At 25.7% G+C, this 72,089-nt stretch overlaps 3 protein-coding genes across 3 annotated transcripts; all 3 read right to left on the reverse strand.

Moving 5' to 3' along the window:
- Positions 1-25,817: 25,817 nt before the first annotated feature.
- Positions 25,818-41,298, reverse strand: LOC145837000 (putative aminopeptidase W07G4.4). Its single transcript, XM_082944767.1, has 14 exons — positions 41,138-41,298; positions 37,541-37,679; positions 37,001-37,063; positions 36,538-36,674; positions 35,703-35,799; positions 31,342-31,521; positions 31,015-31,090; positions 30,303-30,493; positions 29,650-29,772; positions 28,403-28,558; positions 27,682-27,808; positions 26,771-26,883; positions 26,458-26,570; positions 25,818-26,142 (listed from the first exon to the last, which is right to left on the reverse strand). The coding sequence occupies exons 1-14, from the start codon at positions 41,218-41,220 to the stop codon at positions 26,124-26,126; spliced, it is 1,617 nt and encodes a 538-aa protein (XP_082800893.1). The 5' UTR covers positions 41,221-41,298; the 3' UTR covers positions 25,818-26,123.
- A 1,070-nt stretch (positions 41,299-42,368) lies between these two features.
- On the reverse strand, positions 42,369-48,453 carry LOC145836408 (immunoglobulin-binding protein 1-like). The gene is made up of 3 exons (XM_082944210.1): positions 48,228-48,453; positions 47,273-47,550; positions 42,369-42,905 (listed from the first exon to the last, which is right to left on the reverse strand). Exons 1-3 carry the CDS (start codon positions 48,451-48,453, stop codon positions 42,369-42,371), a joined length of 1,041 nt encoding a protein of 346 aa, XP_082800336.1.
- A 1,031-nt stretch (positions 48,454-49,484) lies between these two features.
- On the reverse strand, positions 49,485-55,478 carry LOC145837001 (TM2 domain-containing protein 2-like). The gene is made up of 5 exons (XM_082944769.1): positions 55,336-55,478; positions 53,616-53,715; positions 51,572-51,696; positions 51,021-51,089; positions 49,485-49,634 (listed from the first exon to the last, which is right to left on the reverse strand). The coding sequence occupies exons 1-5, from the start codon at positions 55,470-55,472 to the stop codon at positions 49,490-49,492; spliced, it is 576 nt and encodes a 191-aa protein (XP_082800895.1). The 5' UTR covers positions 55,473-55,478; the 3' UTR covers positions 49,485-49,489.
- Between the last annotated feature and the right edge of the window lie 16,611 nt (positions 55,479-72,089).

Below are 72,089 nucleotides of genomic sequence, written 5' to 3' on the forward strand. Positions count from 1 at the left end.
AAAAAAAAACTCTTTTAAAATACTTTAAATTAATAACTTTGCTTTATAATTACAATTAATAAACTCAATCGATTGTTTCTACTAAATTACAGAAACTTACAACACAAATTTGTTATCGACTAAACTGATTATTAAAAAACTAGTTTTACAATAACACTCTGATCTGTCAATAAAACAAAATTAAATGTACTTTCGTTAACTTAACTTTTTATAAAATCGTAGCTACATTTCTATCAGTGTTTGCAACTGTTTAAATATTACTTATAACTTTAGTTAAAAGTTTACCGTTTAACTTTGTGATAACTCATTTAGTAGATGCTAGAATGTAGATGTGTATCTTTTCTAAAATAAATTTAAACATTTGAAAAAAAATTCTCGTTAACAACCAATACTAATATTTTTTGCACTGATTTTTACATTATCAGATGAGATTTAAATGTAAAAAGTTTAATAAAGAAAACTGTGCGAAGATACCTTATTAAGATATTAAAAGTATAAGAAAAGATTAAAACTTACTCAATTAACTTTTTAATCAACACTTATATGTTTTAAAGGTGATTGAAATTATAGCGCTAGATACACCAAGTTCGTGATACTTATAACTTGAAATATTTGTTTAACCACGTGGTGTAAACATTACTATCTCCGTTAAAATTTACAAAATCTTTATTTGTATTGATAGCTATTTGAAAAACAACATGATTGTTGGTTTTTGTACAAAACAATGTGCTACTTATTATTAAACCGTTAAAATGCAGTTTATTTACAAACTAAGCTTTAAAAACTTATGAAGCTTTTTTTGTTTCGTTTAAATGAAATTAATTAAATAAACAAATATTTGCTAATCATCTTTCTAAAAATTAATCAAGTTTTAATAAATAATAAATAAATTATTAAAAATAAACCATTGTAAATATGTTCGGATTTAAAAGTTAAAAATTTAAAAACTAAGCTTTGTTAATTTTTGATTAATACATATTTTCTAAATGTTAACATTTATTTAAGATTTTATACAAGTTTAGATGTAAAATTCATTTTATTATACCTTTTTATATGTTGTTACTATATTTGTATTAGTTTTTGAACACCAGTAGTTTCTTTTTAGTAAACCGTAGCTACTTAAAACTAAGTAAGAGCTTTCCAAAACTTGATAACACTAAAACTGGTTTGTTATAAAGAATTTGTGTTGCATTTTTTTTACATTATATTCTTTTAATAGTTCGAATTTAAATCAACAACGAACTTAACTGAGTTTATTTTTTTCAATTTACAATTTGTAGTGTTAAAACTTATGGTAAAAGTTGCAGTAAAAATTATTACACAGATATAACAGAGGTTTTGAGGTTTATGACATAAAATGAGTATTTTACAATAGATTATTTTTTCTTTTTTTTATATATTCTTTATTTACTTTTGAAAAGTAATCAGTTGAGGCCACCAATTTTGAGCTATTTGACTCTAAATATAATCTTTTATTGCCCTAAAATAGGGGTGGGCAACGTAAATAGTTGACGGGCCGGATCCAGAAAAATATAGTCCTCAGCGGGCCGGATCATTTCAAGTTAGTGATCTTTTGGATTCAGCTGGATCCTTTTTTAGATCCGGATCCCATTTTAAATATATTATCCGGATCCGGCTAAATACTAGTTTTAGACAAAGATCTGGATCCGAATCAAAAAAAATCAAAAAAATTTGGATCCGGTTAGATGCCTATTGATCGGGTATTTCAGAATTTTGAACCAACACATTAATTACCAAGGTTCTCAAGTATGAAATTTTATGTTAAATTTAGTTAAGTATTCATAATTCTATATATATTATAACTCTGGACCGAATTAATACTAGTTAGTCCCAAAAAAATTATAATTTGGTTACTAAAAGTTACTCGAGCCAAACATAAAAAAATTACTAATTATTTGAAATTAATTAATTTTAGAAATCCTTATCTGGAGTTTATAGTGATAATATTTTTCCAAAAATTAACAAACAATACAATATTAAACTACTGTAATTTAATTTAATTAAGCTAAAAAAAAATCATTAGATTTTTTGCATTTATAAAAGATACAAAACAAAAAATAAATCTTATACAATACACTGTTTTACCATAAAAAGCATAAAAAATAAATAAAAGATCTCGATGAAACACTTAAGGTTTAACTCATGTAAAAGAGTTGTTTAAATCTAGTTGCTTGAAAGTTTTGGAAAATCTGCAAGTGCACTGAAATACCGATTAAGTTTGAAGATAGCTTATCCTTTTTAATGTTTATGGTCGGAAATGTTTGTTTTAAAATGTATGAAGTATCGAACAACACAACTAGTTCCATGGTCATCTTTAGAAGTTGACAAACTTTGGTACGAAAAATAATACATAAAATCTATCTAAAAACCTTAGAAAAGCAACAAAAATTGTATGTTTGATTTCAAATTTTCTTATTAAATTATTTAAAAAACAGTTAAGTCTAGATAACAAACTACTTTTGCTTGAAATTTTAACAATTTTACTTTCAAAATATCAAATAGTTATAATTAACTTACGAAATTTAACTAAACTCTGTACTTTAAAAATATTAATCAAACAGTGCACCTAAAATATTTTAATAAGAGTACTAACATAAAATAACGAAATTTTGAAACAAAAAATAAATTAATATATATCTTTAGTATAACAAACATTTTAGTTTAGTAGACTTTTAGACTAAGATCGATATACTAGTGAAAATATTACTAAACGAAAAGCTAAAAAATAAAACTGTCACATTATACTTTAAATGATAAGTTTAAAGAATTTAGCAAGAATAATTACACTAAAAAAAAGCAATGAGACATTTTTGGATCATAAACTTTTAACAAGTTGTTTAAAATCTGGATATTTATTTGAAGTAGATATTCTCAGTAGTGACTGAAAATTGGTATCAGTAAGATTTGAACGCAGCTTACTTTTGTTTATATACTTGGTTAAGAATGTTTGTTTGCTAAAATATGTAGACTCAAACAGAACAAATAACTTCATTGTCATCTTTTTTAAATTAACAAACTTTTACTTGTTAAGTAAGTCATGAAATCTGTCATTTTTTCAGTTTTGAACTTTTCTTTTTGTGTACTGCCATATTGAAGTTCAACAGTTCTAACAATATTACCAAGTACATTTTTGGTGTCAAACGTCGACAGTGATGAAATAATGTTGAATTCTTCACTTAATTGTTAAAAGTCTGCAAAACGACGACCAAACTTATTATTAAGTGAAACTATTGACATCAATTGGTCATCACTAAACTTAACCATATAATTAATCAAAAAGTCCTTAATGAAAAAAAAAAGCAGAAAAAGGGCAAATGGTAGTCTAAACTTAAAACATTTGACAAAAATTTAAATTTGAGCAGTTTGACTTAAAAAATTTGTGGATGATAAAAAGATTTTTATTTTATTTTTTTAAACATTTAAAAAACAACTCAATACTTACTTGGAAAACACAGCAATTTTTGACACGTCTATTTTTTATGAAAGCATTATGTTAGGTAAGTTCATCAAAGTTAGTTCAGCAAACAATTGCTTTTGGATAATTTAAGAAAGGATTACTTCAACTGACTTGAAACAGAATAAGATACTATAACAAAATAGTGTTTTATCACCACAAAATAATACGCCATTTTAACAAACGTTTTCAGGGTCAAAGTCTTACAGTTTTGTTTAATGAAATTGTTCAAAAAAGGTTTTGTACAAGTTTTGTAATAATTAAATTGGCTGGTCGGATTTTATAAGATTTTTGAAAATGCTTAGCGGGCCGGATCATCCACTTGCGGGCCGGATCAATAATGTCCGCGGGCCGGATTCGATTTAAAATTAAAAAAGGCTTGGGGGCCGGTCATTTTCACTCTGCGGGCCGGATCCGGCCCGCGGGCCGTACGTTGCCCACCCCTACCCTAAAAGGTACTCTTAAGACATCAAAAAAAAAAAAACAATGTCCGCTTAACAGCTAACTGCGTAAATAGTTTTTGAAAAACGTTAGATATTAGGTTACTTTTTATTTAGTATGGTTTATCTGGGTGGGTGTCACTTTTGCACGAGCGTCACTTTTGCACGAGCGTCACTTTTGCACGAGGGGACACTTTTGCACGAGGGTCACTTTTGCACGAAGGGTCACTTTTGCACGAGGGGACACTTTTGCACGAGCGTCACTTTAGCACGAGGGGACACTTTTGCACGCAGGGTCACTTTTGCACGGCGTCACTTTTGCACGCAGGGGCACTTTTGCACGGCGTCACTTTTGCACGAGCGTCACTTTAGCACGAGGTGACACTTTTGCACGGCGTCACTTTTGCACGAGGATACACTTTTGTACGGCGACATTTTTTCACGATGACAGTTTGTCACGGCAGCATTGTTGCACAACATCACATTTTTACGATGAAATTTTTGCACAGCGACATTTTTGCACGATGACTTTTTCGCACGGTAAATCAATTTTGCATGCAGGCCAATTAAAAGTTTTTTAGCTACTACCAAGTCTGTAACATAAAAAGAAACTGAAAACTAAAGTTTTATAATATACCTATATTAAAGGCAAAAAATGAAATATCTAAAATCTTAAACAGTAAAAGTTAATGTTAGAAACGAACTAACAAAAAGATAAAACAAAATTATTTATAAAAGATTCATACCAAGGACAATAAAGTTAATTTGTTTAGAAACTAGGATAAAAAAAACTTTAAGTGTAAGTAAGTTGTTCTAGTTTATATTGAATTTTAATATATTAATCAACAACTATGTCTTTTTATATATTGTACTATACGGTTACAAGCTTATTGTCCATATTATAAACCTAGGCATCAAAACCTAGACCACTTAAACTGGAAGACATATAAAAAAAATAGAACAACACAAATAGTTTATTTAATATAACAAAGATAAAAACATAACTTGATATAAAATTTATAGGTTAACATAAAAAGCAAAATTTTAACAACAAACTTAATTTTATTTACGCTTTGATGTAGAACGATCAACATCAAGTATTTAAATGCATTGACTAACAACAAAAATAAAAACCTAACGCTCCAAGGACATTAACGTTAGGCTCTCATTGGCTTATTTCATGATCATGGAATGCTGGTGTAAGCATCTCTTGATACTTTTGATGAACATAAGTTCAAACTTTCAAATGTTACTCTCTCATTGGCTTATCATGATCATGCAACATTATTGTAATGAAATAATCTAAGTTTAAATCATGAAAAATTCGCTATTTTATTGCTTTTTTTCTTCTCAAGCTATTTTAAAAAATAAAAATAAGCATCAGGTAAGATTTGAAATACCTTTACACTTCATAAAGTAACTTTTTTATTTAACAATTGTTTGAAATAAAAATATAACAAATTAGAATATTTTTTATAGCTATATAATGCTAATTATAACATTAAGAGAAAATAAGTAAAAATAGTAGTCAAAATTTGTGCTTTGAAGCCTTATTAAATTAAGTTTATCTTTCTTTTTAAAAAGTAACAAAATTCAAATTATTTTCATTTAATGTATTCAAAGTTGTTTTCATTTAAAATTAAAAATGCGTATGTATTCAACAAGTTTATTTAAGTTAAGCTAATAAATATAAACAAATGAATTGTGGTACGTTATTAAATTGTTCTACGTAAAATTTCAAATAAAAACTTTACATTAAAATTTCATTAAAAAACAACCACGTTTTATTTATTCAAAAGAACTTGCGTTTAAAAGCGAATATTATTTAAGTAAAAAAAAATTATTTTTTATTTTTTAAAAAATTTAGCCGTGCAAAAGTGTCTCCTCGTGCAAAAGTGAACCTCCGTGCAAAAGTGACGCCGTGCAAAAGTGTCCCCTCGTGCAAACGTGTCTCCGTGCAAAAGTGTCCCCTCGTGCTAAAGTGACGCTCGTGCAAAAGAGTCGCCGTGCAAAAGTGTCCCCTCGTGCAAAAATGACCCTTCGTGCAAAAGTGACGCCGTGCAAAAGTGTCCCCTCGTGCTAAAGTGACGCTCGTGCAAAATAGTCGCCGTGCAAAAGTGTCCCCTCGTGCAAAAGTGACCCTTCGTGCAATAGTGACCCTCGTGCAAAAGTGTCCCCTCGTGCAAAAGTGACGCTCGTGCAAAAGTGACCTGTTCCCGGTTTATCTATATCTATATAAAGCAGAGTGTTTATTTCAATTTATTATAATTACTAATAAATTATTTAAGCTTAAGTTAAAAACTAGTTTAAATTACATTATTAAAAAATAATTAAGTACAGTAACCTCTCGAATCTTTACGCACTCGTGACGTTACGCACTCTCGTTTAGTTACGCATTTTAGAACTCTTAATAGTTCAAAAAATAAAAATTTTATTTTTTTTTAAATATAAAAAAATAGGTTTATTGAATATTTTTTATTTAAAATATGTTTTTAAATGCTAACTCACCTCTCTATATCTATAGACTTGGTAAACTTATGTTTCTAGACTAATTAATAAACATTTATACTTCAGTTTATCAGAAATTTTGTTAACAATAAAAGATTAAATAAGAAAAAGGTTATTGTAACATAAGTTAATTTTATTAAAATTTTTTCATATATTTTGTATATTTTGTTCAAAAGAAGAAATCTATTATAGCATATTTTCTTAAAAGACTATAGAAACAAATTTAAATATAGACAACACACCATTTCTTAATTGTAAACAAGTGTTTGACTATACATTGAATTTGCTAAATCAGTGCTTCTGAAATCAAAGCCTTTCAAAACTTAAAAAAGAACATTTATTTAATTAAACGTTTTATGTAAAATTAAAGTTAGAGGTTCCGCGGAAAAGTTGAACTTTGGAAAAGGGTTCCGCCACTAGAAAAAGGTTCAGAAGCACTGTGCTAAATAGAATAGAATATAAATGTAAAGTATCAAATAAGTCACATATAAATAAAGATAAACATAAACTCTTTATATTATTAAAATAAGAAAAAATTTGCTACAAGTATTATTATTTTATTTAAGTTTAATTCTTATTGTTATAATTTATATTTTGTTTTCATATTTATAAATAAAGTAAACAGTTTTTAAAAGTTAGAAAATCCCCAGTCTGCTTTTAACTAGAAGCAATATCAAAAAACAGCCATTATATAAATATATTTGGTACCTTTCGTATCTTTACGATCTCTCATATCTTTACGCATTTTTTCTATGGACACATTGTGCGTAAATAAGCGAGAGGTTACTGTAATGTAACAAGTGTAAAATTTGATTTAAAGCAAAACTTAGATATTAGTTTGAATTTTTAGATACTTAAAAGGGAAAAACGAAATCATGTATTTGTGCAACTTTAAAATTAAAGCTGATTAGTGATATAATTAAGTTTGTAGTACTTTTTTACTGTTTGTGTATGTAAATAATGTTAAAACACAAAAAATTGTTTTTACCAGAATATTAGCGTAGAAATAAATTTTCAGATTAAAGTTATTTGCTACGGAATAATGGTGCTATAGGACTTATAACAACTAATTTCAAAGGTATTCACCGAAACCTAAATACCAAAAGGCAGCTGAAAAAGTTAAAATAACTACTGATGTTATTGTTTACAAAAACACGCAAATATTATTTAGTTTTTTTTTTCAACTAAATATCCAAACACTTGACACTTTTGAAAATTTGTTTTGTTATCGACAGTGTCGTGATGTTAAAAAATGAATACATTGCAAGTATAATTCTATAAACTATCAATAAAGTTATAACTAACCATAAATTATTGAATGTTATTTATTATACGAATAGGTGAAACTGCTTTTTGTTGAAAATTTTCGTATTTAATGCTGTTAGTGACTGTAAAATTTATCTGTTGACTAGTTGCAAATACTTTTGCATGTAACAAAACTTTAGAGTAAATTTTATGGTTTATGAACAATAAAAACTTTATAAAAGTTTCTTCAAACTGTCTGAGTTAAATTTAAACAAACTTTATGAAAAGCTTTAACAAAAATATCTAAATAAACATTAAAGTTTCAAATACAATTTTTATGAAAATAGAAGTTAGTTATACTTTAAGAACTTCCATGCTAAGACAATATTTGTTATGGACTTTAGTTTAAAATGACAAACAAAAATATTGTTTTCTGTTGAATAAAACTTATCATAGTATTTTAAAACGTGAGTTTTGCTAAATCTAATAATAAACTTTAAGATTAATAATATATTATATTTTGACTTCAAAGTTTCAAGCTATACTGAATAAGCATGTATTTGTTATTGTTTACACAAAATTTGACTACTCAAATTTATTTTATTTTAAAACCAACGTTGCTGATACATTAAATTTAAACTGTTGTAAACTTTGAATTAAGTGTTTGAACTATGAATTAAACAATTATATATTAAACGTAATTTACAGAATTATTATTTTTTAACACTTACTTAATACAATTTAAACATAAATAAACATTTCAAACACAAACTAAAAGATAATACTTAATTTCGTATAACCGATTTTTTAGTACATATGATAACTTTCTAAGTAAAGCGATTTTAGCTTATAGTACAAATACTATTGCAAAAAACGTTTTTTTTTTGTTAAATAGACATAATAAAAGTGTCATTAAATTAAAACTAGAAAAAACTTTGCTAGAAAACGCATTTAGAACATGACAATAAATATATTGTCTTATATTTTAATATTTTAAGTTTAGATACCACATGTACACTTATGCAAAATTAGTTGTTTTTTTTATTTGCTTATGATTCACTTTTTAGTTTTTGGATGTTTGAAAATCAAAGAAAAGGAAACTATTAGAAATCCTAATACGAGTAAGAAGTTAACAAATCTGAATAAACATGAGCCAAGAATTTTTAATTATTTGTTTGTAAATACTTCTATTAATCAAAAAAAAGGAAATGTTAAAAAATGAAAGTTTTTGGATCTAACAAAAAATGTTTTTTTTTTTCAATTTCTGCAGCTTATACATTTATAGAAGGTAATTTGTTAATTGGTTCGACAATTGCTGAAACAAAGGTGTTATAAATATATTTGAAGCAATTAATACAGGTTATTTGTTTAACTAACCTTATAAAAGTGTTGAATAATTTTGTAAGTGATGTGTACTTAAAACTAAAATCGGTATCTAATGTAATTAAATACATTTTTTAAATTTTTAGCTTATATATAAACCATTTTGAAGTAAATAAAAAAATCTAAAAAAAAAATAATTAAAACATAATAAATTTTTAGTGTTTATACTTTGGTGCATAAATGTACTTTGATATTTATTTTAAAGGTTTTTAAATTAAGCGGTTGTACTTAAATAAAAAAACTCAATAAAATAAATATTTTTTAAAAATTTGGGTGCGTGTTTAACTAGATGTATAATTACAGGCGTAGGAATCACTGCACTGAAAGGCGTTACAATTTGTATAAAAGGAAATTTAATGGTTAACACAATTATACTAACGCATCCAACTCAAGTTCAGAATGCTAGTGTGCAAAACAATTGTTAATTTTCGATTTTAATATTGTAGAACACTTAAAATTACTTTTTTAATTCATAGCAAAACAATTTTGTAATTTTACCAAGTAAATTTTCAATTAAAAAAAATTATTGATTTAATTTCATTTTATTGTTTTAGTTTAACAAGACTGCTTTTATGTCTTATTCTCTTATATCTTAGTGGTCTTCAAGGTAAGCATATGTGTACACTTGTAAGCATAGCATTTTTTATTGTGCACAGTAATTTTTTTAAGTGAAAGCTACCTTTAGTTTACGATTTATCTGTCTTCACTACTAAGAAAATCTGATTATAAATCAATTTAACAGTTGTAAACATGTTATTTATATTTTAAAATTTTCAAAACGTAAAATTTAGTGTGTTCTAATAATAGTTTACATGATTTAAGGCTAGTTTGCACATAAATTTATTTAATGATATTTACAACAAAAGGCTTTGAAAAAGTTGAAGACAACTTCCCTGAAGGAGGAAACATTATCATTTTAGGAGATCTTTGTATTTTTTTCTCATAGATAGTTCCAAACTGTCAAACCATGTTATTTACAACATGCATTCAACAAGTTTAATAAAAAAGTCTCAGTTGCTCTTACTTTTAGTCGTGTCGTGAAGTTCATTATTTATCTTAGTAGATAAGTGTTTGAGACATAAACTTTTACTGTTTAAATTATAAATTTTTAAACATTGCTTAATAAAACAAACATAATTTGAGTAACTGGTAAATTAACTTTTTTTAAATAAACATTGATAGACATTTGTTATACTATTAACATTAATACATTTATACTTTAACAATTCTAAACTCAGTTTTCTAGTAATTAGTGCAATAAAATACTAGAATATGTTTAATAATGATATATTTTTTTAAATAGTAAAACGAGACGACTTAAAATTCAATCATTATGAGAGAACTGTCCGAAACCTTAGCAGCACTGGAACAGGTATTTTTATTTTTAGTACTTTGGTAAAATTTGATAAATAAAAAAAGAACTATTGAACACTCACAGTAGTTTTATAATAATTTAAAAAAAAAAATTATTGTTATTTTTAGTAAACAATAAATGTAAACTATTTATATTAGATTAAGAAAAACTGCATAAAAAAGCTAAAAAAAAACCTTAATTTATTTAAGTTGTTTTAACTTTTATTAAACACATTTGTTTATATTATGCACATATACTAAAAAATTTTACTTCATTAATGTAAACTGCTTGATTTTTGAAACTCTTCTTAACACTAAATATATTCAAATAATATTCAAGCGCGTTCAAAGTGAGTACAGGTATAAAAAATCTAATTTTTAGATAATTTAAGAAATTTTTTTACAAAAACTGGTAAACATTTATCATAGAAAAACTATTGTAAAATGTTAGACAACAAAGCTTTTGAAACAAAACAAATGGAACTATACTGTTTAATTAGAGTGATCTAAGAATGTTACTGTATATTTAAAATAAATAAAAAATTTAATATACTTTAAAGCAAATTTAGTATTCTGATCATGAATAAGTTTGGTATTTAGAGCATTTTATCTGTATAGCGTTGTTAAACAAATCTTTTTACAATAGCTATTTTAATTTAAAAAACTGACCTAACAAAAGTAATATTAAATTAAACTTTACTAACACAACATCAAGATACTGAAGACAAAGAAACACTAGACAAAACTGTTAATGTTAAAATTGCAAGAGTATGTAATCCAGTAATAAAAAAAAATGCCACAGTTGAAAAGGTCCATCTAAACAGCTCAATGCGTATGTGGAATATAGAAGTTTTATTAATATTTTAAAATATAAAGAAGTTGTTTTAAGCTTTTAACATAAAAATCATTTATAATTTTGTTTTTAAAAACAAATTATTATTTATATTAAATTTTTATAGAAACTTAACTGTTTTGTAAACAACTTTCAGCTGACCTAAGTCAAATTAAAGAATTCAATGCATTTGTACTTTTTGCAAAAAGTATTATAACAAAAGGAGAAGTACATAATATGAAGGTCACTAGAATAAGTAAGACCTTACAAATTATTCTTGTTTTTGATGGTTTTATATATATGATAACCAATAAGAAAACTCAAATTAAATTAAAAACAAAGACATTTTTGTTTAAGTGAAAGCTTATAAAACAAAGTTTATTTTAAAAAATAAATTTATGAAACTTTTAATATTTTATCTTGTTATAAATTTACTCACTAATTCATAAACAACTGCTAGTATTAAAAAAACATATAATGTTAAATATGGCTTTCAATTTAAAATATGGCTCTCATAACAACTTAGTGCTCTAAACCAGTTATCAACAAGTATAAACAACAGTGCAAGTTTTACTAACTTGATTTAGAATCACTAATTACTTGTTTACACATCAAACAAGCAAAATTTATCATATACTTTTTTGTTTGCATTGAATTAACAACACTTATTAGATAGCATTTTAGTACTTTTTTAAATTAAAATGTTATCTTTAAACATTTTCTATGAACAGTCAAATGGATATAAACTTGTTATACAACACAATAAAAAACTACAATGTACAAAGTTTAAGTAGACAATTATTTTAAAGTTAAAACTAATCGTAAATCTGCTAACACCTCTTAGAATTATCACAACTGAACAAAAAATGTATAAAAGTAAATAAGTCTTAGTATATTGTGAGTAGTTTCTTTTGCTGGTTAATGAACTTAAATATAAATAAAGGAAAGATTTTTTTCAAAAGCTTCCTCAAAAGATTACGACAGATATAGCCCTTTTAAACTGCCCGGTGGTTAGAGGAGAATCAGTAGTAAATCGATTAACAATTAAGGACAAAAGTAAGTACAAAAATTATTATGTAAATAAAATAAAAATACTTTTCTTTGTATACTTGGTATTAAAATCACCAAGTTAAGTAAGGGTTAAAAATTTTAGTATCATATAACTTAAACCTTGTTTTAAAACAATGTGTTATAATTGTCATTTAATTAAGTTAAAACATAAAAAAAAATCTTTAAAAAAAATCTGAAATACTAAGAAAAAGTAATTTTGATTGTAAATTTTATAAAATCTTTTTTAAAGTTTAAGAAAGCTGTTGATAGTTTATAATAAGTTGTCTAAAAAGAGCGGTAAAATTTTATCAAATTTACCTAAGTGCATTGTAAGGTTATTTTAACCAAATAAATAGGTATATGAGGAAACTTTACAAAAAAGGTCTAAACCTTCTGTTAGAAAGTCGTTAAAATATTCTTTTATTAAATATATTAGTTTTAAGTTTAGCTTTTATTTTGCTACCTTTTTTTATTAAAATTTTATTTTATTTTAAGATAAAAGTCAAGGAAGTTCTTAGTAAATATTATAAAAAAATTTAAAGTATTGATAGATTATCAAGCAAATCTAGTTATACTGTTTAGACTTTTTGAAGTATAAATGAATATACTAAACGGGTATTAAATACACTGTTTAATTTTTTTCAAATCACTTGTTTATTTTAAAACGTTTTTTTATTATTTTAAAATGTAATTGTTGTCTTTTTGTTGTTTTTAATTTTGTTTAGTGTAATTAATTCTTAAATTTCTTTAATCTACAAACAGCTAAAAAACCAATTTTTATGAAAATTATTAATCAATTCAATTTTAATCTACTTCTAAATATGCATGTTTGCCTAAACTTCTATTGGTCTATAATAAATTTTCAAATTAAGCAAAAACAAATTTTTGAAAAACTATCAATTAAACCAGGGTTTCCCAAACTCATTTACTAAATCGCCCCCTATCAGTAATTTGAAAAAAAATCGCCCCCCCCCTGATTTCACAAAGTAGTTTTTCTTTTGAGTACAAACTTTTGAGCCAAAAAAAGTTGTGTTCGAAATGTAATTTAGTCTGGTACTTCTTATGCACGCACTTTTGTGTTCAAAGTAGTTTACAGGGCTTGAGAAAATAATTTACAGTTATTTTCTTAGAAGCCCAGTAAAGTGTATTAAAATACTTAATTATTAAAAAGCCTTGTGTTATCTGTTATCAATCCTGTTTAAATATGAACTGTTTTGAAATTAATGAAACTTTTAGGTCAGTGGTGGACATTTTTTTTAGTCAGCAATTCATATTTACTAAAAGAAAAATTCTAGTTTCAACTCGTTAAAAAAATGTAATTGCGGGCTGCATGATTTTAAAAAATAACAAATAATAAAATTAAAAAACTCGAGCAAAATTGTAATTAACTCATGTACTATTATTGTGATCTAGGAAATAATATTGTGAACTGAAAACGAAATGAAAGCGTATTTCAAAATATTAAGTATCAAAAAACTAAATTTTATTTATTATGCACAAGTAGTTTTTAATTTACTTAGCGGGTCGAAATTCGACCGGATCTGCGACTGGATCTGAGCCTTACGTTACCCATCTGAAATCTTAACTTAAACGTGGCAATATAATAATATCTCATATAACAAATTTTGGACATTTAGAAGTTAATACTAAGTAACTTATTTAAGCTGCACAAAATACTTAAATTATTTTATAAATAGGCATATTCTAAAATAACTATACCAGAGATTAAAAAACTAAAAAAATGAACAGTTTATTATACACACAATAAAATAAAAATTAAAAATTTATTTCTGATCTAGTTTGACCGACTGGTTGATTTTCTCACATGAAAAGTGGTTTCATCAACAGCTTCAGTTAATGCAGTAAATTTATTAATTTCAATACTAAGATATATTGTAAGCAAATTAGTTGTAAAATTAAAAATTTAATTTTAAACTTTTTAAACTATTTGTTTCGTAGTAGAATACCATGAAATAGTACTTGACTTGGAATAATCTTTAGGGAACTAAACCTTAATTCTATAACCTTTTTTTTCCTTATTTAAACTAAAAAAATCCAATGTTTTACACTTAACTCTGTGAACAGAGAGTAATCAATTAAAAAAACTTTTAACTAGGTTAAAATTTTGTTTTGTAACTGTAGCAGTCTTTTTGATGGCTTATTTAATTCTGTTTAAAAAGATTTTTTTTCTAGCTATTAGCCCATAATAATTTAACAGAGGAAAATAGTGAAAAACTAAAAGCTAGTGTTGAAGTATTAAAATAAACTAAGTATATTCTAATTGCTAATATAATTAAATTAAGAAAAAACAAAAAACAGTTGTACTAATAGTCTAAAACTCCTTATATAATAATGATTTATTTAACAGTAATAAATCAAGTTAGAAAATAAAATTGAGTTTAAGAAACTTTTAAATGAAAGAGTAGAAGTCATTTAAAATAGAGACTTCAAATTTATACTCTTTTAAAACCAAAAAATTCATTTTAGAATTTAAAACTTTAATGGTTATCAAAATTTTACAATCAGATAATTGTTATATAGTTATATAAGTTATATACGGATTAAACAAGTAATAACAAAAACCTGTCAAATAAAGGTCTTTCAAACAAATATTTTAATTTTATCACTATGGTATAAAAACTTTTATGTAAAACGACGAATATGAACTACAAAATTAACCAGGTCAAAATAAAACTATTAATAACTTTAAAACATAAACCATTTAATAAACATAGTAGACTTCCGCTTAAGTTCGCACTTTGAAAAAAATTAAAAAGAACAATTTAAATTAAAAATTTATTACCATATTTTTTTTACAAAATGACAAATTTCAATATGTTATATGCAATAATGTTATGAATTAACATGAAATCCACTAAAACATAAAACAAATTTTCATTAAAATAAAACAGATCTATATAAGCTAACAAATACTATATACATTTTGTTTTATTAATATTTGGTTAGTAATAGACTTTACTTTAGTTATATATAAGAAAATATAAATTTGCCCTTTTTATTTGGGTAAAAAGTGCGAACTCAAGAGGAAGTCCACCGTAATTAATATTCATTAGGCATTATGCAAACCTGTTGTAGAATAAATAACTTAATAAAAATTTTATTATAAAAAGACTACTTAAATACAATACAAACCAGGTTAAATAAGAAGTTTTCAAAAGATCAAATCAAATTAAAAAACTTTCATAAAATAATGTCTGCTACTGAAGTCTAATATAATGTGAAGAATGAGGTTCATGACTGCTTGCAAGTTTTTCTAATCTGATTCTTAATCAGTAAAATAGAGCCTTAAGTCACCTCCTTTATAAATATCTAGATTAGATCTTTTGCTCAAGATGTTGATAACTGAACTGAAAGCTTTTTCAACAACATAGCTAGAAGGAAAAGCTATAAACAACAATCTAAATTCCTCTTAAATGATTGGATACTCTTGCCTTAGTTTTTGTTGAGTCCAAAAGCTTTCATATCTTTCTTTAGAAGAATTTACTTTAAGTTTAAGGTCAGTTTGTAAGTCTGAGAAGGTCTCCTGTATGTCGTTTATTTCAAAAGTATCTGCCTCGAAGGGATCCATATTTTTATCTATATGATAGCTGTTTTGTGTCAAATCTAAATGTTACTACTTAATATGTTAAAATCGTTAAAAATTCCGGGTTTTTTTTTGCCGAACTTGTCAAGTTCCAGGTTTTTCCAGGTTTCTGGGTAAATTGGCAACCCTGTATAGTTTTATTTCTTAGTCTAACTTGGTGAATTTTCAAAAACAACTGGAAATATCATGAGGTGATAGCTAATAAAAAATAACATAGATTTTTACAAACCATTTATGATCCCAAATAACATATATATCAGGTTATAAAATAGTGAGAGGGATTTCAATCATCTATGATATATGTAATTGTTAAACAAGGAAATATATGAATGAAAATATAGTATTTACTTGAAAGTAGGAGTCATAACCACTTCATTTTTTTCTATTTTTTACATAAATAAAATAAACTTTTTTGTTTAAATTTTACCTCAGGGTCAAATAATCAATAGCAAGCTAAAATTAGTAAAATAGCAAGAAAAAAAGTAAAAATCTCATGACAGCCCAAAATTTTAAAATCGCCCCCTTTTCGCCCCCTTACTAGTTATCGCCCACCCTTTCGCCCCCTTACTAATTATCGCCCCCAAGGGGGCGATATCGCCCACTTTGGGAAACCCTGAATTAAACCCTTTACTTAAAAGTTTTATTTTATCAGACTCTTATCAACAATCTCCATAATAAAACTATCACCGAATTTTTACCATCAAATTACAAAAAAAAACTTTCAGGCTATCGAGAATAACAGAAATTGAAAAAAAAAGGAAGAAGTTATGAAGCAACAAGGGCAAGCTAGGGTCGAACAAGCTTTTTCAATCTTTTATTATAGTTTATTAAGAACTGTATTTAATTTTACACTAGTTACTTAAATTACAATAACTAAAGTACATACTATTAAAATAGTTTTATCTTTAAATGATTTTATACAAAATCTAGTTTTTACTGTAAACTTAAATTAAGTAATTTTCTATACAAACATTTTTATAAATTTTTGCAAATAGTCACATGTTGAGTCTTTAATAATCATTAAGCACTAATTTCGCATAAATAAGTATAAAGTATTATAAAGTAATATATATTAATACCGATCCAATGCAATCATATGATTTAAACTTTTTATAAATAGTGCTAATCCCGTTAATGTTTAACAAAGTAGTTCTAAGCAAAACCAATAGGTTTAAAACAACTGTGAACAAAACTTTATAAAGTAAGAAAAAAACAAACGGTGCTTTAATCTAAAAAAACATTTAAAGCTTTGTATAAAAACCGATATTAAATGACTTTAAAAGTTTACTGTTGTTTATGATTCATGCGTTTATCTAATACCTTCTTTATTTTTAAGCTTTATTATTTAACTTTTTTAATACTCATTTTGTATCAGCATTTATCTACTCAAAGAATTTTCAGTTAAATTTAAATAAAAAATTAAAGTAGCAATCAACTCTGAATACTTTTATATATTTAGGTGATCAACAGTTTTGTTAGGTTTTTGTAAACAAACAGGTTTAATTTTTTTTAAATTTAGTTAAACAATGTAATTTATTCAAACAAAAACTATAAAATGCTTCATATTTACAATATTAATACTACTTTTAAATTAACTAATCAAGAGTAAACTTTTTGGCTCAAGTAAATTTGACTAGTTTGGCACTCATTTAATTGCAAACTAGTAATATAAATTGTTACAGAAAATAGCATAATTTAAGCTTACCAAAATGTATTTTTTAACCATTTGTAGATTTTAAAAGTTATTATTTATAATGACATTAGTTAAAGATTGGTTGACATGATTGTCGGTTTTATTAAAAGTTCTAACCAACAAATTTTAATAAGTATCCTCAAAACATTAGAAATACATTTTGATAAAAAACATTGTAATTTTTCAACTTCTAAAAATTTAAGCAAAGTTTTTAATAAAACTTTCTACCTCTCTTTTTTAGATTTACTGCTTAATAGTAAAACAATGGTAAATACTTAAATACTTATAGTTTTAAAATTGAAAAAAGTATAGGTGTGTTTTTATAATGAGCTTCATAAGAAATCCAAGTTAAATTTTTCAATTGTACGGTATACTAACTTTATCTGTAAACGTATAATTTATATGCAAACTACGAGTTTATGAAACATTTGAAAACAAAGTATTTAGTTTAGGATCAGCGAAATACGGTTTAACTGTTGAACTGTAACTTTTCGGACTGTTACTTAATTTTCAGTTAAAACAGCTAGTGTGTATGTTTTTGTAACTCAAAACTAATAGATACGATGATAACTTAGTTTAAAGTAATCAATGATACTAGTTTACAATTACTGTAATTTTATTACAGATCAACGTTTTTTATTGCTGTGCTAAACTCTAAATAAGCTAACCGAAACGTTAAAGAATTTGTAAGTTAGGTTTTGTAATTTATTAGCGTAAAACACCGGCCCGTCATTTACTGAACATAGTTCATTATTTTCTAGAGCAACTACATAGTAAGTATACCGAGAATTCTGTGATAGTGATAGTAAATGTACATTAACAAAACAAATTTCTGAAAAAAAAAACCAAACAAAAAGAATATTTGTTAAATAAGACTTTATTTATAAAACTCTCTTTTTTTTACACATCGACTCAATATCATTAAACTTATTAGTAGCTTCGCTTTATTATTTAGTTTCAAAGAAAAGAAAATAGTTTTCAAAAGTTTTTTTTTAACTTAAACAAATACTTTTAATTAAAAAAGTAAGGTTCAAAATAATTTTACTTTTAAAACAAAAACTAAAAATAAAGTACTTTTTGTTGTAATATACCACTTTTCTCACTTTTTCCTAAAAAGCTACTTCTACAGTTTCACAAAATTTTTATTTACTACAATGTCTAATATACTTTCAACAAGCTACAAAATATCTACAAGGTACATGGTACTAGCCTAGCCGTTTTGAATAAAACTTTGAGTTAGTAAAGTGTTTTGAGCATCATTTGATATATACAAACTACAATTGTTTACATTCGAGAACGTTTTGCTGAAATTTTTACATAAAAGTGTATACTTTTTTTTTATAAAAACATCAGCCTTAAACTCTACTCCTTGCAACGACAAACATTTTTTGGGGAAAAGCGGATGTGTTACATCATGTGTAACTTCACCTGCTCATTAATATTTTACTTTTAATTATTCAAAAAATATAAACTATTTTCTAAAAGAATAAAAACCTTGGTGACACACCATTCGAAGAACACTCACAAGGCTAAAATCTCAACACTAAAAACTACAAAAAGTGGGAAATCAAGAAGATTAAATACCAAAGTAAGTTTTCACCGGCACTACAACAAAAAAATCACACAAATGAATTAATCATTCACCGCCACAATATAGAACTGACAATCAGTTGTTGAAGAAATATATTAAACTAGTATTATAATTGTTACGTTAACATTTAATAAATACATTAAAACTTACTAAACAACTGCTTTACTGTAAAGTTACTCAAAAAAAAAATAAAATAAAAAATATTAATAAAAATTGAAGTTTTTGAAACTTGTATATATAGAATAAAATAGTATAATACATTTAGGGAAAAATATTATGCAATAATAAATGTATATTTATAGCTAACAAACAAAATACAAAAAACTGAAAAGCAGCAAATAAACAATCATGCATACCCATGTAAATATTTTTTATTATCAAAAACCAAAACTAGCTAATCATAAATTAGAATAAGCGCATACAAAACTGAGTATACATATATTGAAACAAATAGATGACAGATAAAAATAAAAATCAATCAAGCAATATCTGTATATAATACAAATTACACAATCGAAGCATTCTGAAATTACTCAGTATACTGTCTCAATAAGATTTTTCTTGTATGAGTGTAAACTGATCCTTTTTTAAGTTTTAAAATATTTCTGGAACACTAGACCACAATTTAGTACCCAAATACCTTAAGGAGTTTAGGCCAAGCTCTGTTCTTGGTCTTTCAACTATTCGTTTTCAAATATGTAGCATAGTGTGTATAAGCCAGGTCAACGTCAAATCCACTAAAAGCATTCAAAATAAACTTATAAACTTGCAAATTAAATACCTCATTATATTTTAGAATTACTAGTTTTCACAAATAATGAATATGTTGGAGTAAGTGCAGGCACGCGACAAACATATCTTACAATTATCTTTTGCATACTAAGAATTGGCTTCAAATAACAACTAGCAGTACCACCCCAAGCAGATATACAATACTGAATATACCGATAGAACAAACTGTAAACACCATTTTCTAAATACTCGTATCCAAAAAATATTTCAATTTTGGCACCATAAAACAACTTCTTGAAGTTTATATCCAAGGTACTTTTGATGTGCCTTTCAATTCAACTCATCATTTAATGCCACACCTAGGTATTTATTATTTTCACTCTTCTCAGTCACAAAACCATTTACTTAAACACTGAATTCACTCTTTTTTGCAGTTATATTAAAAATCTAAAACTTTGTCTTTGAATATACTTGAATGAACAATTTATTTTTACACAGCCATTCATCAACTTTTCTTAACTCCATATTTATAACAGCATTCACATAGTCAGAACACCATGATGTTAACTCAAGAAAGCATCATTTGCATACAATTTCAATTCAATATTTGTGGCTAAAAATATGCCATTTATATACAAAATAAACAACAACGGACTTAAATAAGAACCCTGAGGTATCCCAACATTTAAAATTTTATAACAAAGTTTTGGTACTAACTTTTTATGGTTAACCGTGTTAAAGTATTAAACAAGATCCAAGAACAGATATCAATTTACTTTTTTTTTTCACCAGCCTCAATCAGCTCCTCACTAAACTGATAACTTATTTGTACTATTTCTCTTAACCAATATTGTTTGCAATGCTTACAAAACTTATAAAAAAAATTAAGAAAAAAAAAGACTTACAAAACAATACTAGCTTAAAAGTAATAAACTTTGCAGACAATACCTTACTGTATAAAACATTTAATAAAAACACATATATACAAAACAGTGACAACTTTAATTTTAAACTTCAAAAAGTCTTAAATTGGCTTGAAAAAAAAAAAATTATATTAAATATAGGTAAAATTAAAAGCATTCTATTTCATCCAGTTAAAACAACTTTTTGAAAAAGTATAAGATTTTGTGTCAAAATAGGTTAAACAATAGTAAAACTGATAAAAAGTTATAAGTACTTAAGAGTAAATATAGATAATAATTTTAGTTGAGCGGAACATATTTAAATGGTAAAAAGTAAAATACTAAGGGCAATTGGTGTTATTTATAAAACAAGGTACTTTTCAAATGAAAAATCTCTATACTTAAGTTTTAGTTCGCTTTTTATGAGCCATATAAGGTATGGTCTGTTATGCTGGGACAGGACTAATAAAAGAAAAAATTTAAGAAATCAATGTACCCTTAAATAAAGCACTTAGGTGCATTCACTATAAAAAGTACAACGAGAGTGTAAGAAGTTTGAAAGTGACAAAAGAAGTATTAAATTTCGAAATGTTTTTTAAATAAGAGCTGGAAGTTTTTATGTTCAAATTTATACATAATTTTTTACCGTTAAACGTTAAATATTACTTTAGAAATATAAATAATGTACATAGCCATTCAACTAGGTGCTCAAAAACAAATTTTTTCTTACCAAGATTTAAAAGTAGTAGTGGTCATAAATTACTAGCTTATCAGGGTAGTAAACTTTGGACAGACCTCCCTATTAAGTTAAAAGACCAAAGCCATTTTGAAAGTTTCCAGGTTGAACTTCAAGAATGCTTATTAATTGATCAATTAATTCTTTAGAGTTTGAATAAGATGAACAGGAATTATTTTTTTTTTTTGTAAACAGTAGATTAGTATCCATTTTTTATCTGAGTAGGTATATATATATACTTTTTAATTTGAGTAAGGGTTTATAAAATAGGTTTCAATAGCATCGGTCCATTCTAGTTTGTAGAAAGATGTAATATATATATTTTTCTGTTTGTAGTTTTTTATTGTTTTATAAAAACAATTATAGTTCATAGTCTACATATTATAAGTGTAAATAAAATGATTAGTCTTTAAATATATTTTGCCAGATAACTAAAAAAGTTAAAAGTTTAAATCATGAGCTAAAATCACTGATAAAATTTTAAATTAGTAATAGGTTGACTTATTTTATGATTATTAGTGTTTTTTATCTTATTTATTATTATTTATTTTTGTTTTTTTTCAAAAGAAAAAAATCTTTTTTATTATTTTTAGTGTTTTTTGTGGTTGTTTACATTATTATTTGGTATAGTTAAACTCATATATTTAAACATTTATTAAAGTTTGTAAAAAAAAAGATAGTCTTAATTAAAAGGTATATATATTTTATACTTTTTATTTAGTTTAAGCAATTTTTTTTATAGATACAGCCTTATTTTACTTTTTTTTAAATATTGCAGCTTTATTTTATTTATTTTGTCTTTCAATGTTATAGCTCTATTTTACTGCTACTTATTTTTTGATAAGTTAAAATAAGTTGGTAGTAGAGTCGAAATTCTTAAACACACTTCAATTCTGGATGAATTTTAAAATTAAAACTTCAGATAAAAACGTGAAGTAAGATATACATTTTATGTGTATATAATGTTAGATATATATGTGTATAAAAATTCTTTAATTTTATTTGATATTTATTTATTTTTTTAGAAAAATATTTAATTTTGTAAAGTTTAATAGTCTCATTTTTTTATAGAGCTTTTCGTTTTAGAGTTTAAATTTTCTTCTTTTTCATTTTTAGCTCATTATAATTTTGATTAAATTTTGGTATGCAACTCGATAACCGAAAGATCTTTTTGCTATCCAGGTCATTAAACCAAAAATTTTTGAGCATTTTTTTCTGTTTTTGTTCAATAAACTAAAAATTCACTCAACTATATTAAGGAAGTTGTATAATAAGGTGCAATCAGTAGCCATCTGGTATGTAAAGAAGAATTATAACAATATTTACTTAATAAACACTATCTTACCGTTCGAGTATAGTAATTGAAAAGTTTTATTAAACTTAAAATGTTTCAAAGTTTAATTGTTATAAAACATAGTCTTGAAACCCTATTGAACAACAAGCTGTATTATGAAAATAAGAGGTAAATAATAACTTTCTTGTAATTTTATAGCATTTATTAGTTTGATTTCGTTTTTAAACTGAAAAATTAATCTATAAAAATCAGGAACAAATAAGACAGCTAAATGTGATGACCAAGTATGTAAAACAAACCATTTCAAAATGATAATGACGAGTACCGTCTCATAATAATGGGTAGCTGTCAAACTTGCACGAGCGTACAAAATTTTCTCGAAGATAAAATTGCACGAAGGATCACTTTTGCACGGGTTGATTACCACTAGTTTTTACAGTCGGTCGGTAACTAATTTTTAATTCTATTAGTTCTTTTTTTTTATAGTAATTTTTACTACCAATGTTACCCCTAACCCTTGGTCAATATCTTCTTTTTATTATTAATTTAGTTTTTAGTATCTTTTTTTCTGTTTTTTTTTTACTCTCGTGCAAAATTGTATTCGTGCATTTTTGTCTTAGTATAATTTTGACTTGTTCTCCATAATTATATGTCAATCAGTCTTAATTAAAATAAATTATACTAAGGCACAAAACAAACTATATAAAAATACTCAGGTTTATCATAAAACTTAAGAAAAGCTTGTGTAAAATTACTAATGTGACGTACTCGTTAAGTTTAGGTTTTTACAGAACAAAAAAATCCAATAAAAAAAAAAAGGTATAAAAAAACTAACAGCTACATGAATTTTTAGAAGGCTAGTTAGAAAAGCTCACTAATCTAAAAGAATTCTAGACTAATTTTTATAATTTATGTTTACATTCATTATAAAAATTGTTTTTTAAAACTACTAAAATAACTGACAATCACTTGATTTACAGAAAAACTAGTAAGAAATAAAAACACTGTTAGTGTTAGAACAACAGACAAATTTGCTTTCAGCAAAACAAGCTCGCTTTATATCTACAAAATTTTAAAACATTTCTAAGTATATACAAAAACAGATTTTTTTATTTAGATTTTCTATCGCCTACCTAAAGTTAAGATTCAATCTTGTTTTGTTGGATAGATAAATTACTATAAATATGTCATCATATTTTGTAACAGTGTAGGACAGGGTTCGTGCGCGATTTTTTTTTTCATTTAGCCTGACTAAGACCAATTTAGCCTGACATTTTTTCAAAGTAAGGAAAATCCCCTTTAGAAGTCATTTTAGGTATTGGGGGATTTTGATTTTTACTATTGTAGTCTCCGACTTCAACCAGCTTTATCTCAAAAGTATTTTGAGCTTTAAAAATCTGCTGAAAGCAACTCATAGCTTAGTTACAACTCAATAAAATAAGACTAAATTGTGAAAAAGGTGATTGACCCCATCCCCTATGCCCTTAACATAACAAACTCAGTGATAAGTTTTAAAATATGTGTTATATCTAATCTATTACTAGTGTAAAAATCTAATATATATTACTTAACACAATTTTTCAATTTAATTAAGCACTAAGTAAAAACATTATAAACAGAAGATTTATAGTAAAACAACGTGCATTGTCGTGTTTTATTAAAATTTAAAACAAAATGCTTGCAAGAGTATTAAAATAAGTAAAAAAATATTTATTATAGTATTTTGACTAATACTTAAAATTGATTCATAGTTATAAATCCTAAACTCTAAATAAATATAGTAATTGTTGATGTCGTATCAGATTTAAAAAGCTTACACTTAAATTAAAAAAAAAACCTTAAATATTTTGTTCTTGTATAGAAAAATGAATTGTACCTAAAATTTGTACTCCAACAAAACTTAGTACTTATATCTAAAGCTAAGTTTTAGTGTTGTGAATATCTCTAATAACTTTAAACAAACAGTAAAATATATGAATAAACTGCTAAGAGTTTTTATCTAAAAAGTATTTGGTATAAAGCCTTTAAATTAGAAATTATAACAGTTTAACCAACTAAGCTCTGAAAAACATAGCTGATGTAAACAAATTCAAACAAACAGCTAAGTTGTTGAACTAAACTGTTATATTAAAACTGTATTTTTTTTATAAATTTTCATAAGTATGACGTATATAATCTACTTAAAACAAAATATTGAATGTTCTTAAAATTTTTTCAGAGATTCAACAAAAGGTTTTAAGCATTTATTTTTACAAACACTGACTGATTTTGTCTTTAATAACTAAATCTTTATTTAGAAATAAATTCACATCTCAATTTGATCTTAAAAAGATTTCTCAATTTAAAATCGAAAATTTTCAAGGATTTGAACTGAGAAAAACCGAAATTCTCAAGTTTTTAAATAAAAAAACTGATATAGCCTGACGTTTTTCAACTTTTTTCAAAAAAACTGATTTAGCCTGACGCGCACGAACCCTGGAAGGATCTAGAGCCTAACCTAGGTTGGTAGCTTTATTCTTTTTAATGTCTAATATTTAATTAATTATTTTAAACACGGAAGAAGCATATATTGTTGGTCAACTAGGCAAGGAAAAATATTGTGATTGTATAAAATTGTTTAAGAAAATTTTTTAAAAGTTAGGAGTGTGGTCTTGATAAATACTATAATATAAAAATGGATCTTTATATACTTAATTACTTAAAATGTTTGATTATTGTTTTAGTGGTTTAAAAAACAATTCTTATAGTTCTTAATATTAGACTACTGTTTATGATGAATCTAAATACAACTTAAATATTTTGAAATTAAATAAATGTTTCTTATAAGTAAAATATAACAAATTTTTTAATAACTATTAGTATATATTTCTTTGATGATACAATATTAGTATTGTAAGATACTTTGCTACATGATACGCATCCATAACTAAAATACTTAGGTAGACATTTTAAAACTATTACTAAAATATCTGGTTTAAGTAAAACGTACTATATTAGTTAGTATTTATTCAACAAAATATATAAAATTAAATAGTACAGGTATACTTTAATGCATATTAATTGTTTTTTTTTTTCTTAACAAGTATGTATATATGTATTAAAAATGTCAACTAATTAAACACTAAGTAATTTTTGTATAGCAAAATAACAAAATACACTGGAAATATTTGATATAAGGCTTGAATAAATGGATGTGAATATAAAATAAAAACATAGTTATAATATTTGTAGCCACCTCTAGCACCCTGGTAGCAGTAAATCTCGGTACTTCCCCAAATTCATAACTTATTTTGGCAAAACGTACCTACAAATCATAAAACGATTTAATTTTATTTTATTGAAAACAAAGAGTAAACAAAATGAAAAAAAAATTACTAAAAATGTAATTTTCACACCTTGTGTGATTATATAAAAACATTTTTTTCAAATAATAAAAATGTTGTTTGAAAATCATATACGTTGTTATCTTATAGGGTAAGTAATTATAATTGAAGGAATAATAAAACTACATATCTCTGTTAGCACACCATAGATTGTATTCATTTTCACAAATTAAACAAAGATGCTAATCTTTTAGAAGTTACATCTACTAGCATCCTATACAAACTTAAATACTTACCTTGAAAAAAGACCAGTCACGGGGAATCCCGAAGGTATGCCAGGGAATTTCCCTTCTGCACCAGCAATATCCAAGTGGGTGTATTTCAATTTTTGTTGGGAATCGTTTCCATGCTAAATAAAAATTATATTTGTTTATATATTATGTTATATATTATTTATATTATATCCAAGTGGGTGTACTTCAATTTTATTTTTTTCAGACTTTTCTTATTCAACTAGCTGATGATAGTAGCAATAATAATACATAACAAAACTGATAACAATTTTTATACTTAATAAAGTATTTACATACATACTAACTAAACATGAACCTTGTCAAGTCCAGAGGTCATGATCATGAACGCGGATGGCGATTGATGGCCGCGAGGCGTCCTGGTCGATGGAGAGTTGTTGCACTGGAGCACATCCTCATACTCTGATTTTCCTGTGAAAATATATTAAAATATTATTAATATGTTTACTCGATGGAGAGTTGTTGCACTGGAGCACATCCGCATACTCTGATTTTCCTGTTTATTAGTTTGTTTGTAAACTTTATTTTTCGAAAAATTCAAAACTAAATTGAAAAATGTTTGGGGGTTGTCAAGTTTCAAACATACTCTGATTTTCCTGTTTTTGTTTGTTTTAATTAAATGACATCATCTTTATTTTATTATCACATTGAAAACTATTTTCATATTCTAATTATTCTGCTTAAGTTTGTTGTTAGTGTGTTTTATTTTTCGACAAGTTCAAAATTAAATTGAAAAATGTTTGTCTGATAACTTGTTTCTGTTGCTTAGGGGGTGTAAAGTTTTAAACGTATCGATCATTTTTTAAACTGATCTCGTAGCGAACTTGTTTTATGAGATCTTAATATGCATTTAATTTTTATTGAACTAAAGTAGAAATTAATAATCAGATTATTTTACCCTAAATTTTAAATATATTCTTCAAACTCTGGTGTTTGAAGTAAAACAGTCATTTCAAACTATTAATTACATACACTAAATAAAAAAAAAATATTACAAATAAACTAATCAATACTTACCGGTATGGAAAAAGTTAATTGAATTTTTTTGTTCCATTAAAAGTACCTTATAGTAGATACTCTAAGCTTTGAAATGATAGCAAATGATATTTTTTTTAAATAACTAGTTGGAATCCCTACGCCCTTAATTAAATGTAAAGACTTTTAAACATAAGCAATTTATTATGAACAAATAAACTAATCAATACTTACCGGTATGGAAAACGTAGTCTTCCCTCCTAATTCTTGATATTTCAAACGGATCGCCAACAAGATCTCCCGCGTCCTGGAGCTTCGTCGCATTTCTAATGTCGTGAGCCGGTCCGTTGTCCATTGCTATCTGTTGGTTGGTTGGAAACAAGTAATAGAAAATGCTGTCGGTGTTTTTAATTCTAGCCTAAGTTATAAAAATAACGAAAAAGAGTACATGTCAGTTTGTGGGTAAATTTATTTGATACGTAAAAGGAACATTGTGTTTTAAACTTAACTCAAGATTAAGAACAAGGCAAGTTATTATTAGTGTTCAGATTATGTTTGTAGAAAACAAATAATATGTAAACATAAAATTAGTTTAAATTAAGTACATTAACTCTGTGGCAACATTAGCATCGGCTTATCATTTACTTTTCATAAACATTTTATGAGTTTTCAAATACATATGATTTTTAATGATGTCTTCTGCAGGATATTTCGATTGAATAGCTATTAGTGTGTTTCTGGTTTTAAAAGAATAATTAAAACTAATGGCGACGATAAAAGTACAAACTTATATAAAATCTTAAAATTATTCAACTAACAAAATATCTGAATCCCATAGCATCTGTAGAGTTTTTACATATCAGTATTTATTAATATTTTTATTAACAAAATGATAGCATTTGCTAGCATAAAAACTAATTTCAAAGCTTTAATCAAATATAAACTTTACACTAACAGAATATCCTTTTCCCATGGCGATGATGGCGTGTCCGGTGAGCGTGGCGATGGTGTACAGGTGCGGATTGTTCTCCTTCAAAGCTACCTCCTTCGCTTCACACAAGCAATCAACCATCGCCATCCTGCCCTCAGCGTCAGTGTTGCCCACGCGAACCTGTTTTGATTGGTTGAAGAGAGTTAATAATGAAGATTCTAAATTTTTTTTAGAGATTCAACAAAAGGTTTTAAGCATTTATTTTTACAAATACGGACTGATTTAGTCTTTAATAACTAAATCTTTATTTAGAAATAAATTCATCTCAATTTGATCTTAAAAAGATTTCTCAATTTAAAATCGAAAATTTTCAAGGATTTGAACTGAGAAAAACCGAAATTCTCAAGTTTTTAAATAAAAAAACTGATATAGCCTGACGTTTTTCAACTTTTTTCAAAAAAACTGATTTAGCCTGACTTAGACTGATTTAGCCTGACCCGCACGAGCCCTGCATATACCTCTCTTATATAAATCATTTTTCAATTTAATCAACTTTGGAAAAACCATAAAGAGGTAAAGTATACACATAAACTTGTTACAAAAGTACTAAACTCAGTGCTTAATTATAAAGAACTAAACTATTTACTTAAACAAAAAACACTTTGAATCTAAAATTCAGCAAGATAAACTTTTGCTTATATATCACAATTTCACTATGAAAGCGTCCTTGCCACAGATCATCAATACAAAAAATTATAGAAAAACTGCTTGTTCGAGTAGGGTATCTGTTCAATGTATTAGTAGAAAAATTCTGTAGATTTATAAAGGATATTTTACTAATTTTTACCAGATAAAGATATTGGAAAATAAGTAATTTTGTAAATTTCTTGAAAAGTTTTGCAATTTAAGTTTGATTTTGGAGATGTTTTAATTAATTTTTTAACATTTGAAGGCTTTGGAAAAGAAGGAATCTTGTAAATTTAAACAGACGAAATCTGATGTTTTTTCAAATTTTGTCAAATTTCCTGACTTTTCCTGATTTTTTTTAACCCATTTTTTCCTGACCGTGTGGCAACCCTGCTTAGGAATTTTCTTTTTCATCAGCTTTAAAATTAAACCTTAGACACGAAAAACTTATTGAATAAATAAAACTTTTTAACCTATTTGATTAATAACTGATTTGATAAGTCTTATTCTAAAAGGAAATTTATACTACTAATGTGTTTAAGCTGGCTTTTCAATAACTTAAAATAACTAATTAATAAACCGACCCTGACACCGGCCCTCGAAGTGATAATTTCATCGGCAACGTAACCTTCTGGCCCGATGCTGTTTCTCACCATTGACATCGTTCCGTAAACCTTCAAGTTCGGTGGTTTCAACTGGTTCAACACCTGAATGATTTAGAGATAAGTTATTACCATATTGTTTTACCAGATTATTTTAAAAAGAAAAAGTTATAACAGTCAAAGTACTAAGGTGGTAAAAATAACTTTATCTTCAAACACTATGACTATAAAGTACAGTTCCATAGATATGTTTTTGTCATTAAATGTTTTTTAAAGTTTTTTTAACAAAAACTCTTAAACTTTTAATGTAAAGACTTTAAATAAAAACTCTTATCAATTATACGAAGCTGAAGTTCTGACTTAAATATTTATATAGTGTAACTAATACTATCCTTTACTAGTTTTTTTGTAGAACTAAACACTAATAATAAAAGTTTGCATTTAAGACTTATACAACTATAAAAACTTCGACGAAACCAGCCACTGCGGAGGCACCCCCTTGTTAATAAACAATTAAGGTATATTAAATATTGACTAATACAAAACAAACTTCGAAGAAACCAGCCACAGCGGAGGCACCCCCCTTGTTAATAAACAATTAAGGTATATTAAATATTGACTAATACAAAACAAACTTCGAAGAAACCAGCAACGGCGGAGGCACCCCCCTTGTCCCTGTGCATGCCGGCCATGACCCCACCGGCTTTCACGTCAGCGCCGCCAGTGTCGTACGTCACTCCCTTGCCCACTAACAACACCGTGTCGTTGATGGTACCCGTGCCCTCGTACTTCAGCTTGATCACGCGCGCCTGGTGCCTCGGAATGTCTGTTGGTGGTTTTAGAACAAATTAAAAATTAATAGCATGGGAGACTGGACGTGATTACAATTAAAATTACAGGATGTGATGGTATTTCGGTACCTCTATCATTTATACAGGTTTAAAGAACTGAAATGTATATGTGTGATTGGTGATTAAAAAATGTTTTAGCTTGCAACTGAAGATTTTATGGTGAGCGTGTAGTCTTTGTTAATAAGATATTTTATGGTTATATCATATTTAAATAATTAAGTTAATTGCAATTGTAACAGTTTTTGAATTAACCATAACACAATGCATTAAAGATATTAATTCGCAGCTTAAACTTAAAACCTATAAAAATTATAAAATTTCTGATGAAAAAAAAATATTTTATAGGTTAATTAGGAAGAACTAATTTTAGCTACTGTTAGATGATAAACCTTTCGGACAGCAATAACGTTTTTGAAATTTCTAAAATGTAAGTTAATGTTTTTGATAGTAATTCGTACTTGTATAGTGTTGTACTTGAAATTAAAAATTTACAAACATTTGCAGGCCCTGTTAACTGCACCAAGGCAAGGATAATTCTTTTCAATCTCATCAGTGTCTGAAACTACTTCAACCTGGAAAAAAATAAACGGTTTTAAGCCATATAAAAATTTTTGGATCAACACTATGAGACATTAGAAAGGAGGCCATACGAATAAATAATTCATATATTTTTATTATTTTTAGGTTCTCAACTGCCTCAGAGAATTCAAGCAACTTGTAAGCTTAAAAAAGTTTTCTTTAAATGCAGATGTTTGCAACTGATCAGATATAAGCTTTTTAATGATTTATAAACACAAACAAAATCTTAATCAAAAATACAAACAGTTACGCAATCGGAGTTTTTGAAATGCTCCACCACGTGTTTGGCGACGTTGGGTGGCGCCATACGCTCCGGATCGCTTCCCTGTATGTCACGTGTCAGGTACCTGCCTCCCTCGTAAGCCTTGATCAGTTTCTCCAAACTGTCGCCCTTCTCGGTTGAGTACACGCCCAACGATTCAACCTGATAACAATTATGATAACATTTTTAAAAATGATAATGATTGTTACGTTGAAGCAAAACAAGAATTGTTAATATAGAGCTGAATTATAAGGTTAGTTAAGGCTATAGTTTATTAATTCAACTCGACGGTTGTGTGCACAACAAACGGTTCCACCTGTGGTTAAAAAAAAATAAAAATTTTAAGATCGATAAAAAACTGTAATGTTGAGTTCGATAATTGAAAAGGTATTAATAAAATAAATAAATAAAAACTTGGGAGTGTTAAATCTACTGTAAATCATAGAATATGATACTTATTACCTCAAAATGAAAAATATGCAGCTGAATAAAATAGCTCAAAAAAGTATTTTCAAGGAAATTAACACCAAATAAAATAAAAATTTTATGTTTTTTACATTTCAATAATTACTTAAATATAGATAAAAACAAATAGCTCAGTAACCAGTATTTTACGTTAACATTAAAAAGTAGCTAAACTGTTAGCTGTAAATACTGCCTGGTTTATTGGGTTCAAAGTCTTTTAGCTACTTTTTATGTATTCGTAACTTATCATGCAATAATTTGTATCTTACGAACTGCTAAAAATATAGTTTTGAGATAGGTAAATTAAATGCAACTGTAATTATATAACATAAATGAAAATAAAAACTTTTATTTTGCTTCATTGGCTCTTCTCGGTAGAAATCAAGTGTTTATTCTTAAATAAATTGTTATATAGGAGATTGACCGCTCCTTACAATAACTTGAGTAAGAGAACAATCATATAAGCGTTATACATACTAGTAATAGTTTACAATTTATAGTCAAATTGAAAACTGAATTTTATTATAAAAATTATACTACGTCACAAATATATTTTTCTGCTACATTTTAACTTTATGAAAATTCATATTATTTAAAACCTATCATCATTTTGAAATACATATATATTCTAATGTCTAAAACAAAAAATTTGCTGACAAATTACACTAGCGGTCAAAAACAATGGCTCGCATTTTGAGTCAAATATAAAAAATAAAAAAATAACTTAAATGATATTTTCATATGCTAAACAATTTTTATACTGTTCCAATAACAACTTAACTACAACTATAAACGAAACAGTGTTTAATAAAAGAGTAAATAAAAATATTTATGTTGTATATGCTAAAAAAAAAGCTTTTAGTTTTAAATATATTTAGTAGCAGTATTACTCACTTGATGGCTTTTTTTATTACTTTCAATGTTAAACTTCTATTTTCATTCAAATATACACGCTTTTTTTTTAATTTATCGCTTATAAAAGGATGCGAATTTTAAGTTCTTGAATAAGATAAATAAAAAGTTGAAAGTACTTTATTTTAAAAAAATATTTATTAGACAAAGCATAACTTTAAAGGTTACAATAACGAATTTTATCAATAACTATTTTAAAACAAATTATTTGTTTTAAATCCCGGATGACTTAGTACTTGAAAATATTTGAAAAACATTTCATTATATTAAATGGAAACATCATAAAACGAACTTTAGAGCACTGATAAGTTCTGTGAGCAAAATTTAAGTTGCTATTTAAAGTTTTCAAAAAATAAACGTTTAAAAAGGTTATTGATTCATGTATAAATGGAAACTAAAAAACTACAATCAAAACTATAGATCCATTTTATTATTTAGTATAAGTTGCACAGTGTATTAAACTTATAATAAATTCCTTTAAAACACAACTATCAAAATTAAATATCACTTACTTAAGATGAAAACTATATACAATTACATTAACACATTACATTAATGTATATGCACAATTTTTTGAATCTGTGGTTATACCTAAAATATTCTTGGTTGAAAATATAGAAAATAAATTATTTTTGAACTGGCTACGTTTTTGTAGTTTAGTACCATTCGTACAGTTTTAATGATAATTTAAACATAATTTTATTAAAAAAGCCTAAGAATATGATAAACTGTGTTTTGTTAAGAAAAACCTAATTTTACTTTTCTAAATCAGATGCATATTAAACTATTAAACCATAAAACAAATATTATAGAGTATAATGTTAATAGCCAATAACGAACACATTAAAAGAGAATCGAAGAAGTAGTTGCTTTTATATTAATTTTAACTACTTTTCAATGACATGCATAATAAATGACAAACTATAAAAATGGCACTTTATATAAGTCTAAAAATATCTTTCAAACTGGAATCCATGATTCTAAACTGAAAAGTAAACATTAACTGTAAAATGGACAACTAATTAATACTTCTGTAGGTATGCAGATATTGCTGATACTGTCAGCAACATTACTGTACCAATATTACTTTTCGTAAATACTGCCACTTCGTTGAAATGGTGATAAATTTAAATGATTGACTATAAATTGTGACACTTGGAAGGTAATTGACTTAATAAATACAATATTTCAGAGTTATAATTTGCGGTAATACTTATATGACGTGACTACGTAGTTTACATGCAGTTTAGTTGAAAAACTATGAATTACAACTTAAATTTTCTTATGCCAAAAATAATCTAACTTTGCTTTTAGATATACGGCTGTAAATATTTACAGATAAAATAAAATGACCAGAATTTTAATAAGTTTTTATTTTTAAATACCACGCTAATGTTTCTTATATTGAAATGAATATCTTAAGTCATGAGAATTGACTTTGTCAACATATATTTCTTAAACTTTGGTATTTTACAATAAACTGCTCACCTAAACTATTTATTGAAAACTATATAGTTATGACGTTTATTTATACTTAAACATAACTCTAGTGAAATGAAAATTTTAGAATTCATCAGAGAATATATTGTATTCCATCTGACTTTGAATACTTTTGATTTAGCTCTAAAAATACTTTTTTTTTATGAGTTTTTAACTAAATTCTACTGTTCTATTTGTATTTTGCTACAAAATAAAACATTGCAGTTTTATACCTCGAGACACTAAATTAATATAAAATATTGTCATTATAGTTAAAATATAAACTAGTATATTTCATAAAAAAAGGAAAAATAAAAACACTTTATTTCTTTAGTGATTAAAAGCGTAGGCGGTATCAATTCAGACAACAAAAGTCAATTTTGTCCACAACGCCTTGTGCTTTAAATATAGTATATTTTATTTAGAACTAATGCATAATTTATTGCATTTAAATTTTCAACTATTCTTATTAAATATTTTCTTTACAGGACATAGTTTTTCATACCAAAATAAATTTAACAAAAAACTTTATGCTTAACATCTGTAAAAATATTCATGAATTTAATGAAGCTTAAAACTTATAATTTGAACGAAATTGAAAAAAACATGTTTGCTGGTGTTTTTTATTAGTTTATTGTATCACTTAATATCATAAACCACAGTTATTAAAAAAGACATTGTCAGACAACTAAAAATGTTTTTTATTTAAATTTTCCATTATTTTCAAAAATATTTTTTTCAAAATTTCAGGATATTACATGATGATTTTAAAACAAAAAACAATTCCATGACTTTTAGTTAGACGTTTTCAAAGTTTAGTACCCATATTTTACTTACACCAGAAAACAACTTATCCTTTATGTCTGTAAGACGTTAGCAGAAAAGTATTTATTTCATAATTAATAACATATTTGTAAGTTAATGGAATTGTATTAAATTTAAATGTTCAAAAACTTGAACCTTGCGATCACAAATTTGTAACTGTGGTTTAAAAGCCAAAGCTTTTACCTTAAATGACAAACCCAGCTCATCGCCCCAATTTAATACTTTTTCATTCTTTTGTTCATACATTTACAACATTATGCTACCAGTTTAACTGGTTTATAAATATTACCGATAAATAGGTGTCTTGTTGGAGAGTCGTTAAAATTTATAAGGATTAAAAAGTTTTAAATTGTGCAACAATTAAATGACGCCACCACCTTGTTTACGTGCAATTATGTTCATGGACAATTATTTTTGACTGAAAAGTAACGTAAATTAATATCACAATGCAGCAAACGTCTATAGATGGAGCAAAAACATAAATTTAAACAAAATGAACAAAAATTTAAAACACTTTTACTAAATATAAGTGTGCTGCAATACTTCAAGTATAGCGATATAACAATGAATCTGTTAGATTCGTTCTCGTTTAAACAGCATAGTAAAAGCATCACCAATCTAAAAAACATAGTAAAAGCATCACCAATCTAATTATCACAAACCTTCTGAGCTTGTTCCGGCTTCATTTCTCTGACTTCCAGCGGGACGTACAAACCCTGCATTGCCCCCAATGAAGCTACCAGGCGCGCGCATGGAAATCTGTTTGTAAAATATGATAGGAATATTGAAAGAGTATAGGATGTATAGGATGAGGTGAAAAATCAAATAACTGGTTTCATCTTTCAAGGTCAATATGCATGAATTGAAGATTATGTGTTAAAAATTGTATGGACAAAGAGAGTTGTAATATTTTCATGTATTAAATACGATCACAATATTGAAAGAGTATAGGATAAGGTGAGATTAGTAAATAAATAACTAGTGTTATCTGTAAAAAACGTATGTATGTATTAAAATTTTATTATTGGCGTAAATTTGAGAAAGTTAAAACATGAAGATTAAGTAAATGGTTGCTATTTCAAATTTTTTAATAACATTGAATACAAAAGTAGATTTTGGTTAATATTGATGACAAATCGTGCTTTGAAACACTATAGTTTGTAAAAACTTAAACATATGACAATCAAGAATATATAACACTTTAATGAGTCGAATCGAAATTCCGAACAACAGCAATATTTTGTCAATTAAATCTTAATCCTTAGATACAACAACCAATAGTAATTAAAGCACTCCACTTGATCTAATCTATGAACTACTTAGTTTCAACAAAATACCGTAATTTCAAGTTACTAATCTATAAACCAGTATGATTCTTATAAGTACATTACGTGCATAAAATGGAAAGTTATTTCTAAAAAAATGTTCATATATAACCATTTTAATCTTAATAACAAAATATAAACAAAGTACTATCAAAATATATTTTCAACCGACCGTTCGTCACTTGGAACGACAAGCATGGGGTTCATGCACCCGGCGTCCACGCATTTCTTAATCCCGTCCCACGCCGCGTCGTAAAACCTCCTGACGTCATCGTAGTCACGGTTCAGTGGGCCCGTTGGCGCGAACACCTGTTTGGCGGGAAAATTGTTTGAAGAACTTGGTGCCAGAACCAATGAAGATATACAGTATGCAGAAATAAAAAATGTTTTTTTTATGAAAATTTACTGAAACATTACACAGTAAAACTAGATCTGATCCAAATAGATGAAGTTGCCATATAAGTTTTAATTGGCAGTAACTAGTGAAAATTTATTTACGCGACGAAAAATAATTATTCAACAAACTTCAAAACTAATATTTATGTGAACAACATACTTATTTAAAGATTTATAGATTATATCATCATTTTTTATGTCTAAGCAACTACCAAAAAAATATAGAAAACTAAACTAACCATTCTTTTGAATCCATTTTTGAGGGGTAAAATAGAAACCTTCTTACCAACGGAGTTGTCAATCTGAAAACAAAAAAGAAATTATAAGGTTGATTAGCTACACTTAAGTTTCAACTAATATAAAATATTTATGACTAGGAAAAATACATTGTTGATCAATGTCCAGTATGATTAATGATTGATTTATTTCTCTTTTTTTTTAAGTAGTCACCTTTTTTTTAACATAAGTTATTTAAAAAATTCTTTTCTGAGGTCATAAATAAAGATATACACTACAAAATTTTTAAATTAAGGGCATAAGAGGATTTTTTTACTGCAACTAAATGTACATCTTTAACAATAACTTCCAAGTTATACTTTTTTATTAAAAAGCAAATGTATAAACTACTTGTAACAAAACATGTTCAGTGGAGTTTATGTGTGAAAAACTAACTTATACTGCCATGAAAAATTGCTTTGATACCACAATCTTTATTACCAAAAAGAGATTTATGACATTTATTTTTTATGAACAAATATTTTAACTAAAAAAATTAAAACCTTTTTGAAACCGTCGACGGCTTCGGTGACGAACTTCAGTTCTCCCTCGCACCTGCTGACGTCATCGGTGACGAGGAGAATGGCGTCGTGACCCGTCGCGTCACCGAGCGACGTTGAAACTCTCAAGTTGCAGGGTATTCTGTAAATAAAAATACTTTAGGTAGTGTACAAAATTTTAGATAAAAAAACTAAATACATGAGTACCAACATTTTACAGACCGTCTAATACAGTTTTTAACAACAAAATTTTCAAACACAATTGCGTGTTTATTAAGTTAAATTTTTATTTTGTTTTACGTGTTCTGAGACATCAACAGTTTATTCAAATGTAAAAACATTTATATCATATCTCCAGAATTTTGTTATAGTTTATAATGAAAAACTAGTTGTCGCAAGAAAACTTTGAATACTTTTTATTAATCATTGAGTGTGAACAAATACATAACTACAACTAAGGAAAAACTAAGCTGTATGTTTAGAGCTTTATGGAGTTAAATTTAAAATAGTCCTTAACTATTTTACCGACTGTAAAATTATAAGAGTCTATTGATAATTTACACAGTTTTTATTTCAATGTTTGAAAGTGGTAGTTTTTTACGGTAAAACCAAAAACTATAAAATGATGACCTATCAAATTTAACAGAAAAATTTAATTATCATTAATAATTGCAGTACACATACAAGTATATATTTTTGTTTTTATACTCACTTCAGGGTTGCCAAATTTTTTCAAGAAATTTCTTCTGAACTTCTTCCAGGTTTTTAAACGTCCAGGTTTTTGGGTCTATTTTTAGTTTAAAGCTAAATTTAAGGTTAAAAACTGTACAAAGTAGTAATACAATATTGAAACGATACTGTAAAGCTACTTTAAATGTGTTTTTTAATGAGAAATTTTTCTGATAAGACAAAAATATTTTATCTTTATAGTAAATACTTTGTGTCAAATTTAAATTTTACTACTTAACATGTAAAAATTGTTTATAATTCAGGTTTGTCCTAGTTTTTCGGTGATTTTTGCCAAAAGTTACAGGTTTTTAGTGATTTTTGGTCAAAATTCAGGATTTTTTCGAAAATTCTCAAATTACAGGTTTTTTTTAGCTTATATTGTCAAATTACAAGTTTTTCCAGGGTTCCAGATTTTTTGGCAACACTGGCACTTGTTTTAGGTAATCTACATTGTGCTAGCATATAAGTATTAAAATATTAAAATTATAACTTATTCTTAAACAAAGCAAGCATAAGGTGTCCACAAATATACTAGTTATAACATATGTTTTTGCTACTTAGTAGAATAACAATATGATTTATTGAAAAGAAAACTTACAAAACATTTCGTAATTCTTTAACTTCATATAAAGGAGTAAACAAGGATTTATAATGTAATCTTAAACTTTATGCATTTGTCTATCATTACAGGATTTTCTTAAGTATAAACAGTTCAAATGACCAAAATATATTTAAATTTTTCATCTAATTTTTGAAACAATATTAGCACTAAAAAAAATTAATCTAATATTACTTTCCTGTATGATTTAGTAATAAAACTTGCCTTTTAAAATGACTTATTATTAATCTATATATGGTTAAAGGACAGCAAACAAAACAAAGAAGTAATATTTTTAAATGTACAAAGAATGAAGCCTGAGTTAATTATTTTACGAGCTGTGACTACAAACAAATAAAGCAAGGTACGATTGCTGTGCAAACTGTGCAAACAAACAAGTTTAAGTTTTGCAATAATAAAATATGCGGTTAAAAAATGTTATCACGCTTGCAACGAAACTGTATTCAAATGTGAATTTTGTAACAAATTTGTAACAAATTTAAAGTTTTTGAAATACAACATTACTTAAATATTAAATTTAGTAATAAAATTCCTTAAAATCTTGATCAAAAAAATTGAAATGAACTTACACATGGTTATGAAAAAGCAAATAAAACGATAACTACTATTTTAGGATTTGTACATAATTAAGTTTTGTTAACTAATTTACGAGCTGTGACTTAAAGCAAATAAAGCAATCTGCTGAATACGTTCTGCAAACAAGTTTAAATTGTGCAACAATAAAACTGCATATTTGCACATTTAATCTGTTGTAAAGAATTGGTCACGCATACTAATAAGGAAACTGTGTTCAAATATCAATTTCGCAGCAATTTTGTGATTTTTTCTTTTAAAGCTGTCTATGTTTTATTTTGGTTATTTTAACAAAATTCACTTGCTTTTAATTTAATTGCAGAATTCATTTAATTTAATATCATTTAATTAAATTTTATAAATATAATTCCAGCTTGAGTGACCAAAAAATAGCCTGAGTTTTTAATGATATTTGCCAAAATACAAAGATTTTCTTTAAACTTGAAAAATTTCAAAATAGTCTGTAGCAACCATGCTTTGACTTTAGAAATAAAATTAGTTTTATTCGAATTTTGTCAAGAATATTACACTTAAAATTTTTCTGTAAATAACGGTGATTTTTTTCATTTACTCACAAATAAGGCTTATTTATAAACTGACATAAGAACAAAGGTTATACTTACTTAAGGGCATAGGGGTCGGGGGGGGGGGGGGGGGGTAAACACCTTTTTTTGGTTTTTGATCTTATTTTATATAGAATTTACTAAGCTACAAGATGCTTTTTACAGATTAAAAAATTCAAAATAATTTTTGAGATATAGCCGGTCAAAGTCAGAGGCAACAATAGGATCCTTAAGGGAGGCGCAAACTAAAACGTCAAATAACTAGAAATCACTAAAAATCTATCTTCTCCTACGTTTTTTGAGATAACTACCTCAAATTTTCAGGAAATGTTCCTTGCAGTATTTAGAAAATTCTGTCGGAACAGAATTTTAAAAAAATAAAAATTTTATAACAGAAAAACAAAAAAAAAACTGTTTTTTTTTGTTTATTTTTTATATAAAATTTTTATTTTTTATTTTTAAAAAAATTTCTTCCGACAGAATTTTCTAAATATTGCAAGGAACATTTCCTGAAAGTTTGAGGTAGTTATCTCAAAAAACGTAGGAGAAGATAGATTTTTAGTGAAATAGTCTATTTTTGCCGTTTTAGTTTGCGCCTCCCATAAGGATCCTATTGTTGCCTCTGACTTTGACCGGCTATATCTCAAAAATTATTTTGAATTTTTTAAATCTGTAAAAAGCATCTTGTAGCTTAGTAAAAACTATATAAAATAAGATCAAAAACCAAAAGAGGGTGTTTACCCCCCTCCCCCCCCCCCCTATGCCCTTAACTTAAAGTTTTGAATTGTAATAATACTTTTAAGTATATTTCGCATTTATAAAAAATTAAATGTATACAACTTTTAAAATTTTGATCATTTATTATGTAATTGAAGAATCATAAAATAGAAATAAAAGCATTAAACTTCCAAAACTTCTTTTCATTTAGTTCAAAATTTACTTTAGCATCATATATATATATATATATATATATATATAAATAAAGTAACAATAAAATTAATCCTATTGCCTCTAAAAACATTTAGTGCAAAAAATAATTTAGAAGTTCGAAAACAAGTACTTCTATACAAAACACACTTTATTTCTAATCAAAAACAAAAAAAAGGTTCAACTTACACCATGTTAACTACAGAAGTGAGCGAAAATTTCCGATGCAAACTATACGTAGTGTGATACTTGCCGAAGAGTTTGCCAATCATCAACCAGTGAGTAAACAATTCGTTCCAACCGCTACTTGTTACCGCAAATTTATTTAGGCTGTCAAAATATCACGTTAGCTGTTAATCATTCACTAATATCAACGCCTTTTTTTCAATTCGAATCAGTAAGAACAGCATAGTCGAAAGCATTAGAGAGTGTTTAAATTGTCAAGGTAAAAATTTAACAGCATCTTGAGAGCAATATTTGATTTAATTAGAATTTTAGTTATGTCGACCTAATACGTACAAGTAATACTAGAACACATTATTATGTTAAAAGCTTTATGGTATTTAAATTACTAGTTTTAAGAAATTGTTAGTGTACTATTAATTTTATTTTATAAAAACAAAAGGCATTTAAACAACATAGCTAATATTGAAAAAGAAGCATTTAAAACAACTAAAATCAATAAGAAGCGTATTTGTTCTTTTCTGCTTGCAAAAACCAAGCTCTTTTCAAAAGTCTCAAAAGCAAAAAACTGTTTTAAAAGCTGTATCATTAAAATAACCAAACGCTTTAAACGCTATCAACAAAAAATCACAACATTATGCGTTAGTAAGAGCAGAAACAAAATCACAAATTTTACCTAAATGAAAAAGTCCTTCAAAATAAAAACAATAGTCTTTTCCCAGCCTACAGTTCAAATTTTTCAATCCAGATGTTCAGTGAGTTTTGAAAGGCGGGCCAGTCATTTGATCAGCAAACCATTGTTTAATTAAATAAATATGTTAATATCAACACAAGCAAAATACTTGCACTAAGGCCACTTATTTGCAGTAAAATAAGGTAGAAAAATGGACTAAAAACTGCTTTTGTACATTAAAAAAAATATGTAGACCAATAAAAATGCACTGTAAAATGTGTTTCCGAGACTAAAAACAACTCTTCAGATGTTTAAGCCCAACCTAAATTATTACTTCTTTCCGTAAGCTTATAATAACAACTTTTATCATCAGCCTGTTTAAAATTAATAGTCTACATAAACCTAATATTTATTGACTGTGTAATTTAACCAGCATTTTTAATAAAAACAACTTCAAAAAAAAATTAACATCCCATATACACACTTAACATTTATCAACTGTGAAAACTCCAAAAATTAAAATGGTTTCTGAACGCAATGACCGCCCCTCTCTCCAACCCCCTCCTACCCCTTCCTGTACCGGTTGCCGTCGCCTATCCTGTGCTCGTCCCTCCACTCGTCCATCTCCCTTGCCTTCATCACCTTCTCGTCGTCGTCGTCATCTTCGCTCTCGGGTTTTCCCCCGTCTTGCTGCGGCTCCTCCCGACCGTTCGCCGGAATACCGACCCTGCTCCCCGTGACCACCTTGTTTTGTGGTTGGGGATTCCCCATCCTGCCCTGAGCGGCCTCTTGCTCGTAGAACTCGTCGAGGGTCACGGTGGGCAGAGACGGGTATCCCTGGCCGAACACCTGCGCCTGCATGCGGTCCTTGGTCAGCATGAACGGGGTGAACCCTTTGTTGTTGTTTCCACTCAGGGGTTTTTCCCTCTTGTGAACCTCGCACTCCCTGGAGGACATGAACTTCAAAATCTTCTTCTCCTCCTCGATGGATTCCAGCTGCTGGAGGGAGCTGTGGATTTCCTGGAGGATGTGGAGCTTCCAGTACTTGCGCAGGTCCGAGTCGTCCAGCGAGGCCTCGTTCTTCTGCAGCTGGCTGATTTGCTGTTAGGAAATTTGTTAAATTATTTGATAATATAAGTATTATTATATGAAGGTTTTTGAACGTATCTGTATACCAATTGCAACTTAATATCAATAGATTATTCATTTTGTTTTATATTTTATTACACAAAGCTTTTCAAAACTATATGAGTTTCATTCTCAAGTGATAAATTTTAAATGAAATTAAAAAAAATTTTTGGCAAGTGAACAGCTTAAAAAATAACTTTAAATTATGACTAAATTCAAATAAATACAAAATTTATAGAAATATAAAACAAAATGAATAATCTATTGATATTAAGTTTCAAATGGTATATAAATTTGATAAAATATTTATCTAAATTCAATTATGTTACATTGAAGGTATTATATAGCAAGGTTTGCTAAAAACAAATTGAAACCTAGCTGATTTGCTGTCGGGTATAAAACTGGTGATTTGATAAGATATAAACTATTTAATTAAATTCAATTATGTTCCATTGAAGATGTCATGTACCAAGGTTTGCTAAAAACTTGGGAAAATAGAAAGCTCGAATTGGCTTCAATTTGTGGGTGAAAATAAAAACTGCAAACCGTTGAAGCTGTACATTTACACCTCTATATGGCAATTAAGACATTTTGAAATAAATGCTTATTGAAAACTTATTGTGCAATACTGAAACGTTTCAAAACCCATATTGAAACCATAAGGTATACTTTTCAAAGTGTAAATAGTTTAAATTACGAACAAATTTATTTTTTAAATGTTTGAAATGTATGTGGTTTACAAACTTAAGCCTTAAATAGGAAAGAATAAGCAACTCAAAAAATATATTTAATCTAAAGTGACTTAATAACCTTAAAGTAAGTGACAACTTTTTTAGATTTTTTTTATTGCTAATTTTTTGTATAGAATATTGTTATTAAAAAATTTAAAAATTAAAAAAAAAGTTATTATATTTATGACTTTAACAATAAAGCTGATATTTTATTAAACTATTTTGCTATCAAGCTGTAAAATATATAGTAGTAAAAAATAAATACATTTAGAAGGTTAGATTGTCTTCTGGTAATATTTTTTTTTAATAACACAAAATGTTACTTTATGTATACATAATAGTTTTTGTACATAAAATAACAATTATCGATCTTTCAAAATAAAATAATAATAATCTTCAATAGTAAACAACTAGCCGCTTAGACTATAACAATTTTCAAATATGTTTAAAGGAATATATGAAAATTTACTGTAAATTCTTAGCATTTAGGAATCTACAAAGTTTCAATGAATATTTAAAAAAAAAATTATTCGAACTAAATAGCTAATATATTAGAAGCTAAGAACACTATATTTCAATAACGAATATAAAAGTTCAACAAGCTGTTTATGAAAATTATTGTTATTATAAAAATACATCTATCATCATCACCATAAAAAATATTGAATTAGAGATTGAAAATTAGTATCAGCTATACTTACTTGTTTTAACCTACTTTTACTCAGACAAAGTCAACTAATTTGTATACAAATTTTTATAGCAAAAAAAATAAAATTTAATGTATCAAACAATGTCGAGGTTTAGTTTCAGTAAATATTTAGATCATATTTACAAAAGATTAAAGAACAACTAATTAAAATTCTAACGTGTTTCAAAAACCTAAAAAATTTAACTTTATACAATATACGTATAAAGCTTTGAGTTTTTTAATATTTAGATTCAGTTACTAGTCTAAGAGAATAGTTAAACAAATTTTAACTGTTTTAACATTTTAGGTTTTACATAAACACTTGTATTTCCATATACAGTGATTTAATTAATTTTAAAATATAATATTAAAAATATTTGAGTAAAAAGCAGCTGAATAAATATTAAAACAAGTGTTGTAAATTATAACACTTAAATCAAGTTCTACTTAAATTAAGCTTAACAACAAACAAATACTTTTAATTAAACTTATTAATCCAAGTCAAGTAAAAAGAATACCTACATAAACCTTGTTATTACATACTTTTCTTTGTTTTAAAACTTTGTTTACTACAGGTAAAATTTACAGACATATTTATCGATTTTTTCAAAGCTAAACAGTTAAACAATGCCTTAATAATTAATAGCTTTAATTATTTATTCTTTTAAAACTAATAACTTTGTAATTTACTTGAGAGATCAAAATATTTTGAAAACTATTTTTTAAAGCTTCTTAAATGACGAAATCAAGTAAAACAAAAAACTATTAAAACTTGAATGTAAATTTTATCTTTCAATATATACAAGCTTATTAGAACTTTCAAAATAAACTAGATTAAAATAAATTTAATGTCTAAAGTTTTTTTTATAATATGTATTATAAACATATACATAAGTTTAGATTATTAGCTAGGCTACATCTAACATTTATTTAACCAACGTAGTAATACTTTTATGCGACTATCATTTACCCAATAAAGTTTTATGCTAACCATAAACTTTTATAAAAATGTTATGGAAGCATATTGAAACCAGTTGTAAAGCAGTTGTGATGCATTTCAAAACAATTAAGGTTATGGAATAATTTAAAAGCTACATTTACAATACGGGCTGAGGACAACGACACAATTTTTTAAACAACTTGCATTATATTTTAAGTTACAAAAAAAAACATGCAAATTATAAATTTTACAGATACAAGGATGCAAGTTCTTAAAATTTTGTTGAAAGATGAACCTAAATAAAAAACAATGTTTCGTCCGGGCAAAATGGTGTTTTGTATATAGAATCTGCTAATAAAACATTGATAAATAATTCATTAAAAGTAAATTACTTTATATGATGGATTTTTGCACAATACATCCTAGTAATAATTAATTGTTACGACGAAAGTATCGTGTAAAAATTTGCTGTTATTTTTGTATACGTATAAAGACCTTTATTTAACTAAAACTTTTTCAATAAATTTTGGTATATGGAGAGATACACATTACACAAACTTATACAATTCTTATCTTAAATACGTTATACAATTTCAATCTGACTTCCAAACGTACTTGACATTTAATATGTGAACGCCCGTTTAAAATTTAAATAAAAAGAAAAATTCTGACGCAGGTAGAGAACATTTTCTCAACTAAAGCATTATTTATCATAAATACTTCAAAAAATTGATTTTAAAAATAGTTCTTATTCCCGTCATACGATATATATACAAATATTAAACAAAACTAGAATTTTTTATCATAGAATAACTGCTTTAAACCAACCTCTTTAAAATAAACAATTAAGGAACTTAAATGCAAATTTAATACGACGATAATATTCGTGAATAGTTCATAGAACTACTTTACTTCAGAATAATCAGTGAAAAAATTGTTAACTTATTTCTAATACATCATTTAATATTCAAACCACCTTATAACAATAAACTGCTTGTATTTAATGAAATTTTAAATGTACTTTTATATAAATAGAATTTTTACTACACATTTATGTTAAAGACTAAAATTGTTTTATCGCACAAAAACGCTAATTTAATTTGTAAATAAAACTGAGATGTAACAAAATAAAATAAAAACAAATATTTTATAGTGACTTTACGCTACTTATTTACATTAAAATAAGTACGAAAAAAATAAACATTTTTAAAAAAAGTGTTTTATTTATTTTTCGGGGTATCAAACTAAACTGTAGAAATAAATTTCTTTAGTAAAACCTTAGTCAAAAGCTAAAAAGTTATTGCAGTTATTAAGTTTACTTAAAATTCGAAACTATAAAAAACTGCTATGTATTAAATGCTAATGGACTTTTTTAATTTAAAAAAAAAGTTTTAACATAAATTTCAACAATATCGATACAAGGAATTATATTTCAAATCGCAGCTCTTCAGGTCAAATTTTTATAATTTTATTTTATAACCTAAAGTTTTGCTTTATACACGACATTATACGCTAGGGGTTATCGACGTCTAAAAATAAAACTTTCTTTATAATCATTTTACTTTAAAAAGATATAAATTTTTTGAAATAGGATAAATGTTAAAATATATGTTAAAACTTTAAAAAGATGCTGTTAACCTTTTTTTCATCTAGTTTTAATAAAAATGTTAAAAAACAACTATTGCCATTGACGGTACACACACATATAAAACCTAAATTAATTATTTTAACAAAAATAATATAAAAAACAAAGAAATTTTACCAAACAATTTAACATACACAATATTTTACGTAATTACTTGTTTTTGTACAAAGCATATATAGATCAGAAATTAAAATAATTATCGATAAATTCAATTAAAAATATAAATTTACTGACGATCTCATTCGGCAAAACTTTTTTTTAATTATAATTTTGAAAAAATAAATTGTGTAATAAATTACCATTAAAGTATAGTGTTTATAAATATAACAAACAAACCTCTTTCCTTTCTTTTTCTTCCTTGTACTTTCTTATTTTCTCCTCCCTTGTGTTTACCAGGTAACCGAGATCCGGGTTGCCGTCGCTACCCATCTTCACCTTGTTACTAGGCAACTTGCCACCACCGGACGGGGTGAGGAACCTGTTCAGCTGGCGGGGGTTGCCCACGCCGTAAAGCGCGCAACTTTGCAGGAACTTTGTGAAGTTTTCGCTGGAACTTTCTAAAATTGAGGGTCGTTCCGTGCGGTCCTTCACCGTTCTCAGTTGGTGCAGTTTTCCTAAAAAAATTAATTTTATTTAACTTAATTTATTTTAATTTTTATAGTTACCAATACAGTTTTAAGCTTCTTTGCTAACTCATGTTATATTCTACACCGGGGTTTCTTAAAGTGGTCTTAGTGGCCCGCTTGGAGACCATGAGCAGCATTAGGAGCAATAAATGCAGTAATATGCATCAATATAAGCAGCAAAGGAGCCACAGGGGGTCATGAGGTCATAATTTGAAACATACACTAGATATTCTTAGTTGATGATGAAAAGCAAAACACAAAGGTCTTTTGTGTTTTTGATGGTAGTTTTTTGAGTAATCTTGTTGGAGGGAGCCATTTGAAAAAAGTTTGGGAAACCCTGTTCTACACTGATTTAGTTATGCTAAATTGTTTTTTTTTTACAATGTTGATGAAGTTCATCGGCCAGACACTAATAATTTTTATAAAATTACGTGTTGAAAATAATTTAAATCATTGCTCTCATATATAAAGAGACTAAATAGTTTATCTACTATATAGAACCTAAAACTAATTCTAAATTAACTTTATTTTTTAATTTAACTATTCTCAACACGCTTCAGTAAAAAACTAAAAAGCCAATCGACATGGTGAGAAACCTTACAGAGAGTTTTTTTCAAATATTATATTATGAATTTAAATTTAAAACAAACGATAGTTCAACCAACCGAGAAGTGCAGGCAAAAGTAGGAACTTTATGTCTGACGTTGAGATTTCGTCGAAATCCTCGTTGTCGGAGTACAGATCCAACTGCTCGACGCTCGCCATCAGGTGGCGCGCCTGAGCGATACAATCATTTACCTGCAGCTGGTTTTCGCCGGGCAGGTCCTCAATCGCCGAGTACTTCTTCCACAATTCGTTGAAGTGGGCTGACAGTGTGCGTTCCTCAGCCATTTTATCTGCCGGAAAAGTTACTTGGTAGTAAGTTGTAAATAAACAGTTGCTAAGATGCAAAACTATATAAACGTGTTGTTTTGAAATTTGAAGGCAATCATACAGATACTGAGTATATGAGCTACTTTATTGATTATTAGTTTTTTTTTTAAACCTCAAACAATTTATAAACCAACTTTAGTAACTAGCAATACTGTACTCCAAAATTTATTAACTTCAATTCTATATGACAAAGAACTGTCATAACTTGATAAAATATAAAATGTTCAAAATATATACGAAATATCAATGTTAAAACTCGTGATAATTGTAATACGATGTCACTACGCTATCAAGTGCAATTTCACATATGCAAAAGTTTTTTATCAATTTAAGTAAAATAAAAATAACTGCAAAGCACCCATATTCAAATTATCAAAATTAGTCGGTAATTAGAACACACTACTGTAAATTACAAAACTTTAATTAACTATAAAAAACTAATTTTAGAGGTTGTACTGTTGAATACCAGACTTTTTTTGAAACAAATTAAAAATTTGTTTAAAGTTAGAAAAAGCTCGATCTACTCCTAGATGCTATTTTCAAATTTAGCTTGCTAGTTAAAACATTGTATAAACTTGATCAAAATTTATGTTATTTTCATTAAGTTAATACCACTGTCTTTTTTTTCGAATACTAAAACAACTAAAAAATGCTAAGCTTTGCATACAGTTTTAGTATTAAAATATAAACATTCTAATTTTATGCAAAACTCGTGATTTGTAGCAAACAGCATCTCAAAATTCAATCTATCAAGCATTAAAAACACAAGAAAAAAATTAGAGTTTTAAAATTATAATTTAATTTAAAAATATTAAGCTAAGTATCAGTTTTGTTTAATGAGATATAAAAATTTAATATTAGAATAAATTATAAAGCTAAACAACTGAATTTACCTGCTTTTTTTATGTTTGTTAACTGATATATAAACCCTTATAATAAAAAATTCAAGAGTTAGCACTAATTTATTACTAAAAAACAAAGCAACCAACTTGTATTAGCAGTGTTGAGCCCAGTAAATGCTATCAACGGGTGTCAGCTTGCCAGTGACCAGTAAAACGATGTCAACCGCCCACCAAACTCCGAGTCCGCCCAGTGTTAGTAGTTTGCCCACTCCTGTTGGTATGTGGCCTAGTGCGAATCTGTGTGGCAATGTTAAAACATTATAATATTATTTTATTAACCTATAGTGTTAGTAATTTACAAGCTCATATTGGCATGTGGCCTAGTGCGAATATGTTATACATTAGTTAAATATTATTTTAAAACCATTTTGAGAAGTGAGATTTGGTTATGAAAATTTCTGTGCCCTCTTAGACAAACTTTATCCTCAAAACAAACTAAAACAAAAATAATATCACCATAGATGTGAGTGAACAAAAAAATTAAAGCAACAGCCATAAAAATAGTCTGTAAATATTTTATTGCAACGACAATTTGATATATATGGTTAAAAAGAAGAGCTAAATACACATATATATATATATGGAGAGAGAGTTATATAATATCATTTAATCGTTCTTCTGTACTTAATATTCAAGTAATACAATTTTTTTCTCAAGTAAGATATTTTTGGCACACTAAAACTTTAACATATATATTAATCAAAACAATTGATTTCCATGCTAGCAAGGCAATATTAAAAACAATAATTTTGTTGCACAAAACTTGTGTCAATAATTTGAAAAAAAATCTCTGTTTTGGAAAACAGTGGTCTAAACTAAAACCACTTTGCTAAAAATAACGGTAACAAATAAAAAGTATTAATTTTGAAATAACGCAATTACTTTTTAATAATCTCACAATCGTTTATCAATTTAAGTGTTAATAGTAATTTTAATTCGACAACATACACTTGTATGTGTGGAAAAACAAATAAATTTTAACTGCTGTTTACGGTTTAGCGTCAGCAGATTCTTGAAGCAATTAAGTTGTAAATCGTGAAAAGTAGTAAAGTAATAAAAAACTTAAAATTGTAAAAACTAGTGATTTAATAAGGTAACAAATAATTTTTTTTTTCATCTTTTTTTATACTTACACTTTAAAATTTTATTGCATCGGAGACTTTTATGCTTTCTTAAATATGCACCAACTATAAATAGGTACAATTTCAATAGCTTTTATTGTATTTATAAATAAATACATAATATAATTTTCGATTGTTAATAGTTAAAATCGCACTAAATATGTAAAGATATAATTTTAACAGTTTTTTTTTAGTATATATTCAATTATAATTCTTTTTTGTTATTGTATTTATAAATAAAAACATTGGAGACTATTATTGCATCGGAGACTTTAATGATTTTTCAAAAACGCAAAATACGCACCAACTATAAATGACTATAATTTTTATAGCTTTTATGCTACTTATAAATAAAAACATACCCATAACAAACTCTAATATCTTTTATTTATTTTAAGTTTGAGTAAACCATACCAAACAACAGTGATAACAACCACAATAAGGTATAACTTTTTTTATTGTAACCAACAATGTATTGTTTACAAACAACTTAAAACCATACCTGTCTACTCCCAGAAATCCGAGGAAGACCGATTGAAGAAGAGTTGTGACGTAACAACGATTCGAGTAACTGAAAATATTAATCAATTTAATAAAATCAGAAATAATTTTAAAAAGCTGTTTTTGAAATATTGTTTCATTTTTGCAAACACAAGTCTACAGTACTCAAACATAGTTAACGATATCAACAACTATGAATTATAAACAGCAGACGGCATTATACTAAAATACATTTATAAAACATTTATGATGCATTAATATTTAATGATAAAACATTTACGATTCATAAGACATCTATATACAGGGTTGCCACTCGTTTTTACAAAAAAAATTCCAAGTTTTCCAATTTTTTTCCAGGTTTTTAAAAGTGCAAACTTTTGGGTCTAATTTTAGCTTAAAGTTAAATTTATGGTAAGAAACTGTTCCAGGTTTTTCCAGGTTTTTCTAGAGATTTTGTTCAAAATTTTAAGTTTTTTTTGCCTAAATTTTCAAATTTCAGGTTTTTCCAGGATTCCAGGTAAAGTGGCAACCCTGCATCTATATAACACGTACTGTATGCAAGGGACGTTGGGTCGAGTGAAGTTTCTGCTGCCGGAGCACTCGATGAACTTATCAATCACTTTGCACTTGACGCTTACGAACTGGGTCGCTTCGAACGAGTGGTTTGTCACTGGTTTCTGTGGTGAACAATATTAAAATTGTTTATTTATTGTAATTGAATTTTTACTAAAAAATGTTTGCAAATTAATAAAACTCTACTGTTTCCTGTTAACAAATAAGTTAAATTAGTTTTTGTGGAATAGTATTATCAAAGAATGTTATTTAAATACGAAATCAATTACTAATAAAGTGTATACAGCAGTTAAAAATAAATTATTGCAATTGCTTTTATTGAGATAATACATATTAAATAGTAAATATTTTCTTAACAAAAACAAGTTAAAATTACTATGTTTTTAAAAGTAAAGCAAAGTTTATAATATTTAGTAATAGGGAATAAGCTTTATTCATTAAAGTGCTATCTCACTAGCGTGATATTTTTATTAAAGAAACATCTAAAATACTTTTTATTGTTCATAATACCAAACTATAAAGCTTATGATCTATGTTACTTTTGGGAAAAATTATATTGAAATCAAAATATATTAGAAGTTCTAAGTGTAATTGCATTAAAAAGCATTTTCATTAATCATAACTTAAGTTCTTTTGTAATGAACTTTTAGTTGAAATGAAATATAAATATATATAAAACACAAAGCATTTGTAAAGCCAAAATTAAGGAAGTTATTAAGTTGTTGGCGTAATAATTATACTACTAATACTTTGAACTCTAAATTAGTTTATTGTACTTTATGCTAACTTTTAAAATAAAAATTTGTTTTAAAATTACATAAATTACATAGATTTATCTCGAAATAAATATATAAATAAATAAAGTTCAAAATATAACGACTAAAAAATCAGAACTTTAGTATTTTGTAAAAATAAAAGACAAGGAAGTTTACTTATACAAACACAGTTTTTGAATTAAATACATAACATAAAGAGACTAAAAGTATATTTCAATTTATGTTACTCTACACTGTACATCAGGGGCCTGCAAAATAACGCCCACCAAGCAAAAACTGTTGTCTGTGACGTTTTTTTTTATATATAACAACTAAAGTAGTAGAAGCAAGCTAAGTTTTAAAACTATGATTAAATTTTCAAAAACACTCTCTCTAGCTCACTAGTAAACTATTACTTATTTCATGTTAATCAAACAGTTTTTTATTGTAAAAATGTTTTGTTAAGCCAAACTTTCCAAAACACCCGCAGAGTAATTATTTTAGCAAATGTACCTGTTACTTATAAAAGGCTGCTTTATATATTAAACAGCAATATTTGCAAAATACATACATTTTTATTTTAAAACCGGTACAATGGCTTTTATATGGTATATTTAAATTTCACGTTGAAATAAATTTATTAAGTAAAAGCATTGAAAATAATATTACTGTATATTATTGTTAATACAATTTACAAGAGAGCTTTATTGTTTTTGAAATATTAAAAAGCTTCTTATTCAGACTTTACAAACATAAAACCTCCATTTATTTTTGTTAATACTTTTTTTGCATAAAAACCATAAATAATTAAAATAAAGTCTTGCATAACAAAATGCATAATTTATGAATGTATAACCACAACAATAAGAACATATTTTGGCATATTGTTTACACTAAAATTATTACTATGGTATTTAAGTTGCTTTAATTTACTGTAGTTTACAAATTGCCATCAAAATAATCATAGTCTTGTTTTATATTAAAACTAAACTTTTAAATCTTACTTCATAGAGTACTATTTCATTTTTTATCTTGTGAACTCGTAAGGTTTAAAATAATAAACACAATTTGAACAAAATGTTTTTATACTTGTTGCAGAAACTTATGATTGAATTGACAAATGTATTTAAAAGTACAGTGTTCATTTTACGTGTATCTCCGCATGATTAAAAATATGTTAGTAAGAAATATTCAATGGTTTAAACTATTTGCTTTTTACAAAGCTCTACATGATTACAAAAATTTATATAACCAAAAAATAAAATTACCTTTTTACAGTATTCAGTAGTTGAACTAGTCTTGTTTGGACTTGTTGTAAAGTTGGAGCTTAAAAACTGAGGTTCTTCACAAATTATGAACTCTTTGGGACTGAAAAACGATACAAAGATTGTAAATTAACTAGTCAGTCTTATGGATATTAGGTATAAGATAAAAAATAATTAATGAAATTAAAGCATTCAAAAACACTTATTTTAAATACAGTTTAAACTAACTTTATAACTAGAGAGATATAAAAGAGCCTTGCTATTTTATTAGTACTTGTATACATTTAATATTTTTACAAATTTATTTGCTAGAATAATATTTATCCATAATATTATGCAGAAAAAAACTTATAAATCATTTTAATTTTTTATAGCTTAGCTTTAAACTTAAAATAATAAACTTTTGACAAAATTAAACAGTAAGACTTCTGGGAAACAATTATGGCCATTAGGAAATGAAGAAACTATTTTTAAGTAAAAGTAACATAAGCTTTTATATGAACCCAGGAAGCACTTATATGAAATTAAAACTTTATCTAACCTTTTAAATATAGTCGTTTTCAGTAAAAATCTTTGTGTGTAAACTCAACGAAAAATCTCTATTTTTAGTAATTAGTTGTTATTTTTTTAAATAACCAAAATTTCCGATATTATCTTTTCTGTTTTTATATTCTACAAGTATTTGTCGAATTCTCAAATCAATTATTTTTTAAATTTTTTATAGTTAAAATAAAAGTTACAAAACAACATAAGTTAAAAATACATAAAACAAAAAAGGTGTTGAACAAGCTACAAAACTACAGGTAATAACACAAATTGTGAAAGAAATATGTAAATATGAAAAGTTATATCTTGCAAGTACAGAAAAATTGTTATGGCCATAGGGAGCTGGCCTTATTTTTACAAGGTGATTTATTCTGTAGATTTAATTTATAACAATATTAAAGTTATTTTAATAAACAAAATGCAAAGAAACTTTGATATATTAGGAATTAAATTTTAATGAATATAAAAAACTAAGACCCAAGTAACAAACTCAGTTCTCTTTTAATCTTTTGACCTATTATAGTTAAAAAAAATATAACTTTTTATGAACTTTTTTCTTCCATTAATATTTTACAATATATTTTAATTCAACTTTTTAAACCTTCTAAACTAATTTAGTAATATTTTGTGAAAATTCAAATTTTTAGCTTCAAAAATTAAACAAATGTTAATGACTATTTAAATTTCAGAGAAAATAAAAATATAAAACCTGCAGCTTATGTTTGTGGTTAAAAAATAACTCTTACTCAAAACATAAATGAGATTTTAAACTTTTTTAAAAGTTACTTTTAGCAAAGATCTTAAAATCGAATAAAAATTAAATATTTAACTCCATAGATAAACGACTTGCAGCCTTCTTATGGCACTGACAGCATTAAAAAATAAATTTAAATAAGCTATAATTAAACCTATTTTAAGTAAAAGTATTGTACAACTACCTGTAATGTTGTACTTTACACATTATTACTATTATCACATTTCGCCTTAAGTTTAACACGACTTATTCATTAGAGATAAACTTTTCTACAACAAATATAACAAATAAATGTAAAATATAGTGCTTTAAGTTTGAAAATTTTTGATAAATACCACATAAAGCAAGTATCCGAAATTATTTTTTTTATCAATACTATAATAAAACACAACATAAAAACAATAAAATAAATATAAAACTAACAGTTTAGAGCAGAGTATTCTTGGAGAAAACGGGTGGGAGTTTTGCTCAGACTGAGCAGTGAGCTGTACCAGAAAATTTGCTGTGATGAGTGACAATAGTAATAATTTGATAGCCTGCTTGTGAAGGCAAAATGACATGTGTAAAAAGCTGTGAAACAAGTTACTTAATGTTGAAGAAATAAATACATATTATAGTTAAAAACAATTGTTGAGTTGTTTATAAAAATTATACAAAAAATAACCTAATTCTATAAATAATAAAATTAATTATATAATCACAAGTTTAATAAATTTCAAAATTTGTTAATTGTATTTTAGGTTGCACACCTTGTTTTAAAAATCAACTTTAATAAGTATTTTTTTAATTTTTGTTACTAGAAAAATAACTTTTAAAATTTTTACTAACTTGTATATGAGAGCTAAATTTGTTTAAAATTAAAGGTGAGAGCTAAAATAAAAAAACTACAAAAACCAAATTTTGCCTGCAGTTTATCTGATAAGAGTTATAAAGATTTTGAAAGAGCTTCAGTAACTTCAAATAAAACTGCACATACACAAAAAAATTTAATATTATAAGTAATTTGAAAAAGTTATATAAAAACTAAATTTGTTTTAAAATGTTATGTTTTGTGTAAATTCCTGTTTTTTTTTACTTAATACTCAGGTATAGTATATTTAGACCTTTTTTGACATTTATTTTCACAATTTTAAATGTTTGTACTGTACATCAGTTATTGAACCAATGATGTTATAAGAGGGTTATATATGAAAGGTAAAAAACTAGCCTGAATGACAGAAAAATATTTTTGACTACAAACTACCCTGGGATACTTTATATTTTTAGGGAAAATTACTTGCACTATTCAGTAAAAACTCAAACACTTTATTCTAATAAAACAATTAAATTTAAATGACCATCAATTATAATCTCATGATTTTGATTTTATTTTTCAAAAAATTTGGTAACACATGTGGTTAAAAAATAATGTTTAAAATATAAAGTTTCTTTAGACCAATTCATAATTTTTTGAAAACATTAGAAACAATTCAATGCTGAGTTAATAAAAAATAAAATTAAATAAGTTAATAATATTTTTTTTAATTATCTTTATTATGGTCTTAATTATGTTAGCAATTACACAGTTATTTTTGTAAAGTAATTAATTTATCTTTTTATAATTTTAACTAGCTACTAATTTTTTCAAGTATACTTATTAGTATGCAAATTGTTACTTAGTAATATTTGTTTTAGTACTTTTACTTGAAATTTTAAGTGAGTTTTGAATTAAATAGCTAACTTGAGGCTATTAGCATCTTGAAGTAGATTTATCTCAAACATACAAATGTTTAAAAGATATATTTTTGATAGTAAAAATAGTTAAGGGCATATGGAGTTCCAACACTTATTTTTACAAAATTACAGTTTCTCAATATTCGAGAGCTTTAAATATATCCTATAAAGCTAACTTTACAAGAGGCAAAAAAAATTGTGACATAATCAGTTTTGTAAAAAGTTATAAATAAAAATATATGTATATCATTTGTTTTATATATATCTCATTCTTTTACTCAAGTAAATTAATTCAAAATTTTCAAGAATTTGCTTTTTATTACAAGTTGCCACTCTTTGAGTCAAAAAACATCCTCAGTGACCAAACACTGTCCTGAGTGATGTTATGCTGAGTCATTGTGATTTATTTAAATCCTTACAATAATCTTAAATAAATAAACAAACTTGAATAAATCCTTCTAAAATTTCTAAAAAAAGATAGGGAAACCCATAAAATATTGCAAATTTAAATGAAAAATATTAAGAAAAAAACTAATCAGTTTAAAAAAATCAATAAAAATCAAGTTTTTGAGCATAACTGGTTATAACAGGATAGCAAGCTTTTTTTTTTTTTTTCTGAATTTCTTTCCGGTTTTAAAAAGTACAGTTTTTTTTTCTCAATTTTTGTATAAAACTAACTTACATAAAAACTATTTCAAGTAGTAAAGAAAATAGATAAGATATGACAGTGCTACTTAAATTGATTTTTAAAGCAAATAAAGTTCTAAAACATACAACACATTTTTATGTTTATGATAGATTATTAGTTTCTAATTAAAATTTAACTCTTTTACATGAAACAATAGTTTAAAATTTTAGGTTTTTTGTGATTTTTGTTCAAAGTTTCTTACGTTCTAAGCTTTTTTTGCATAAGTAGTAAACTTCAGATATTTCTGGAATTTTCCAAAATTCTAAGTTTTTTGGCAACCCTGTTATAAAATATAAAAAAAAATGAGATTTGAACAACTAAATTTCATTCAAGACTCAGACAGAGATTTTTTAAAAATTATAAAAACTATCCTGAGTTTTTATAAAAAGATTCAAACTGGCTTGGGTCTTTATGAGTTTAAAAAAAAACAATCAATCTGTCCTAAGTTATCTTAGTATCTTTAATTTGTGGCAACCGTATTAATTAAAAAAAAAACTTTTAAAATGCAGATTTTAAAACATTTTTACTACTGAAACTTAAGAAATAATAATACCTTTCAGTTCATTTATTATGTTAAAAAACAGTAAGAAATGGAATGTATGTTTTTTACAAGTTGTTCACACTTTTTTTCTAATTTAGACTAAGTAATATTAAAAGACATTGCTGGATTTGTAGTAAATAGCCTCTTTTAACTACTTTAGAACTAGTTTGCACTTTTTATACAGGACTTTTTCATTAATTATTTTAATTAAGGCCATAGGGGGGAACCAACACTTTTTTTTGCAAGAACTAATTTAGACTTATTTGTAAAAGATTCAAGTACAAACTACAAGCCAGATTATATAGAATACAAAATTATCATTTATCTTTTGAGAAAAAATATTTATTGTAAAAAGTTTCCGATACAAACGTATAGACGGCAATTTTTTTAAATCACTAAAAACTGATACCCTTCTTCATTTTTCAAGCAACCTTCTTCAAATTTTCAGGAAATGATCCTTATATTAAACAAAAAAAAAATTAATTATGAACTTGAATAATTTGAAAAAATAAAAGTTTCATGACAAATAATTTTAAAATAAGCCCTTTTATTTAAAAAAAAAATTACTGAATTATTTTTTATTCCAATGTAACATTTTTCTGTTATTGTATAAAGATTAGACTGTAAAAGTTTGAAGAAGATTGCTTGAAAATGGAAGAGGAGATAGATTTTTAAAAAAAATCTTTTTTTTTCTGTTTAAGTTTTCCCTTCCCATATTATGCGGCCCAACTTTGACTAGTCATATCTTTAAAAAATATATCAATTTTTTTAACCAATGAAAAGTGTCTTAAAGCTTAGAAAAAATCTATAAAATAAGACCAACTTGTAGAAAACTTTCTTGTTATCAGTTGAACTTAACCCCTACTGTGGCCTTAAGTTCAACTGATAAGAAAAAACCACTAGTAGATTAATTAATAATAACAGGATTCCCATTATAATTTCTAAAAAAATTATAGGGAAATCCATAAATATAGCAAATTTATATGAAAATTATCAAAAAAAAAGAATTTCAAACGTTACAAACATATTTTCAAGGTATATATAGTAAAATATGTCATTAACCATTTATACGCACAGTATTAGTAATAAAAAATAAAAAAGTTTGAGGGTTTTTTAGCTCTAATTTTATTTAGTTAAGGAAAATTTATATAAATTGTATTTGCTAGAAAAATTAAAAAATGTCATATGCTAGGTGGCGTAATAGAGTCACAGTTTTGTACTGAGTTTGCAAAGATTTTGGTTCTAAAAAAAATTTTTTTTAATGTTGTTTCATCACCAAGTGTTGCTGTTTTGGCTTTTAAATTTCAATCACCAAACAAAAAAACAGAACTTATGAGGATTTCCAGATATTTTCACATATTTTTCAATCTTTTTTTAGGGATTTTTTAGAATATTGCAAATTAATGGGGATTTATAAGAATTTATAGGGAAGTGGGAACCCTGAACAAGGATTCCCACTCTTCAAGTCAAAAAGATGTACATGTCATCCTGAGTTTTTAAAACAATTCAAAAAAAAATAAATTTTCAAAGTTAAAAATCAATTTCTCCAACTAAATTGGTTATAAAATAACAAAATATAAAATTAAACTGTACAAACCTCATTATTGCTTTTTTAATATACTGATTTAAAACCATCAAAATATCCTGAGCAAAACTGTGGCAACCCTGAATCATGAAAAAACAAAAACCTTGAAATAAAACTTTTCTACCTCTTATGCCCTAAAATATTTTTATCAAAAAACATTAAATTACTTGACATATGAGAATGAATATTGTATGATTGATGTTAATATAATTACAGGGTTGCCACTGGTTTTTAAGAAATTTTCCCCAGGTTTTTAAAATTTATTCCAGGTTTTTAAAAGTACACGTTTTTGGTCTATTGTTAGTTTGAAATTAAGAGCATAATGGGGGTCCACCTTGATTTTTACAAGTTGATCTTATTTTATAGAGTTTTATCTGAGCTATCAGACATTTTTAACCGTTTGAAAAAATTCAAAGTATTTTTTGAGATATGAGCAGTCAAAGTTGGTGACTTCAATAGGTTCCTAATAGAAGGCGCAAACTAAAAACGTAAAAAAAGACCATTTCACTAAAAATCTATCTCCTCCTTCATTTTTTAAGCAATCTTCTTCAAATTTTCACAGAAAGTGTATTATTCAATTTTTAAAATATTGAATGCAGGAATTTTTAAAATTTTGAAAAATAAAGTTTTTTTTAAAAAAACCACCTATTTTTTTAGTTTTCTTATCTAAAATTTTTATTTTTTAATATTTTTAAAATTGTAATATTCAAAGTCTTTTAAACTATAAAAGAAAAATTTCCTGAAAATTTGAGGTCTCTATCTCAAAAATAAAGAAGAAGATAGATTTTTAGTGATTTTTTAAGTTTCTGAGAAAATTGACCCCAAAAAACTTGCGGCCTATACGTTTGTATTGGAAACTTTTTATAATAATTACAATATCTCAAAAATTAAATAATATATTTTAATTCTATAAAAACTGGGTTGTAGTTTGTATTTAAAGCTTTCATATAAGATTCAATGTTATTTTAGTAAAAAAAATTTTAAACCCCCCCCCCCCCCCCTATGCCCTAAGGTTTAATGTTAAAAAATGAGTTTAATACTATAAAAATATTGAAACCATACTGTAAAGCTACATTATATGCGTTTTTTAATTTGAAAAAAAAATAGATAAAAAAAGATAAATTTTTTGTGTCAAATCGGAACTTTACTACTTGACATGTAAAAATTGTTTAAAATTCAAGGTTTTTTCTCAAAATTTCTCAAATTTCAGGTTTCCAGGTAAAGTGGCAACCCTGTAATTATGACATAGTAAATTTTATAGGTTAAAAAATTTTTAGTAGTGTTTGGTTAGAACTGCAGCTTGCAATGTACTTTTCAGCTAAACAATTATTTTTTTTGCATTTAAAAAAATTATGGTAAAACTAACAATTAGGCTCTTAGTTGAATATCTAGTTACCACTAGTTCTTTCTAATTCCATATACCACATAAATGGTTTTAATAGCATTTTTATAACGATTACTAAAACTTTTTTAAATAACTGTCAGCTGTGTGCAGAAGACATTTTTCTGTACAGTGCAGCATTCAAGTTAAATTTTCTAGGAAAATGACCTGCTACTAATTTTAAGCTGCCAATCTCCGACTTGAAATCAGTAAAGAAAAGTTATTTATGATATATATTTTGAAACCAAAAAAAAAAGTTATTAAAACAAACAAAGAAAAATGTAATTACATACAAGTTATTTTTTTTATATTTTATTTGAATAAAATGAAAAATTCTTACTTTTTTTTAATATAAAATATTTCTTATGAAATATTGATAAACAACTTAAAAGTTGCAATCAGAATGTAACACAGTAGTTTTGAATGAGATGTTTTAAATATCTTTAATGTTAAGATCTTTCACCACTTCAATCCAATAAGCTTAGTTGTGAGCATTCACATTTTTATTTTTCTTTTTTTTTTTCTATCAATAATGAATTTTATCAATATTGATAATTAAAAAAACCTCAAGTTTGACATTTATCTGATTAACCTTAAGTTGAATATAAATAAGTGCAGAATTAAATTTTCCAAATATTCTTAGCTTTTTAAATTCCTAAGTATTTTCTTCTAAATTTAAAAACAAAGATATAAACTCAAGACTATATATTTATACTAGGGGTAGGGAGTACTAGGGTAATGTTTGCTTGACATATGTGTACATTTGATTTGGATGTGTTTTTGCTTCATTAAGAATCTGAAAACAAAAAAATTTTAATTCAAAAAAAAAAGTTTGCAGCCTAAAAAACTAATTTCATCCCCTTAAATCACATACTTTAAGATTTTTTGACTTAAACAGTAATAAAATCCCTTATACATGTCCTAGATTTATAATTTATGTCTTAAATGAAAGGTTATACTTATTGAAATTTACTTAACGACGTATTAACTGCTTTTGATGTATTATGACCTCATAATCACCCTAAATGTGCAAAAATGTTCTGTAAAATGTAGGGGCAGGGAGTACAGCACATTTTTTGGTCATATTGTGAAATTCAAATAAGTACATATGATTCGAATGTTTTTGCTTAGTTAAAAAGAATCTATAAAAAAAAATTAAAATTTTGCAAAAAAAAAAGTTGCTGCCCTAAAACTGATTTCAACCCCAATAATCACATGTTTTTTGATTTTTTGACTTAAACAGTAATAAAATAACTTGTACATGTTTTAATTTATATCTTAAATGAAAGCTTATAATTATAGGCATAAATTAAGGGCATAGGGGAGTCCACCTTGATTTTTACAAGTTGATCTTATTTTATAGAGTTTTATCTGAGCTATCAGACATTATTGACCGCTTGAAAAAATTCAAAGTACTTTTGAGATATGAGCAGCAAAGACGGTGACTTCAATAGGTTACTAATGGAAGGTGCAAACTAAAAACGCAAAAAAAGACCATTTCACTAAAAATCTATCTCCTCCTTCATCTTTTAAGCAATCTTCTTAAATTTTTAAAGAAAGTGTATTATTAAATTTTAAAAAGATTAAATGTAGGAATTTTTAAAATTTTGAAAAATAAAGTTTTTATTAAAAAAACCACCTATATTTTTAGTTCTTTTATCTAAAATTTTTTATATTTAATATTTTTAAAATTGTAATATTCAAAGTCTTCTAAACTATAAAAAGAACGTTTCCTGAAAATTTGAGGTCTCTATCTCAAAAAATGAATGAAAAGATAGGTTTTTAGTTATTTTTTAAATTTTTAAGAAAATTGACCCCAAAAAACTTTGGTCCTTTCATTTGTATCGGAAACTTTTTATAAAAAGCACAATACCTCAAAAGTTAAAATAAAAAAATTAATTCTAAAAAACTGGCTTGTAGTTTGCACTTGAAGCTTTCATATAAGATCCAATGTTATTTTTAGTAAAAAAAATGTTGGACCCCTCCTATACCTTTAAAGACATTTCAACTGCTTTTGTTGTATTATGACGCCATTATTACACTAAATATGCAAATTCTGTCCATAAAACTGTACTTTTTTTTTCCAATATAAAAAGCAAATTCTTCTGATGTTTTACTTTTAGTTTTTTGATTTTTTGCTAGGCAGAAATATATTACTGATGTAATGTCATTTCAATTTCATGTTGATATATGTATAAAATACATTTTAAATCACTTTCTGTTATTTGAAATTATAATTATTGAGAGCATTTTATACTAGTAAATTAAATAAAAATTAACTGCTATGAGTTTAAAACTAGAAAAGATTTAATAAAAAGCTTTGAATTTGAGAATTAAAATACTTAAACAAACTAACAAATTAAGTTTTAATTGATTTAGATGTACAATACTTTATAAACTTTAACTAATAGTAATTTGAAAACAATAACACACTTAAAGCTAAAAAAACTTAAGATAAACTTTTATTGATAAATTAAACAAAAATTCTTAAATTTAAAGAATAAATTTACACTAATTTTAATAAATTTACATGCACTTTCTAAGATATATGAGTCTAGATCTTTTACTCTTAGACAGGTGCTCTCAATAATCATGATTTCTAATAACAGAAAGTGATTTAAAATGTATTTTATATATCTATCAACATGTAATTGAAATTACATTACATCAGTAATATCCTTCTGCCTAGCTGAATCGACACATTTTATATTCTCAATCTAAAAACTAAAAGTAAAAGGGTAGAAGAATTTGCTTTTTATATTAGAAAAAAAATCCAGTTTTACAGATAAAATTTGCATATTTAGTGTAATAATGATGTCATAATACAACAAAGCAGTTGAAATGTCTTTAGTTTATGCCTATAAATATAAGCTTTCATTTTAGATATAAATTATAAGTATATGATATGTATAAGTTATTTTATTATTGTTTAAGTCCAAAAATCAAAAAAATATGTGATTATTTGGGTTGAAATCAGATTTTTGGGCAGCAACTTTTTTTTTTGCAAAATTTAATTTTTTTTTTTAGATTCTTTTTAATTAAGCAAAAACACATCCGAATCATATGTACTTATTAGAATTTTACAATATTACTAAAAAATGTGCTGTATTCCCTACCCCTACATTTTACAGAACATTTTTGCACATTTAGGGTGATTATGAGGTCATAATACATCAAAAGCAGTTAATATGTCTTAAGTAATATGTCAATAAGTATAAGCATTAATTTAAGACATAAATTAAAAGACTAGAATATGTATAAGGGATTTTATTACTGTTTACGGCAAAATATCCAAAAGTATGTGATTTTTGGGGGTGAAATTAGTTTTTTGGGTGGCATACTTTTTTTTTTAGTTTTTTTATTTTTTGTTCAGATTCTTCTTAATGAAGCAAAAACACATCAGAATCAAATGTACTTATATGAATTTTACTTTAGGACCAAAAAAATGTGCAGTACTACCTACCCCTATTTATACTGTTATTTTCTTGAGGCTGATTTTAGTGGTACCATTATTAGGAATGATCACTACTGGAAATATTTTCATCTTAAAGACCCCTTCATAATCAGGCCGCACAGAGGCAGAATTTATTATCAGAACTTTTTTAAAATAAAAAAAAGATCAAAATTGTTTTAAATAAGCAATTGGTGATGACCAATTTTTTTAAATACCAGTTCATCACAGTTTGTTTTTATAAGTTTTAAACATTAATGAACTGAAAAAGGCTGAAACTTCATGAGTTATTAGCATTTAGTTTTAACCTTGTAAAACTTATAACTTTACAAACCCAAACTTATCATTGAAAATGTTTAACAGACTTTTTTTTACTTCTACATTTGAAGACACTTTGTTTAAACTGTTTTTAATACATTGGACATTGACCATGTCTTGCTAGAAACTTTTAATTGCTCTACTGGACACAAAAAATGCTAGCTTAAGAATAGAACTGTTTTTTATGTTTTCAACATGCAATATTAATAAAAATGCAAGGCTTACTATCATCTATATTTAATAGATCAAAAAATCTTAAGGCAAAATTACATGGTCAAACATAACTGAATTACAAAAGAAAAAAATTGAACTTTAATTGATACAGAAAATTATCTTTTTAAAAATTCTAATAACTAAAAATTAAAAGTAACGTATTCTTATGTCGATTTTGAAATTGTTTGTAAACAGATTTTTTTTAACTCATATATAAAACTGTTTGGTAAAATAATATTTGTAAATAATACTTAAATAATACATCTATAATTAAGCATCACGTTTCGTAACATGCAAAGATTTTTGCCTTCTTTGACTTGTTTGAATTATTACTTTTAGTTAGTAGATGAGGTTTACAGCACTAAAGCTTTTTAAGACTTTCTGAGCTTTTTTGGCATACTCACCATTAAACATTTAGTTTTCAGATAGAGTTTTTGCTTATTAAGACAAATAGAATTCAATTTCTCACATTTAAAGTAAATTTGGGAGCCTAGCATTTCAAACCTGATCGTTTATAACCCGGTCACTTCTTAATCGATTACTTCTAACCCGATCATAACTAACCGGATCATTTCTGATTTGATTATTTTTAACTTAATTAGTAAAGATTTGTTAAATTAACACTTTTTAAATCAAGATAGAAAATAAAAAACAAACAGAACTTTAAAGGCTGCTTTTTTTTTTTTAAGCTTAATTTGTCTCAAACATAACAAAAGGTTTATATTGTATAACTTTAAGATGAATTTCGATTATAACTTAATTTAATGATATTTTCAATTTACTTTCTTTGTTTTAATATTTTTACTTATATAATTCTACTTACATCATTTTTTTTTAAACAATCAAGATTAACTAAACGAAAATCATTCTAAAGTAAAATAAATTTTTAAAAAAATTTCGATTGAAAAATTTATCAAATCAAAATTTTTTTCTTCTTAAAGTATATGTTTTAAAAAAATTTATAGTTATATGATAAACATGAATTGAAGTATATTTCTATTTAATTCAGGTTTATTGGGTCGATGCTAGAGCCCATAGATTCTAAATGTAGCTTAAACGCTAAAAATATTTATTTTACAACAACTGCAAGATTATTATATAAACCTTTTTATTTGAATTTTAGAAAAAAGGCGGAATTTAAATGTCTTCATATAAAACTTTTTGAAAAATAAGTTAGCAAAGGTTTAAGCGATGAAGTCAAAAAAGCTATTTGACTATTAAAATTAATAAATCATCATTATAATTAGAACGTACTTTATAGACATTGATAGTTGAAATGACAATTTAAGTTAAAAAAATATAGATAAAAACATGAACAAGTACAAAATATCAGAATGAATCTTTAAAGTAGCAAAGTTTTGCTAGAACTTGCTTTAATATTAACTAACTTGCAGGCAAATATTAGCCCGACTTGATCATAGATGCGTGTAAAAAAAAATAAAATTACAAAATTAATTTTTTCAAATTAGAAAATATATATAAGTATGTTTAACACTATAAATAATAACACTATAATATGCACATTATGGTCTTAGCTCTTAGATACCTTTATTTTAAGCTTTGTATTTTTGTAGTATATGCTGATTAATTGAACTCACCACTATGCTTTTTCTTTCTAATTAAAGTTTTATCTTGACAACTTTTGTTACTCTTTAAATACAAAAATATATTAATATTTAAACATGCTAGTTAATTAAGAAATTTTTATGATAAAGTTAAGCAGTTTTAATTTTCATATAGTTTTAACTTGTCTTATATCATATTAATTTAAAGGACTTGTTATCTTTTAAAACTAAATAGAAACCTAAATACTCAGTTAAATAGTTGATAATTTATAAATAAGTTAAATAGTCAAATTAAACTTTTAACTATTGTTATTATGACTATATGAGGGCATAATATTCATATCTTAAAAAACTGTAATTGTCATTTTTAAAAACTAAGCTAACTGTTTTAATGTAATTTTAAAATTCTACTTAGTTTATGAAATAATGTTTTTGGAACTTTTTAGATTACCTTTCAAAAAATATTAAAAAACAAAATGCCTACTTAAGACCATTTAATTTTTAATCAATTTCATTCTACAAATTTTAAACATTTTTTCTTTCAAAGTTATTTAGATTAGTACTTTTGAAATTGTGTTCGAAAAAAATAATAAAATTTTAGTAATAAATTTAATTTCTCTTTTAGAAAAATAAATTAGAAATTGTTATTCTTTTGGTATCAAAATTTTTATAAGTATAACTAATAATAGTTTTTTATTAAAATACTTTACACTATTTTGTTAATCTTAGGTTAATAAATTTCAAAAAATATATATTCTTTTTCAAACTTAAGCTCATTTGTTTTTTGTTTTTCCTATAAGCTTGGGATAACTAAGGATAGCTTTTTTTCCACAAAACGATTTCAACCCTGTCTTTGCCATTAACATTAAACAAAATTTTATTAAAGTTGTACATATTAACCCATATCAATAGCCGTCATTAGTTTTAAAAGCATTTGGACATTTATTTTGAAAACTAATACACAAAAAGTATTAATATTGTGAAAATTAGTTTTTATATATAATCATAATAAGTTTCCACCAAATTTAATCATAGTAAGTGTACACAGAAACAAAATAGCTAAAAAAAATAAAACTAGTCCAAGCACCTGCTGTTCTCTAGGTCATTGATTCATACAACACAAATAACTACAAAAAATTTACCTAAAAACTCGATGAATTTAAATTGGAGTATAGAAGTCTCTTTGAAGCATTTATTATTCCTATGATACCAAAAAAAAAGGAAAAATATGGCCATTAAAACTAAGATGATAAGAACATCCAATTTTTTTCGGTTAAATTTATTTTTGCAGAAACTAATATTATTAACATACAATTTAGTTTATATTTAAAAAAAAGAATCTACTATAAAAAGATATAAAATCGTAGAGTTAGATAAAATATCAATACAAATTGCAAAATAAACTATTTTAGAACTCCTAACTTCCATAGTTTTAAAAGCAACCATTTTTAAACACTTTAACTTTTAAAATAAATATACTTACTTTAGAACTTATTTTTTTGACTGAAAAACTAAAATGTAATTAATTTGATTACCTTTTTTATTTTATAAGGGTTGCCACACATTCAGTATACTCAAGGTAACTCAGAACAGTTTGAAGTTTTTGAAAATCTTAGGATAGTTCTAGATGTTTAATTTTTTTATTTTTAACTCAGTCTGACTCAAAGTAGTTTTGTTTTTATGTAGAAAACTCAGGATATTTTTTATAGGAAAGATTTTTTGTAAAGCTCATAACAGATTTAAAAAAGTTTTGAATGAAACTGAGGTAATTTAGTTTAAATATTTTGTTTTTATATAGCCAATTTTGTAGAAAAACTTTAATTTTATTAACTTTATAAGTTTGTATTATATTCATTTGGAAAAAGACAGCATGACTTACGACAGTTTTTGGTCACTCAAGACAGTGTTTTTACTCAAAGAATGGCAACCTTGTTTTGTGTTGAAGTTTTTTAAATACTTTTTATTGATTATTGTTTTTTTGTGACAACAAAATTAAGCTTAAAAATATTTCTGTCAGGGTAAAAAGTTTTGTGACAAGGTATTCAACTATTTGATAGCTCTTTTACTACTTTATCAATTTTAGTGCTTTAAAAAAATTAATTTATTTAAATTAAGTTGTGTAATTCTTGAATCTCCTATATACTATGATTAGTCAAATTTTTAAGTTTTTATATAGTTTTAGTGTGTTTCATATATTTATAATAAAATTCGATGAAAATTATATGCTTATGAGTTATTTGGTTTTTAAATTATCTTTTTGTATGCTTCTGCCAGTAAAAATGTATAAGTTTTTTTAACTTAATTGTTGCTGTTTTAATGGAAACAATATTTACCATAAAAAAAACTTTTAGTTTAAATTATATTCTCTTTAGCATTTTTACCGAGAATTTTTTCAACAAGTTACTTTATATAATTCAAGCATTTAAATAAAATACATGAGTTAACTACAAAAAATAAAATTTAAACTAATAGATTTTTTTACATTCGAAAGTTTTCTTTATCCTTTAGTAATAAGTTTCAGCACTTAACTTTGTAATAAGTTATTAAAAGGTTTGCATGTAATATAAACTAAGTTATGACTTTTTAAAATGAAAGTTAAAACTTTTTGGGTTCCATGAAAACATATCTCATTACATAAAATTTCAAGAACTTCGGGTGCACGACAAATTAAATTCGAACAATTCAAATTCTTAAAAGATTTTCAAAGGACCTTAACTTTAAAGTAGTTTATATTTTAAACAAAAAAAAATATCTATGTAGGTTATTTGAATTAAGTTAATCTACAATTTTTGTTTTTGTATTTTGAATTTTTTTTTAATTTTTTAAGATATGGATAAAATAAACTAAAAAATAGTAATTTTTTGTTATATATTTAGTTATATATTTAATTAAATAAATAAAAACTTCGCAAAAAAAGAAAGGCCTGAAGATATTAATAAGACCTACAAACGTATTTTTTTATTTTTCAAAAGTACATTACTTTTAAAGTCTCTTAATTAATTTTTAAACAATTTTAATTGTCTATAAACAAAAATTTTGCCTTCAGAGAACGCATTAGTAAAAGTGTTTACGTAATTCCACCACTAGCAGCGCTTATTAAAACAAGATCTTGGGGTGAACCATTTTTTTTTTGCATTTTAGTGTACACAGCTTTTGATTAGCGTACCGACCACTGCTTTAGAATATAATGTATATACTTTTTTAACTTATTAATACTACTTGGCCAATTTCATAAGATAAATTTAGCTTGTTATTTGTTTACAAAAAGTTTGTACTTTTCTCTTGGAAAAACTTAATTGTTATACTTTTAGTACCAAAAACCAGTTAACTATTCTAGCTCCTTCTGTTCTTAATTTCAAGGAGCTTGAACATAGCTTTGAACATATGAAATAAGCTTAGTTTTTCTATGCATTGTATAATTTTCTAAGAAAAAGTACACTTTCAATGTCTCTCAGAACGAAAATTAAAAAAAAAACACAGTTTTGTAAGTATTAAATTTAGCAGAGAAATAACAAGCTTGAAGGATAAAAATGATAAATTTTGTTAAACTATTATTTTCATTACTTCTTTAATTTAAAAAAGGAACATCATTACTTACTACGCGTCATCCCTGGTAATAAGTAGTATCCAAAATAAATTTTAATTTGAACAAAATATAGTTTTATAAATATTTTCTTATTGTTGTTATACAATAGTTGTGGAAATCATTTACAGTCGGCTGGAGAATTTAATAAGAATTAATTTTTGTAGTTATTTTGTAGAACTCTACTCTAAATGTATTTTACAACAATAAAAAATAAGTCGCATAAAAGAAAAAAAAAAGGTTACATAGTTATTAAACGTTATACTCAAAAGTTTAAAGACTCTCTTAAATTAAATAATAATGAAGGTAAAAAAATACAATACTGCTTGTAGTAAAAATAGGATAAGTAGTATAAAAATGTTTTTTTTCTATTATCAACTCACGTTTTAAAATAAAATATATTTCATCAAACCTATCAAACCACTAAATACATTTGGATAACTTTATTCTAAATAAAAGTTTGCATTTGCCCTAAGAATTAACAGAACAATTACATCTGTAATCGATAGAATTTTTATTTTTATTTTTTAATCTATTTTGTTGATACTTCTAATTGAAACAGTGTTGTATAAAGTTTAAATAATTTATAATATGAAGGTTATAAGTAGTAATATTATTTTGTATTCTGTTTTTTTAACACATAAAAAGTAGTTTGAATAACCAGTTTACATTCAGTAAATAGATTAAAATTTGTGGTTGTAATCATATAGCTTTACTTATATTATTACTAGCTATACACTTAATATCACCTTTAAATTTTCATACATAAAATTCTCTATGGATACGAAGAAAACAACTTTTGACTAAATCTCTTTTTTTTTCTTGCGCAATTTATCTCAAAAAATTACCAGTACACCACTTCACCATTTACAAATTAAATTGTGCCTTTTGGGCGGTACCTTGGAGGACCGTTGGAGTTGGTTGGCAATTGGATCAGGTAATATCAAATCAATACTGCTGCTACAACTATGAACATCACTAGGCCAAAAATGCTATATAAAATCAACGTGTATAAAACAAACTTGAAGAACACAAAATAATGAGGCTGGTTGTTTCCGCAGGGTAGTGAGAAAAGCATTATAAAAATAAATCTGAAAATATAATGAAATAATGAAAAAAAAAAAATTTCAAAATTTGTTATATAAAAAAACCGTACAAACTTATTAATTTTATCTGGGCAAATTTGATACCACAACTTATACCCTCCTTTTTTGAAAATAATCTTTATCTAATTAGATTTTGAAAACTACTGTGGTATATAGTAAAGATTCAAAGTATGATCGATTTATATCTATGAAACCTCATTTTTAGGCCTTTATCATCTAATAATCAGGTTTATGCAGGGTAGTAGATAACACTAAACGCAGTAATAAAGTTAAGTTATTTTAACAAGTAAATAATTAATAAAAAATATAACTAAATGTACATAAATATCTAAAATAAATTTATAAAATAATTTTTTAACCGATATATGTGAATTGTATTCAACTTTTTAGTTTAAAGTTGTATTCTATGTCTAAATTAACTAAAAATAGTTGTATCAAAGTCTTTGGTTAAAGTATAGTAAGTTTTACACACAGGTTTTCACTATAAAGGAACATTAGAAATAAACTGTTAAGCTTAATGTGTTTAAAAAAAAAATTTTTTTGATGATGACAAAATTTATTTACCAATACAAAAGATTTTTTAATTCAAGTCATAACTAATTCATTGTTTCATATGTAAAAACTGTTTGAAATTTTAGGTTTTTCTAGTTTTTTTAGTAATTTTTATTATAAATTTCTCAAATTCCAGATTTTTTCAGGATTCCAGGTTTAAGCGCCACCCTAATTTATTTTTAACAATTTTTAAATCATCAAGGTAAGTGATGAAACCGGAAAATATGACTAATGATGCTTATTAACTTTTCATTTTTTACCCTTTTGTCAGTTTTTTTCAACGGGATAGTGATATATAAGAAATTTATTAAAGTAATAAATAACTAATAAATAAGTACTAAAATATAGCACCTCTAACTATTATGTACTGTTCACTTAACTAATCCAAACATTTGTATAGATTAAAATTAACTGTTTAAAATAAACCATTTAGTGAATATATTGACTTCTATAAAATTTATTTATCTGATGCTACCATTTA

Source organism: Thalia democratica, chromosome 5, assembly GCF_965202585.1.
Source record: "Thalia democratica chromosome 5, ktThaDemo2.hap1.1, whole genome shotgun sequence".
NCBI classification, from domain to species: domain Eukaryota; kingdom Metazoa; phylum Chordata; class Thaliacea; order Salpida; family Salpidae; genus Thalia; species Thalia democratica.

Coding starts and splice junctions, on each gene's coding strand:
- LOC145836408 (XM_082944210.1), bottom strand. CDS start 48,453: ATGGCTGAGGAACGCACACTGTCAGCCCACTTCAACGAATTGTGGAAG. Junction 47,551..48,227: donor ACTTTTGCCTGCACTTCTCG/GTTGGTTGAACT, acceptor TAATTTTTTTAG/GAAAACTGCACCAACTGAGA. Junction 42,906..47,272: donor AAGAAAAAGAAAGGAAAGAG/GTTTGTTTGTTA, acceptor ATTTCCTAACAG/CAAATCAGCCAGCTGCAGAA.
- LOC145837001 (XM_082944769.1), bottom strand. CDS start 55,472: ATGTCATTTTGCCTTCACAAGCAGGCTATCAAATTATTACTATTGTCA. Junction 51,697..53,615: donor CTACTGAATACTGTAAAAAG/GTAATTTTATTT, acceptor TGTTCACCACAG/AAACCAGTGACAAACCACTC. Junction 49,635..51,020: donor GGATTTCTGGGAGTAGACAG/GTATGGTTTTAA, acceptor ATTGCCACACAG/ATTCGCACTAGGCCACATAC.
- LOC145837000 (XM_082944767.1), bottom strand. CDS start 41,220: ATGATTGGCAAACTCTTCGGCAAGTATCACACTACGTATAGTTTGCAT. Junction 36,675..37,000: donor AAAATGGATTCAAAAGAATG/GTTAGTTTAGTT, acceptor CCCGCCAAACAG/GTGTTCGCGCCAACGGGCCC. Junction 26,571..26,770: donor TGACCTCTGGACTTGACAAG/GTTCATGTTTAG, acceptor ATTTTTATTTAG/CATGGAAACGATTCCCAACA.